The sequence below is a fragment of the Erigeron canadensis genome, chromosome 1 (assembly GCF_010389155.1).
Source record: "Erigeron canadensis isolate Cc75 chromosome 1, C_canadensis_v1, whole genome shotgun sequence".
Lineage (NCBI taxonomy): Eukaryota > Viridiplantae > Streptophyta > Magnoliopsida > Asterales > Asteraceae > Erigeron > Erigeron canadensis.
In genome coordinates this window covers 8,754,883-8,826,971 of record NC_057761.1, presented here as the reverse complement: position 1 = coordinate 8,826,971, position 72,089 = coordinate 8,754,883, and the positions used below count along the sequence as shown (strand labels likewise).

The window sequence follows — 72,089 nt, the reverse complement described above, 5'->3', positions numbered from 1 at the left end:
TGTGACTAGACTTAGAAGCGAATTTATGAACGATTCGCAAGGTGCCTTGAATATGAATGAATTCTGTGTGCAATTTCTTGATAAAGCTCAATTCTGTCCCAAGTACTTGAAGGATGATAAGTTGTTGAAAGAACATTTTTACCGAAAGCTTCACTGGAATATTCAAGAAAAGATTACTCTTCTTCAGGTTGAATCCTTTAATCAGTTGATTGATGTGGCGAGATGGCATGAAGTTGAACAAGGTATGCCGGATGATGATTCTTCAAAGAGGAAGGCGGAACAAAGTAGTTCTCCAAACAAGAAGTTCCGGCCAAGTGGAAGCTCGGGGGGTAATGCATCTAGGAGAAATATCCCTACTTGTAACAATTGTGGGAAACATCATTCCTGAGTTTATCTCTCACCTTCGAAGAAGGGATGCTTTAAATGTGGCCAACCGGGTCACATTAGTCATGATTGTAAGTTCTCCCCAAACAAGCCCACCGTGTGTTTTAAGTGCTTCAATGAGGGACATATGAAAAGTGCTTTCCCTTTATTGACGGAAGAAGAGAGGCGAGCGGAGGCAAGGAAGATGAATGAGAAAAAGGTGGTAAGGCAAGTAGGGACTCCTAAAGGGAGGTCATTTCAACTCTCGATGGTGGAAGCAAAGGAATCAACCGATGTTGTATCAGGTACTTTTCTAGTTCACGACACTCCCGCTAAAATTTTATTTGATTCTGGAGCAAATCGTTCCTTTGTAGCCACTCGATTCACTAAATGTATTCCTTTACAATTATCTTTACTTAAACCTCCATTGTTGGTGGAAGTAGCGGGTGATCAAACTTATGTGATTTAAAACGTGTATCTAGATTGTAGCTTGACCATAAATTTTGAAAATTTTAAAGCCAATCTTATACCCATGGGTTTGGGTGAATTTGATGTGATTTTGGGCATGGATTGGCTCGGTCATCATAAGGCGAGTATTTGTTGTGTTGATAAAAGTGTCCGACTTGAAACTCCTAGTGGCAAGAATTTGGTGATATATGGAGAACGAAATCAATACTCGTTACCCTTGTGTACTTATGCTCGAGCTCACCAACTTATCTCCCATGGGTGTAAGGTTTTTCTTGCTCATGTTCTTGATTCCGAAAAGGAATCTAAATCGATATCAGAAATTCCTGTTGTTAATGAATTTGTTGATATTTTTCCTGATAAATTACCTGGTCTTCCTCCCGATAGACAAGTAGACTTTAAGATCGATCTTACCCCGGGTACTAAACTATTGCTAAAGCTCCGTATCGTCTTGCTCCAACTAAGATGCGAGAAATGATGGAACAACTCCAAGAACTGCTTGATAAGGGTTTTATAAGCCCAAGTAGTTCTCCATGGGGTGCTCCCATTTTGTTTGTTAAAAAAAGGATGGCAGTTTACGGATGTGCATTGATTATCGTGAGCTTAACAAAGTCACCATCAAGAATAGGTATCCTTTGCCTCGAATTGACGATCTCTTTGATCAGCTTCAAGGAGCATCGTATTTTTCGAAAATTGATCTTTGTTCAGGTTATCACCAACTGAAGATTTGTGAAGAAGACATTCCAAAAACCGCGTTCAGGACCCATTATGGTCATTATGAGTTCTTGGTTATGCCTTTTGGATTGACAAATGCTCCTGCAGCTTTCATGGATCTTATGAATCGTGTATGTCGCCCTTTTCTTGATAAATCTGTTATTGTTTTCATTGATGACATTTTGATCTATTCGAAGTGTCAATCCGATCATGAGAAACATCTTCATGAAGTTCTTGAAACCCTTCGTCCAGAGAAGTTGTATGCCAAATTTTCTAAATGTGAGTTTTGGTTGCGTGAAGTGAAATTCCTTGGACATGTTGTAAATCAAAACGGAATTGAAGTTGATCCGGCGAAAATTAGTGCAATCATGAAGTGGGAACCTCCCAAATCCCCGACGGAAATTCGTAGTTTTCTTGGTTTGGCGGGTTATTACCGCCGATTCATTCAAGATTTTTCTAAGTTGGCCTTGCCTCTTACTAAATAGACCCGAAAGAACAAGAAGTTTGAATGGAAGAATGAACAAGAAAATGCTTTCCAAACTCTAAAAGAGAAGTTGAGTCAAGCTCCCGTTCTAACCTTACCAGATGGAGTTGAAGACTTCTCGGTATATTGTGATGCATCTTTTAATCGTCTAGGTTGTGTCCTTATGCAAAAGGGACGAGTCATTGCTTATGCATCAAGACAACTAAAACTTCATGAGAAGTCTTATCCTGTTCATGATTTAGAACTTGTTGCGGTTGTTTTTGCTTTGAAGATTTGGCGTCATTATCTCTATGGTGTTAAATTCACCATTTATTCCGATCATAAGAGTCTTAAATATTTCTTTGAGCAGCGAGATCTTAATAATCGTCAACGAAGATGGTTAGATTTATTGAAGGACTATGATTGTGAAATCTTGTATCAGCCCGGAAAAGCCAATGTGGTGGCCGACGCCTTAAGTCGAAAGAGTTCTCATTTTTCAATTCGAGTTTCGCCTTTATGGGTAATGATTACCAATGACTTCATGGAGCGTATAAAGGAAGCTCAAGAAGAAGCCTTACAACGTGATCCCAAACGAGAGAGAATTAAGGGTCAAATGAAACATTTCTCTAAGGACTCTCATGGTATTACGGTTCGTTATGGAAGAATTTAGATTCCATTCTCGTGCACCTTGAAAGAAATTCTTCTTGATAAAGCACATAAATCCAAATATTCTAATCCCGGTGCAACGAAAATGTATCACGACTTGAAGGTTAATTATTGGTGGCCGGGTATGAAACATGACATAGTCAAGTATGTGGAAAAGTGTTTGACTTGTTTACAAGTTAAATCGGAGCATCAAAAGCCATACGGGAAGCTCCAACCGCTTGATATACCACAATAGAAGTGGGAGCACTTGACTATGGACTTCATTACCAAACTTCCTAAGACACCCAAGTATCAATTTGACTCTATATGGGTGATTGTAGATCCATTGACTAAAAGTGCTTTGTTTTTACCCATTTGTGAGTCATCATAATCTTCCGAAGTGTTAGCCGATATTTATTTGAAAGAAGTTGTAGCTCGGCATGGCATTCCCGTCTCTATTGTTTCAGATAGAGATACACGGTTTACATCCATTTTTGGAGAAAGTTTCATGAAGATATGGGTACCAAGTTGCATTTGAGTACCGCATACCACCCGCAAACGGACGGTCAAAATGAGCGAACCATCCAAACGTTGGAAGACATGCTACGTGCGTGCATTATTGATTTTGGAGGACCTTGGGATATGTATTTGCCTTTGGTGGAATTCTCGTATAATAATAATTACCATTCTAGTATTAAGATGCCTCTGTACGAAATGCTTTATGGTAGCAGATGTCGAACTCCCATTTATTGGGGAGAAGTGGGACAACAAGAATTAGGAGAAACCGATATTGTACTTGAAACTACTCAAAAGATAGATGAATTTCGCGAAAGACTCAAGGCGGCTCAAGATAGACAAAAGTCAAATGCCGATGTTAGAAAAAGACCCATTGAGTTCATGGTTGGTAATCGAGTTATGTTAAAGGTATCTCCATGGAAGGGTTTGCTAGGATTTCGTAAACGTGGAAAGTTGAGTCCACGGTTCATTGGCCCGTTTCGGATTTTAGGCCGTGTTGGCAAAGTGGCATACCAATTGGAGTTACCTGAAGAGTTATCTCGTATTCATAACACTTTTCATGTATCTCAACTCCGAAAATGTCTTGTTGATGATGCAACGTGTGTTCCATTGAATGAAATCGATCTAGACAATAAGTTGACTAATCTTGAAGAACCGGTTACTATTGTTGAAGAAGAGTTGAGAAAGATAAACAATTAGACGGTACGAACTTTCAAAGTACAATGGAAGCACCAAACGAGCTCGGATTATACTTGGGAAACCGTGCTTGACATGTTGTTGTACTACCCGTCTTTACATATGGCATGGATCACGGGGACGTGATCGCTTTTAAGTGGGGGAGATTTGTAACACCCCAATATTTTAAGGTAAAAGAAAATTACCCTTTTTATAGTTTCGACATTAAATTAATTTCTTACTATTTTGTTTTCAGATAAGGGGTTAGTTTAGTTGGAAATTTAGTGGTTAGCGGGTATTATACCCACAAAAATTGAAAGGAAACGTAGCAAAGGGGGAGGGTGCCCAGCCAAATTCAGTTTGATGATTCATAATTTCACTAAACCTTATTTCTCTCAAACCTCTCAATTCTTCCATTTCCTTCAAATAATTTAATTACAAATTTTAGGTTTCTTGATTTTACAATTAGGGTTCTTGGCTAGTAAAATTGGGAAATTGGTATTTTTGGGGATTTTGATGATGAACCCTAATGAAATTTTAAAAGGAGAAGCTTTGGGTAAATGCAATTGAGTTTTGAAATGAAACTCAAGGTAATAAACATTATATCTTGGATGTTTGGCTAAATGGTAATATGAAGTTGATTATAGAAAATTGTTAAAATGTTTTGTACTTTCCAAACACCATGATAATAGAATGCATGATGAATTCAAGTAAATGTTTGTAAAAGAGTTGAGCTTATGGAACTCATATATATATTGTATTATGTATAGGTGGTGAAGATCATCTAATTGAGCCTTGAGCCATGAGCCAAATTTAAGGTGAGTGTATATGCATATAATCATGTTCTTGTTAATAGAGGTCATAGGTGGGTAAAATCCTATGACCCATTTTTTTGTTTATTGTAAGAGTTAGTAGGTGGGTAAATTCCTACTAGCCAATTTGGATGTAAGAGCTAGTAGGTGGGTAAATTCCTATTAGCCAAATTGTCCATGGCCATGTTGAAAATGAATTGTGAGGAATTTTATGCTTGTTATTGATATGAATGAAATGGCTATCATTTGATAGGCTATATGTGGTGCTTGATGCACATTGCTATGATAACTTGATTATGATTATATGTATATGCATTTACTAAGCATTGCTTATATTTTAGTTGTTTACCCCTTTTATAGGAATTGGTAGTAGCAAGAACAAGGATTTGATCGAGTGAAGTTATATTTTAAGGTTTTGGCCATCTTGAAGGTTTGCAATTTGGGTAATTTCTGTAGATAATCCCTTATGACCATTTTGGCTCTTGATACATGTGTCTTTTGATGGGAAATGTTGTGTATGGTGTATTTTAAGTCTTCTAGTCATTACTATTATAGTGGTTTGAAGTATAAATCATTTTGGAGTCAAATGCTTATTTTGTCACTTTGGCTAAATGCGGGCAAGCGACCCATTTAGTTGTGTTTGTGGATATTGTTTCAAATGGATATTATTTGTAAGTTTGTAAATATGTCATATCCTTGTTTAGATTCAGGAATGATGTATATTTTAAGTTTGCTTTGTGTTAGACAAGTTCTAAGTTGTTTTTAAGTGTCAAAATTTGTTTTTGAGAAATATGGGCTCCCACTGCACCTCAGTGGGGCTTGTACACTCCCACTGCGCCTCAGTGAGAAATCTCGAAAATTTTGGTTTTTGGTCTCGGCTGTGACTGCGTCGCAGTGGTGCGTGAATCCCCTCACTGTCGCGCAGTGAAAAAAAAAATCTTATCACTTTTATATATAATTGATATTGTGGTTTGGTTGTTACAATTTTTGGTATCAGAGTCATGCTTCAAGGGATTTAGGTATTTGATCTTCAAAAGTAGGATGCCTAGACTTGAACTATAGGATTGACTTTGACCTTAGGTTTTGGGTTGTTCATATTCGAAAGTGGAAGTAGTTAGTAAGGTTGATTTAAAATGAAATAGTTTATGATCATAATACAGCCGGCCTATTACCGGTCATAAGCTATTACGTTTTAAATTGAACTTACTAAATATGGAAATGATCGAATGTGAATGTTTTGGGGTATTAGAGACTAAGTTATGAATTATGATTTATATTTATAAGTTTTTTTGAAATTTGTAGTATGGATTCATCTCAAGGTGAAGATGGATCAAGTCAAAATAGGAACAAAAGTATAGTGAATGAAGTAATTGTTGAACGGGAAGACATAACCCGTGATTTCTTAAGTGAACAAATAGGAAAGGCGTTAGAGAACTTCTCTCCTTTTATTATCAAGAAGTTGAATGAAACTTTGGAAGGAGCGATGAGTGATTCCATCACCAATAAGATAAAAGAAGAAGTAGCTTTGTCGGTGCAGGAGGAGTTTGATAAGTGTTTTCCTAATAATAAAGCACCGGAAATACAAAATGCTGAAAGGCAAGCGAAGCCAACGAATGAGAAGCCTTATGATCTTAAGAACTTCACTATTGCTAACCCTCCCACATACAATGGGGACCCCGATCCTATTGTAAGCACCAAATGGGTGTATGAAATCGAAGGGGCATTCCGCATTACCAAGACTCCACCCAAAGACAAGACGTTGTATGGGTCAAGTATGTTGAGAGGTAGTGCTAAAGTGTGGTGGGATGGCCATATTGTGACGAAGGGTGACGATGAGATGGTCAAGATGGAGTGGGCAAAGTTTAGAACGGCCTTCTTTAAGGAGTTTCGGTCCGAGGCCGATGTGACTAGACTTAGAAGCAAATTTATGAACGATTCGCAAGGTGCCTTGAATGTGAATGAATTCCATGTGCAATTTCTTGATAAAGCTCAATTTTGTACCGAATACTTGAAGGATGATAAGTTGTTGAAAGAACATTTTTACCGAAAGCTTCGCAAGAATATTCGAGAAAAGATTACTCTTCTTCAGGTTGAATCATTTAATCAGTTGATTGATGTGGCGAGATGGCATGAAGTTGAACAAGGAATGTCAGATGATGATTCTTCAAAGAGGAAGGTGGAACAAAGTAGTTCTCCAAACAAGAAGTTCCAGCCAAGTGGAAGCTCGGGGGGTAATGCATCTAGGAGAAATATCCCCACTTGTAACAATTGTGGGAAACATCATTCCGGAATTTGTCTCTCACCTTTCAAGAAAGAATGCTTTAATTGTGGCCAACCGGGTCACATTAGTCGTGATTGTAATTTCTCCCCAAACAAGCCCACCGTGTGTTTTAAGTGCTTCAATGAGGGACATACGAACTCATTCATCAGCCAAGATCATCTTTAGTATAACAAGAACTTAAGTAATAACTCGTGAGAACATAAGCACAAAGTCGATCATCTAATAGTTCGTGATAAGGTAAGCACGAGGATATCAGTAAGTCGTGATGACATAGGCACGTAAACATCATGTAAGTCGTGAAGAAATAAGCATGAAAATATGATAAAGTCGTGATAATGTCAGCACGAAGGTCTCATAAACTCGTGATGACGTAAGCACGAGTTTTAAGTAATTCATGTATGAAGCTACGCTGAAATTCGTGATGACGTAAGCGTGAATTAGTGATGACGTAAGCGTGAAGATGAGCATAAATCATGATGACGTCAGCACGAAGATGACGTCAACGAGAAGATGACGTCATCGTGAAGTGGGCTTTAGTATGTGATGACGTCAGCACGAACTCGTGATGACGTCGACATGAAGTTCTTATTCTACAAATTTTAAGTTCGCGAAATTCATCAAATTCGAACCAAATCATGAATGATCGTTTATAACACGGCTCCGATACCACATGTTGGAATAAACATGATTCGCTTCGAGTGATAAAACATCCCAGATCGTCATGTGGAACCTGTAAGAGCATAACGCATGATTGCTATTGATTTCGGGTTCCCATAACAAGGTGATTGAGTAATAATGGGATGAGTAATTCGGCTGTAACTTGATGCACGAATTATGGAAGAGTAAACACACGAAAATTAGGGTATATTATGTGTGTGGGGATTAACCTTAACTTATGGTTAATGACTCTCTATATATAAGAAGAGTATTTACACTTTAAACCCCTTTGGTGTTTAATGTGTGAACCATTCGTTCTCTTAATTACAATCACCTAATGGGAAACCATATACTACGTCTCTAAAAGTAAATAAGTCCATTATATATTACTAGACATAGTAATTTCAGTTATCGGCAATTATCATATTAGGAATGATACATGATTAGTGACGGTCACACTAACATGGTTCCAACATTTCGGATTTCGGATTTTGGGCATAGTTTTATCCCCGATAAGATACCCGATAGGTATTAGGTCGGGTTTGAGTCGCATATTCCTTATCAGCTTCGAGTTTGACACTACCCACCTCGACTCATGGTCTTTCCTATATTGTATACGTAACTTGAATAGATTACGAGTTAACACCTTATAAAGGTCACAATATTATCATATTAGGAATGATACATGATCAGTGACGGTCACACTAACATGGTTCCAACATTTCGGATTTCGGATTTTGGGCATAGTTTTATCCCCGATAAGATATCCGATAGGTATTAGGTCGGGTTTGAGTCGCATATTCCTTATCAACTTCGAGTTTGACACTACCCACCTCGACTCATGGTCTTTCCTATATTGTATACGTAACTTGAATAGATTACGAGTTAACACCTTATAAAGGTCACAATATTACCCGTGGTTATAATAAGTTAAAATAAAGAAAAGTTGGCTATAATTTTGGTGCACGAGCGATCCAAATTCCATTTTTCTATAATATATTATAAAAATATAAATTCACTTTTTAACTTTCAACATTCAATTTCAACAATATACATATATTAATGGATGATGTATCATACTTCAATGCATACAACTTTCTCTCTTCTCCATAAATCATTTTATTCCTCTAATTCTTTCAAAATCTTTTATCTCAAAAACCGTATATCGATAAATTATAAAAATTATATGGGTGTTCTTAAAATTTCATGCTCTTTCATTAGAGATGTCATTCGATATACTTTCGACGAATTTTTAAATCCGAGAGTGGAGCTCGTACGACTAAGGCATTTGGCTATGACATTCTATGACATATAACCTCCTATGACCTATATCACCCTCATTATTTTAACGCCACAACGCGCGAGTACTTGCTCTCGTAATCAAAAATATACAAATACAAAATCTTTGATCAAGTGTTTGAGTTTTTAATATCTTTTTCTTTTCGAATGCGTCTTATCTCCTTTTAAATTTTTAGCTCCAGTTTTACACTTCTACGAGAAATGACAAATATATCGTTACTATGTTCGTTGTATTGTTATATGTTAATTAATAATTTGTTATCTTACATATAAAAAACCCGTAACCCGCGGATATCCATCCGTTATGGACAGGTAATTTCAAGAAATTTTACCCATGGATACAATACGGGTAGAAATAAATATCCATTTGCGGATCACGGACGAATAATGGATATATCATATTCGTCATGGATAAATCCGTACCGGTAACCCATGATATCCGTATGAGATACCCATGGATATATCCATAAAAAACCATCAAACCTCCATATTTTTCCAAATATTTATATATAAAAAACTTACTAATTTGTTGACTACTAATAACAGTAATCATAACTATATAAAATTTTATTTATGACCTTAACTAACAATCAAATATTTATTTAAAACTTACTGATTTGAGAATACTACATATATTTGGGTATCAAGACAAACAACTTCGAAGCTCACCGCTCACGTATTAGTTGCACATAATCTTTAATATCCAGATTTTTTTTTCATGCTTTATTTTAATTCACATATTGAAGCAGCAAGTTAGCAACCTCAAACTTGTTTTTCAAATACATAACCTATGGAATCCATATTCTCATATTTAAACATATCCAAATTTTATTTAATATAATAACCCGTGGATATACCCGTGAACTTGTATAACCGCGGATAATGGACATTGATAAAATATTTAACCCGTTAGTGTATACCCACAAATTAACGAATCAAGAAAAACCCGCGAACATGATAATGGGAAAGGGATATCTACATCCGTTACCTGCGGGTGTCATCCCTAACTTCAACTTGTACTTTTATATATATATGTAACTAGTCAGGGTCGGAGCCAGAAATTCTTATTGATCAATAGATGTTGTCATGACATTTTTAACAAAGTTGGTTTGTAGTTATAAAACCATTTTTTTATAAAGTTATTAGTTAAATTCTTTATTAAATAGTTGTCTCACTTATCGTAAAATTTGGAGGGTGAACTTTTGACATGAAAAATACAAATTCGTTAATGTAATTAGAATTTTTTTTCTTTTATAATATGAAGCAACAAAAATAAAAAAAGATTAATAAATTTCATTATTATTGTAAATGGGGTGTAAACTTATATGTGATAGAAGAAGCAATTGAATTTATATTATAGCAGTTGTGATAATTTGAAAACTAAAATTTTCGTGAAAACTAGAAACTAATCCGAACACACTGTGATCTGAATTTAACACAACATGTTTTAATGTGTTTTTAGACAACACATTGTGTTAAGTTCATATCACAATGTGTTTGAACAGTTTTCTGATTTTTCACGCGCTATTAAAAACATACTGTAATATAAACTTAACACAATGTGTTTTTAGAAAACACAATAATAACACATTGTGTTTTTAGAAAACATAATAAAAACACATTGTGTTAGGTTCAGATCATAGTGTGTTTTGGCCAATTTTTCTAGTTTTCACAGAAATGTTAGTTTTTAAATAAACATTTCACTCTAAATATATCTTAAACTCTAAGGGGGTGCCTGGTTGGGGGTTTTAGGGGGTGGGGAATGGGAAAGGCAATGAATAAACATGTATGGTTGTACAAAACAAAGATATTCAATGCTTAGTAGTAGGTAATGGACTATTACCCAATAAATTGAGTGGTAAAGTAATCAATCCTTATAAAATTCTTCTTCTACCTTTCTTATCTTTTCTCTAACCGGTTGGGATCCACCATTACTACCCAACATCACCTCCTGAGCCGTCCGACATCACCTCCGCCATCTGCCATCACCCCCGACAGCCGCCACCACCCATCCTCCTTGGCCCGCCGCACCCCCACCACCCATCCTTCTCCGGAAAATCAAGTGGGTATGGTGCCCGGAGATTTTATCGTCATGGTGGCAGGAAATCCTTTCTAGTGGGTGGTGGACTGGTGGTAGTTGAACTGTAATATGAAATGGTGTGTGGGTCTTTCAAGAAAAAGATAAAAGAAGTGGATGAGTGAAGAGTGGTGTATACTGTATATACATATGTATAAATAATAATACAAATATATAGTGAAAAACAATTTCTTGAACCAGCATAAAGAGAAGGAAATTCTTGAAGATGTGTATTATTATGAGAGAGCGAGTAAGGAGATCTAGAATAGTAGGTGTAAAGTTGTATATATATAATAGAAAAGTTATAATAATGGATAATATACTGTAAATTGGTCACATATTTCGAAAAGTGAAAAAATATTCTCTAATCAAGCGCCTGGAATATTTTCTGTGTATTTTGTTCGTATGATCATTGTTGTATACAGTGTTCTATTATACAAATGATTACCGGATATAACCAAGCATCTTAAATACAATGATAGTATTTCTTAGCATTCCATTATATTTCCTTTCCCTTTCCCATTCCTTCATATGAACCAAACACCCCCCTAAATAATGTGTACAAATTATATACTAAAACTATAATGATAAGAAAAAACAAGAATACTAAAATGTAAAAGTTTTCCCTCCAAGAGATAATAAACAATAATTTAAGAAGTATAGGGGCTAAAGTTGACACACTAAACATATACTGTATAAAGATTTAAATTAAAAGCAAAATCTGCAAGTTAAATACACGTAACTTCATTTCGAAGACGGAGGATCCGTATAGGAAAGTATAACTGATTGGGGGGACCAAACACCCCTAAATCCCACATTGGCTTCGCCTCTGAGTTAAATATGTCTTTAAACTTACATTTATAAATTTAAAGATATAACCAATAGATAAATGCTATACAAGAAAATATATGAATATATACATATACTATACTTTTGTAAACTCAAAAATATATATGAATTTTTATAAAATATATGTAACCAGAACCATTAAAATGCTAGCAATTTATAAAAAGTCTTTAAACTTAAATTTATAAATATATTTATTTAAACATATAGACAACACATATGGATATTCAAAAATAAAAAACAAATAGATAAGAAAATATCTATGAATATCGAATATACTCTTGTAACAAAAAAATACATTGCAACGACTCTTTGAAAATCAAATAATGAATAAATTAAACATACAAATAAATAAATAAATAAATAATTACATGTACGTTATTTTTGTTTTTAAACATTGAGCCATTGATTACTCTTTGCGTTTGAAGATAAGCTCAAGAGGCTTTTCTTTTTGCAAAGTTAAGCCAAAAGTTTCAGTCATGTCGAGTTTCGCTGGATCCTCGTTATTTGGAAGAACCCAATCGAAGCCTAGAATCAAAGTCGCCAATGTTGTTTGCAAACTCTTAATTCCAGAAGGCATGCCAGGACACATCCTCCTCCCACCACCAAAAGGTGTAAATTCAAAATCATGGCCTGTATAATTGACGTTTGAACCAAGAAACCTTTCGGGTTTAAAAGCATTAGGGTCCTCCCAAACGCTTGGGTCCCGACTAATTGCCCAGATGTTGATCCATATTGAAGAGTTTTGAGGAATTGTATAGTTCATAACTTCACAAGTTTCGACAGCATTTCGTGGAAGTAGGAGAGGAACAACCGGATGCAATCTTAGTGTTTCTTTGATGCAAGCATTGAAATAACTCAGTTTGTTAAGGTCAAATTTCATGATCATAGTGTTGGACTTGATTTCACTTTTGAGTTCTTCGGTCACTTTTTCTAATATTTCTTTGTTCTTTATCAAGTCAGCCATAGCCCATATAGTGCTTGATGTTACGCTATCTGTTCCTGCAATGAATAATTCCTGCATAAAAGATTAAATTTAATTAAACTTTATATATCATGAAATGTTTAATTAATGAACTTATATATTAGGGGTTATCTTAAAAGATGTCTTGATAAGAAAAAAGTCCCACAAAAAGGATTAAAGGTTGTAATTTTTTTCAAAAGATCACCTACAAAGAAAATGCGGATAATGAATAGTGTATGAATACAACAATAAGGATGGTTTCATAAGACTTACCAGAATCAAGATGTTGATTTGGGCATTTGGAAAATTATGTTCAAGCATTCGGTCCAAAAAGTCTTTTTCCTCTGTCACCCCCGTCACTTTTGAAGAAGCCATCCGATCTCTCCTTTGATTGATTATAGGGTCGATAAAGCTAGAGACGAGTTGAAGATATTTCATGTTTTCTTTTCTTAATCCTTGAAGATCTAAGCCCCCGATTACAGGGAAAAAATCAGTAACATTTGGTGCCATTGTATTCTCCAATATCTTCTGAATACCCCATTTTAACCCATGAGAAGTTTCATGTTCGTTGTTCAAGTCAAGAAGATCCGTACTAAATAAAATGTTGCTTAGAGTGTTGAACATAGTAGTAAATACAACATCTTCAATTTTCACAAGTTTTCCTTGCTTGGTATTCAAGAAATCCACCATTTGAGCCAATTTTTTGTTTCTGATATTCGATTGTGCTTCTATTGCTCTAGGCGAAAACAAATCAGCTCGATAAAGGGTTCTTAGTGATCTCCAATTTTGGTTGCAATCATATGCCCAAATAACGTTGTGGTCATTGGGATTTAATACAATTGCATCCGGTGTGGCTCGACCAGAAAGATGTCGGTCTTGTTCCTTTAGAATTTGTTTGGCTGCTTCGGGGGATGAAGCGACAACAAGAAGCCGAGAACCTAAGCGAAGAGAGATGAGGGGGCCGTATTGTTTAGCAAGCATGGCTGTCGCGATATGTGGGTTCTTGCCTAGTTGATGTATATTGCCAATGATAGGTAATGGTCGTGGTCCTGGTGGGAGGTTTTTGATAGAAGTGCAATATTTTTTTGTTATGAAAATCAAGAAAAGAGGTGTTAAGAAAAGAAAGAGAGAATTTAGTAAATTGATTTCCATGAAAGAGACTATGCTTAGGATATTCATTGATACGTTGTTTGAGTGAATTATATTTTGCATGCATAAGTACGTGGTATATATATAGCCGTAATATCCATTGAGATAGCCATCTGCAATTCAATGAAGCTTGCAACGAGGCTTCCGGATGTATAGACGACACGACTACAGTCAAATTTGTTTTATTGGTAACCAAATTTGAATTTTGGCGCAAGCTAGATAACTATTTAAGAATAGTCAAACCTGTTAAGCTAGACGGTAACGTTAGCCTTATCAGTTGCACTTGCACCACTCATAATTTTTCAGTTCCATATTGTGAAGTTTTGGTATCGTTTGACTTTTGACTGGCCAATCACACACGCACACCAAAAACTAATTTTACTTTTGGCTGGAAGTTTGAAACCACTGATGACAACGCCCTCGGGTATTTTCACAATTTCATCCATTTTGGTATTTCTCGCGGTTAAGATTTGGACAAAAAGGATGCGTATATATATATATATATATAATCTATAAAACAACACACTAAATTCAATTTTAAAAAATAATTACCCTTGAATGAAAAACAATATTAAATTATAGCTTTTGGATTGTCTTGACTTCATTTATCATTTTGTAGATTTAATTAATTATTAAATTAATAAATGACATTTCTGTTTACACTTTTTTGAATTAAATTTATAACACTATACACTTCATAATAAAAAACAATGTCTTTATGATAATATCGCTATGACGCTATCTAAATGATTTGCATTATAACTGCAATCATCATATATTTAAAGTTTTTACTAATAATTACTATTTTAGTAAAATAAAGATAAACATTTTTAATATTCTTTGAAAGGTGAGAAAAGTAACTTAAGGGTTGAAAAGTTTATAAGGAACTAGTTGGTGTTCGTGCAATGCAGCGACGTTGATGGTATGGTTATTAACGTAAAAGTAATTTCATTGCGGCCGAAGATGTAATAAATTTTTGGGCTGGGATATGAAAAGGGGAAGAGGGAGACGGATTTTCAACTAGGATTTTTGCTATGTGTTTCTGCGTGAGGGGGAGATAGAAGTTGAAATTTTTTTAAAGGTATTTTTTTAAGGGTAAATATATGTGTTTTAGAATTAACATATTTTTTCTCGCTTAACGTAATGATGTATACCCAATGCATATTTCTAAAACATATATTAAAAAAGATGTAAATACAATTTATCTTGATATTACTTGATTCTTCTATGGATTCTTCAAACAACTATATTACAAAGTATATTATTGATGTATACTAAACGGCGCATATATTGATCACATAAATCAAAAGCTACATATCTGTTTTAAATCATATATTCTAAAATCACTACTACACAAGGGGGTATTTGTTACTCTTAATATTACACGGTTATTAAGCTACATATATCACTATACTTAATAGTGGATAATTTAACATGTTGTACATAAAACTATCAATATTTTTTTGTTATAACATATAATTAATTACATATATTTACCCTCGTATTACGCGAAAAAATAATCTAATTTGTAAATAAACTTGTCTCAAACTCGCAATGTCTTTAGTTTATGGATTCCAGTTAGTATTTGTCTACGTCCTATTGTATCTGTATGTATCCATATATATATATATGTATTTTTTCTAGTCTAATACTCGTACGTGATGTATGGTTTGACTCAAATATATATTTTTCTTAGTCATAAAAAAGCTAACACTCACCCTCTCAAAGCTTATCGTGAATCCTGGGACTAATTTCTTCTTAACAGTAGCCTAATCTATTTATTTTGTGAACAATAACACAATATAGTACTATAAGTTATAATAAACTTTTAAACATCATCAATATATAGTTATAAAAACTAATCAATGCAACCCTCTTGATCAACAAAGATAATCTCAAAAGATTTAAGTAAATGGGCAACTAAATTAAGTGGTTAAAAGGAATTAAAATTTGGAGAGGTAAAAGTAATACTTACGAATATGTAGAATCAATTAGTGTACAAATTTGATTAGTGATTTAAAGATATGTCATACGTAATTATATATTGAAAAGGTTAGTTAGGTGAAAAAACATTAATTAATTTTAACTAATATATGTATACGAGTTGGGAAGAGAAAAGGATTCGTAAGATCCAATAATTAAAAAAAATAATTAATAACTAAACGTTAGAAGATTTAAAAGGGACACATGTCACGTAAGGTTCGTGCCAAGTGTTTTTTAAATAATAACTCAATCTTGTTTTAGTTTATTGGTAGATGTCTTATTATTGATTGCTAAATCATATTAATATGAGGAGTGAGATAACCAAACATAACAACATTGACTTTTGATAAAAGTGAAAAATTCATAAAAAGTTAGCTTTTTTTACACAAATTTCTTATTACAGGTAACCTATTTATCTTTCGTCTATTTAAAGACTATTATTTCTAAAAGTTTTGAAATGAATGAAATATCTTTAGTTTTTACGCCAACCCTCCGTTAAGTGCCACGTCAGCACTGTCATTTAATTAATTTTGCTTACGTGGCATCAAAGCCAGCTTTATTGTATTAGTGGGTCAAGCAAGTGTTTTAGCAAGCTAGAACGCCCCCAATTTTTGTATAACGAGCTTAAGATTTATAATATTTGGGCTACAAGTTTATGGACAATGACATAATCTACAATATATTGTTCAGCCTTTATATTCCACATTACTAACTTGTAGATCGAACTTTTTGTTTCTGTTTTTCTTTTATCTACAAGTTTGGTGACTAGCAAGAGATGTGAGCTAGCAAACTAGGTGACCAGTAGACGAGTATCCTTCACCGTAACAGTTACCTTTTTTTGTTTTCTTTGTTTATTTTACTTTATATGCTAATAAATAAACTAGGCCTCAAATCGATCTTATTTAAGGCCACCAAAAAGCTTGAGCCGGCTCTGCGTGGCATTTGACTTTGACTGAAATACATACACATATATATATTGTGTGTGTGTTTTTGTATATACCAAAGATATACTCATCGGTCTTTGGGGGGGAAAAGAAAAGGGGAAGAAAACGGGGAGAGAGAAAGTGTGAAACCGGAATATATTTTTGGTATACACAACATATTTATGTATTCCAATTAAAGTGATCAAATGCCACATAAGCAAAATTGATGACGTGATAGTGGTGACGCAACACTTAACGTTAAAAACTAACGATGTTTCTTTATTGCGAAATTTTTAACAATGAGATTTTTAAATAGACGAAAACTAAATGGTATCTATTTAATAGGAAGTTTGCTTAAGAAAAGAATGTAACTAGTTAGTTTTATTAAATGTCAGTGGTTGGTTTTAAAAAACTGGATAACCCACCGGTTCATAGTCCGACTAGTTGGTTTTTAAAAAACCATGTTCCAATAATTAGTAAAATTTCTAATATGTATTTGATCTGGTAGGAAATCCGTACACCACCAAACATATTTTACATTATTTGTAAAGTCATTTAGTAATGTAACGTTAAAAAGAGGTGATATCATGGTGTGAAAAGTATGTGTAGCGAACTAATGTACAAACCATGACTTCAATTGGTCCGTTCATACGAATATCATGGTAAGGAAAAACGTCATACACATAGAACTCGTTCAACAATTCAAGTATAATCACATTTTTTATTGCATTTTGTGAAATCTGCATTCCTTTTCACCAGTGCAAGTCAATTCCCATATCCGCCTGAAAGGTTCATGGGGTCATTCCTTTTCCGTGTGCCAAAACTAAACCATTGGCCTTTAGCAAGAAAGCTTGAAGACACGAACAAGATGAGAATAAGTGGCATTAAGACGACAAATAACTGGAAACTGGTTCCTACATTATCCGACTGCCACTTGAAGTTTGAATACTGTGAGAGAGACAGCAAGAACACCACAATGGCAAAAAATCGCTACCAAAGGAAGAGGTGGCAGTGAGGCAGATGACAAGCATTTTTGGCGCACATTGAACACGTCCAGTTCTCTCCCTCTACCAATCTCCAACTCTCTATATGTTTCCGAAACTATACACATGTATGATTACACATATGCATTGGTTCAGAGAATTTTGACCCAGAAACCCGTTTTCTGCACCCCTGCGCGCGGGTAGGAGCCAGAGTAAAACACAACACAAGATCTTGACATAGCTTAGAAACCTCCACTTATAAACTAGTAAAAGTTTATATCCCACACCAATGTGGGACAAATCTTTTCCAACTCCAACTTATGCACCAAACACACAACTTTGAGACTCGATATCTCATTCACCTTTAACCCAATTTGGACTCATCTTAGTTTGTTACGTAGCCTTGGCCAGAGACTACAAAACCCACTAAACGGTTCGCAATATATGTCACACGACTATATATTTATTGATGTCCAAAGTGGTGGAAAAATGCACTTTTTCCCAACATATATAGCCATTATGGAAGAAAACTAACTGCACAAATTGAAAAACAATTACTTCAAGTATGCTCATAGAGAGTCAATCAGTCATACAACCACTTTCAGCAGCCTTTCCCTAATAAATTAAATTAACAAAAATTCTCATTTACTGGAATATTATATATAGCTACATACGTCGGCTTAAATTTTACAACAACTTACATGGGGAGAACCAAACATACATGAAGCATGGATTCTGCTAGTAGTCTACCCCATCAATTCTTCTAGCATCTCACAATTGAGTGAGAATCATCTCTGATGATGTTGATGGATTCAAGTGAGTGGCACCGGTATGCCATAAGAATAGCTACACTTGATTGGAGCTCAGCGCGATCTATGCAACTACCCGGTTTGAGGCAAGTATGCTGTGAGAGGCTGAACTTGATTGGGAATTTCTCCATCTTTCAATCTACACCAACAGAGATTCAGCTCTCATAAGACACTTCGAAACATAAGTACTGGGAAAGAATATCAAATGAATAATTTAATACTACTAGTTACTTACCAACAATAAACGATGCGCATCTAGATTTACATCAAATAGATCCTTTGGCGACTTCTCAAATTGTTTGCACCATTTAATTCAAACTTCTTTAGACATTTTAATGCATGGAACGTCCCTTCTATGCTCTTTAAGTTCAAACAGTTGTTCAACTCTAGCGAAATAAGGTTGGTACAATATTCTCCTACTGATGACGGCAGGACTTCTATCCCAACACAATCCAAAGATAACTCTACCAAGCTATACATCTTCATCACAATATTTGGAAACGCAGTAAGTGCGAAGCAATATTTAATTCTAAGAATCTCCAGTTTTCCCATCCCAACAATGCTCGGAAACCTTTTAAGCTTTTGACACCAACTTACCTCTACAGAAACAAGACTTGCATGATTTCCAAGAGATTCGTGAATCTCTTCTAAACTTTCACACTGGAAGAGTTTCAACTTTTGAAGACATGGGAGTCCACCAAAATCAGGTGTCCTCACTAGTGCTTCCATAAAGTATAGTTCAAGCTCTTTTAAACATGGTAGATACTGATGCATACACAAGTCAAATTTACCAAAATATTAATTACTTACAAGAGTTAAAGATTCGATGTTAAGTATGGCTATAAACGGATGGAATGATATTCTAAAATCTAATACATGACTTATGTACATCTCATACACATATTTTAATCTCCACCCATCAAGTGAAACCTACTTCTTATGCAGAGAATAGTGGTTAAAACAGGAACTCTTATGTATATGGCATGGCTGCTCAGAGAGTGACAGGAATGCAAAGCTGTGGTACAGCGAACTGATACAACAGACAAGTATGCTCGTAATAATATAGTTTGTAAAGCAGATGTATTAATTAATAAATCTTCCAAACACTTAAGGTGTAATGCACTACTTTTATATGTTAATCAAAAGAGCAATTGAAGTACCTTGTAACCCATCCAAAGTTCTTTTTGCAAGCTTTCTTTCATTTTTAAAAAAACAAGCTTCCTTGGTTGAAAACCTTCAGGGAATCGACTCGCAGAATACCTGTCCCAATATAAATACCTCAACTCATTTGAAAGAAAACTGGGCTCATCAAACGTACTAGTAGTCATATTAAGAAATCTTAGTTTCGTCATGTTTGAGACAAGCGTACTGAAGTTGGATGGATACTCAAAAGCATGGGAAGAACATTGAATGGCTTCAATCTTATCATTTTCCTGCAACAAAGTTAAAAAAAAATATGTAAATTTGAGTTGGAGAATTTGTGTATGTGTGTGTGTCTCAGTGGTTGTACATTTGTGCATCTTGAAAAGGTAGTGTGTTACCGTTGTTGCATTGCTGGAACACATGTCTTTAATATCTTCCAATCGCCAAAGCCTGCTATGTTTCTCAGGATTGTTGGGATGTTCCGATTTAACAATATAGTGTGCCATTTCTTGAACCATATCGTGCATATCAAACTTACCAAAGGAAGAAACAGTTATGAGAGCCTTTTGTACCAGCACCTTTACCCCTACTTGAGGATAGAATCCACACGCATCAAATATTTGCATAGCCTCATTTCCCTTCATTCCCCGGTAGAAACATGCAATATCCAAGAATAACTCTTTCTCCACATCTTTAAGCCCATCATAGCTGATTTTGAGCTTTTCCACAATATCCATTTCTGGATGATACTTTAGTCTATCCAATGTACTAAGCCACTCATCCTTGTCTTTGTCATATAAAAAAGAACTCAACACAATCAAGGCTAAGGGGAGCCCGGCAGCATAAGAAACGATCTGATGTGAAAGCATCTCATAATCTTGTACAGGTTTATCTTCACAGTATGCATTTTTATTGAAGAGCCGAATAGCTTCATCATGTGATAATAAATCGATATGAGAGACCACATCTACCTTGTGAATTGACAGCAAATGGCAATCCCTAGTTGTAATTATTATTCGACTCCCATCCCCAAACCATTTATGACACCCCGCTAATGCCTTTAGTTGGTCAAGATGATCGACATCATCAAGAACAATCAACACATTCCTACGACATAACATACTTTGAATCTTGCATATTCCTTCTTGAACACTCCTCACTTTCACAGGTGTTTTCAAAACATCTGACAGAATTATTTTTTGCAGTTTTCTTAAGCCACGTTTCTGTGATTTTTCCCTTATGTTGTCTATAAAGCAGTGGCTATGAAAATGCATACGTAGTTTCATATAAACAGAAAACGCAAGAGTAGTCTTACCGCCACCCCCAACCCCCCATATCCCAACCATTCTCACACCACCTGATCCAATTCTTAAATGGGATCTCAACTGAAGCAATCGAGTTGCCATTCCAACAAGGTTTTCATCATCAACAACTGAATCTAAGTATGAGAATTTATCTAAAATGGAACCAACCATCTCTTGAATACATCTTGCTTCATGCCTGAACATTGGGAAGGTAACTTCACATTCATAATAATATATAGGGAAAAGTGAATATAAGGTTGTGCGGCACTAAGTTTAGATGTGGAACCCCTCACATACTAAATAATATTTTTTGTTTAACGAGAGTAAGTACCCGCGCGTTGCGGCGGGGTGATAGCTAGGTCAGAGAGTGTGATAGTCAAATGCCTACAGCCTCCGGCCTCCGCCCTCGGATTTAAAAATTCGTCGAAAGTATATCGAATGACATCTCTAATGAAAGAGCATGAAATTTTAAGAACACCCATACAATTTTTATAATTTATCGACGTATGATTTTTGAGATAAAAGATTTTGAATGAATTGGAGGAATAAATGATTTATGGAGGAGAGAAAAAAGATGATTGGTTGAGATTTGAGGAGAGAGAAAGGGTATTATGGTTATTTTAGATATATATAGAATAGATGAGTGGGGTATTTTGGGGATGTACTTAAAATCAATATTGAAAATTTCAACTCAATGTTGAAAATCTGGAAGGAATCTGCTTTATAATATAGTATAGATGAATAAATATTTAGATCTCCATGAATTTATAAATTAAAAAATTAGCATGTGAGTGTTCCAAACCTAAGCTTAGCTACCGGACAACTTTATATTACGAGATTTTAAATAAACAGAAAGAAGATCGAAAAGGTTTACCCGTTGGCGACCTGCTTAGGTTCCCATCCAGCAATATTACTTGCATCAACAAGTGCCTGCTTCCAAGATTCAACTTTCTCCTTGTTTTTAGACAACTTGTGTTTGGCAAATTGCCCTATCTGTTTTCTCACATATGAAGGATCCACATTATAAAATATGGGAATAACGATTTGCCTCCTCTCCTCCTTGCATTTCATAATATATGAAAGCTCATCCAAACACCATGAAGAATTGGCATAGTTTTCAGAGAATATAATAAGAGCCATATGTGATTCTTGGATAGCACTTAACAGGGCTGGGCCAATGGTGTCACCCTGATCAAGACTTACATCGTCCTTGTAAGCGTGTATTCCACGTTGTTGAAGAGCGTAGTAGAGATGATCCACAAAAGTCTTGCGAGTATCTTCGCCTCTAAAACTAAGAAAAACATCATACTTCCACGACCGAGAAGACGACAACGACGATGATGACGCGTCTGGAATATTGGGTACAATACCACAATTACTGTCTCGTGAGCGACTGCGTAACAATACTTTCGTAGCTGCTATCAGTAATAATATTGTTGTAAGTATAATAATCACTGTCATGACAATGAGATAAGAAAATGAAAAGATGAAAAAAAGACTAATTTGCGTTTGATTTTGTCAGTACTACGATGATTTCTTAGGTAATTTCAATTTACTTTCTATTCTCCACATAGTCAACGCTCATCACAGAATGTTTTCCACCGAGGAATGTTTAGACCAAATCGGGATTGGCTTGACCAACTGGGGCCCCACCCCCTTTTTTTGGTCGGATTGGATCCAGATTTAAACTCATCCGCCAAATGCCCAAATCTCGATCTCGGATACAATTTAAGATTCACCGGCTCAACATTGGTCAAATTCGGCTAACTGAGTCAAAAATCGGTTGACCTGTGTCAAATTTGGTCAAGTTTTTGTTTTCTTTTTTACTCGTAATAGTTAACCTTTAAAATAATCTTAAATTGTTCTAAGTTTATAAATGTTTGAAGTTTTACATATAATTCCATAAATTATTAATTTTATATATTTAAAAAAACTAATCCAATTATTATTCCTATAGAAAATCAAGTTAGGTGTGAAAGTCAGCTTCAGAAGGAAATAAGTACTACACCTAAAAATTATAGGAAGTGATATCTGTACCACTTTATTTGATATATCTACCACACTGTACACATTTCAAAACACACTATACAAATAATTGATGCACAGTTATATTAGATGTAATAAATAAAGTGGTAAGAATATCACTTCTCAAAAATTATAGTAATTATAAATAAATTATCTCATTCTTTCGCAAGCTAGGACTAAAAGAATAGTTGGGATAACAAACATCCAAGGACGGATTTACTACTCCAATTTTGCTACAACGTATTTTTTAAAAATTTAAATGATATATTTATTAAAAAAAATTTAAAATAAGAAAAAAATAATAGGAAAATACATACAAACAGTGTATTCATTATTATAAGTTTATTCTTTGGAGATCATTAGTTATCGAAGTATTAATTTTGAGATAGATTTTTCTAATAGAAGGATAAAAAAAATTGAGTTATTTTAACTTTTAATAGTAAAAATGAAAAAATGTTAAAGAAAAAACTTTATTTGTTTTAGTCTGTAAATGTGTAATACATTAATAATGTAGCTGTTTGTGGAAAAAATGTTTTCTTTCAAATTATTGTATATATTTATTACAATTAACTAATTATAATAATCATAATAGTGATATATTAAGATAACTATACAAACTAATTATTTCATAAAAAAAAATATATTTGTTATGTTTCTTGTATTATGGTGGAATACGTTTTCATTTAATAAGACTTTGCTCGGCAGGTGTGGTTTTTCTTTATTAAAAAAAACTGGTTTTTTTTTTTATTAATATGAGTGTTATACGTGGTGTGGGGAACAAAATTCTTTTGAGAGTCCATTTTCAATTCCCGAGTTAGGGCCCAATATATTTACATTCTCAATATAATTCTTATAATTATGACAAACAACTTTTAAAATTGCCCCCCCCCCCCCCCCCCCCCCCAAAAAACAAATTATGACTCCGTCTCTGCAATTGTCCATCTCGTTTGTATTTTGGATACCCGTATAACAATTGAAGGCTGTTGAAGTGACTAATTCCTAGACATTGGGAAGCGTTGAGAACAAAGAAATTGTTGGAGTTATCTTTTCTCTCTGGTAACAATACATTTAATGTTAAGAAAAGATCTCGTGCAGGTTGGTTCGCTAGAGATTTTTTATAAAAACACTAGCCCTACTTAGATCATAATGAGAAGATTTTCAAATGATTTGTTATTTTATCGTTATAAACATAAGGGGAGGAGCCGTATAAGATGAAAATCTCATGTGCAATTCTGTAACGGAGATTCTGACAGTTAGTTTAGAACACTTGGACACATTGAGAATTGACAAATGCCTCAGTGACTAATGCAACCAAGTGAAAAATCAACCTGCAAAAAAGATAAAGATAAAATAATGTGACTATGCACAATCATAGTATTTCAGGTTGATGATTCTGTCTTGTCTTTGTGGGTCCATACGCTTATTAGTAAAAAGAAGACGCGTGATGGTACAATGAGGGACTACTCGTACCAGAATATCACGATCAAAGATTCCATGTGACAAGCTAATAGAACATCAATACGTTGACAATCTTGACCACCAATGGAAGTAGGGCATTCGTTTAGAAAAGTCATATTCCTTGGCAACATAATATGTGGTGTTCCTGAGAAACAATATTTACACAAGTTTCATTCCTCATGTACAAGGTTTAGCCTGTATAAGATCAGTTTTAGCTGATTCTTTAGAGTATGAACTTATTGATTGTAATTTGTTATTTCAAGTAGGTTGATTAAATATTTGTAGCCTATTTTGCTCCACAACAATTCTGTAATTCTTTTGTATATATTTGTTCTTAATAAAGAGGTACATTGAAAAATTACATCTGATGATGTTCAAGTTTGTTAATTTACTTGTTTGAAAAATTTTATTGGTCTCATTTAGTGTCATAAGACCCAGACCACATATTACACGGAATGCATGTATAGTAAGTGTATCCTCAAACCTAGATCATTTAAACCTTTACCTTTTATAAATTAAATCACTTGTATGTTTTAGATGTAAATACAAAACAAAATCAAGTGGGTTTATAGAAGGTCATGCCAATCTTGAGGAATTATATGATAATAAATTTGAATTGATAAAGGTATCATATGATAAACTTACCACTATTTTTCATTATATATGGTGTAAAAAAGTATGGGCAGTGTATACACCATTCTCCATAACATCAATTAGATCGGGTGAAGGCCGAATCTGGCCGAATCAGAATATAGATAGATAATCATACTCACACAGTCACACAAATATCATGGTGACGAAAAAGGTCATACACATGGAATTCGAGTAGTTCAATATCCGAGTACAATTAGAATTATTTATTGCATTTTGTGAAATTTGCATTATTAATATTTTAGTATCAAACAAAACAATAAGACAAGATCAGAATCTAGACTTCTTTTTGGATATGTGAAACTATGCTTCTTCAATAGTGCAAGTCAATTCCCATATTTACCAGAAAGGTTCATGGGGTCATTCCTTTTCCGTGCGCCAAAACCAAACCACTGACCTTTAGGTGAGAGCCAGCTTGAAGACACGAAAAAGATGAGAATAACTGGTGTTAAGACGACAAATAACTGGAAACTGATTCCTACATTATCTGACAGACTCTTGAAGTTTGAGTATTGTGAGAGAGACAGCAAGAACACCACAATGGCAAAAATCGCTACCAAAGGAAGAGGTGGCAGCGAGGCAGATGACAGGCTTTTTTGGCTCGCATTGAACTGGTCCATTTATCTCCCTCTCCTCTACCAATCTCCACCTCTATATGTTTCCAAAAATATTGAATACATAATATATTCATGTAGTTGTATACCTTTCTTGCTAGTGTAGGTTTTTGGGTACATGTATAAAGAGGTCAGGTTGCTTTGTATATAGGTTTGAATTATGGCATATATTCCTTGAGTGAAGGACTACTCTAACGAATATGGTTTTGGGTTAATAAACTAACTACCCAAATGAGAGAGTGCAAAATGAGTTGCACAATGATGATTAAACAGAAATGAGGCCATAGAAATTTCCCATAATGCTCGTTTAGTTAACAAAAATCCGATCAGGGAATAGATTTTCCGTCGAGTAATGATGCACCCTCCTAAAATATCCTCCTCCAAATTCTCCCAAGAGTAAGATGATCACACATTCACACAGGGCAAAACCAAGTGCTAAAATGACAAAAAAAAAAAAAAAAAAAAAAACCGATAAATATGGATGGCACATGTCATCGTGTGTTAATTGATGATTAGTAGGAGGATATTTTTAGGAGGAAAAATCATTTCTCTTCTTATTAACTTTATTGCATGATTTGTAAGTTATAACCAAAAGACATGTGGATTTGGGGTGATTATATCTATTACAAATCTTGTATAAAGGGAAATGCACATTGTGCGTACTGAAGTGTAGTTTATCCATTTTGAAGGCGGAGTGAAACGAAATCCGCTAAACTGAAGTGGCTCACATGCCAATAGGACCTCAACTAACATGATACACTCTAAGGTACTTACTTCCTCCCAATCCAAAACCATATGCGACTGGATGATCAAGCAGCAACTTTTTTGGCCGTCACAGAATTAATGATGGTTGCAAAATCAGAACCCTGCATGAACATTCAAAATCATAATTTCAGTTAATTGGCAAGCATGAGGTTCAGTTAATTGGCAAGCATGAGGTAGGATACTGATCATTTACTTAGTTTGTAGTAATTGGGAAAATGATTAACAAGCAAGGGAACTGTTTTTAGTTATACGACAATGGGCTAGGATAGAGAGAACACTTTTTGTACCATACTCTTTTGATTGGGAACTTGTGTCTCTCTCTTTCACATTATAATTTATACCCTTCAAATTGACATATTTGACAATAAACACCATGTAGGTAAAACAGCTGATGGCTCATGACATATCTAAGGCAAGACAAGTAAAGGGATTGTGCAAACCCATTTCAGTTTGGAATATCACAAGAAACTAAATGTCAACATTTTAATGGGACAATCTGAAACGAAGTTTCATGAGAAGATATACTTCTTCATTTCTGAACAATTTCATATATACTTCTCCGAAAACCCCAAATATCATATACTCCCAACCATGCTTTAAACCATTGTACGCATGGGGTCTATGAACCAGTTTACTACATGGTGCACTGGAACTTGTGCTATAAGAATATATATATATATACATATATATATGATATTTTAAGGGTTTAGGAGGGGGGATAAATAAAATTTTCCTTTTCATTTCAGAGTCGTAGCTAGCCTGATTTGCTTTGCTATCAAAGTATTTAAAATACATGCTGACTTAAAACATATTTATATATGTAACCATAAACAGTTGGCTCCACAACATAACAAAAGAAGATAAGATAATACCTTCAAAGAAGCACCACCGACGAGAAATCCATCGATGTCTTCTTTTTTGGCCAGGTCAGCCGAGTTGCCTGCATTTACAGACCCTGTGTGCAGGGATAAAATTTAGTTAACACATCCGTCAGCATGTGAATTAAGGAGTAGCAAGCACAAATTTTCATTAAGGCTATTTTCCCAAATAACTTTAAAGATACAGAACGTATAATGTGCTACAACTTTGTTAAAAAACTTCCAAGCAATCCAAAAGAAGAATAGGAGCCTTAATTATCAGAAGGTGACACCATTGATCAATCGCCCATGAAAAGCGAAAGTGCACTAATATCAGTCATTGTATTTTTAACAGAAACGAAATTATTAGGCTGCAATGACTACTTATTTATTACCTCCATAGATGATACGTGTTTTAGAAGCAACTTCGGTCGATACATTTTTAGCAAGCCAGTCACGAACAGCAACATGTACTTCCTGAGCCTGCTCGGGTGAAGCCACTTTACCAGTTCCAATAGCCCATACCGGTTCATATGCAATTACAATGTCATCCCAACTGGACACAGCATCTGCACATGACATAACGATCTCATTCAATTGCATTGCTTCAAGTGATTTCAAGATTTTAACCAGGGAATGTGATGTAGAAAATAATAATACTGTACTTTATGCAAACGAAGCAACATAAAAAAAAGGGGGCAATTTATGTTCAAAATGATAGCATCAGAACAGAAAGTTAAGAGAAGCCAAGTGAAATGCATGAGCTAGAGTGCGTTAAACAGAGAATGATGGTACAAAAAACAGGTAAAACGTATTAAGTCATATTACAATTAATTAATTATACAACCATGAGATAAAACTAATCAGATTTAGGGTCTAAGGCAGCTTGCCTGCATATGCTTTCAATTGCTTGAAACATACATCAAATGTTTTGCCTGCTTCTCTTTCTTCCAACAGTTCTCCGATGCAAGCAATTACTCCAAGATTCTGTCCCAATGCATAGGCAGCCTTCTTACCTATAAACTGGTAATAGAGGTGCATGAGTTATGAGCACAAAACCAAAATAATTGAATCATATAAAATGGTACTACCGTTGCATGTCTGCATATAAGAAAGTTTATACTTTCACATTTTGTGATTGATGAATAAAAAAATAATATATCTCACCTCATCGTTTTCCCCAATCACATGTCTCCTCTCAGAATGCCCAAGAATTACCCACTTGCATCCAATATCTTTTAGTTGCTCCGCACTGCAAATAAAAGCATAGTTATGTCACAAACGTACAATGAATAGTGGTTAATATGTATGGAGCACAAATGTGGAAGCTGCCACATGTCAAAGTACTAGGAATCAAGAGATTCTCATCTTGGGGTACTCTGAAAGAGTGAAGGTATCAATTGTTGATCAAGTACACATTAGAACTACAAAAAAAAAGGTATTAACTAGAATGTGCCGGCCTTCTTTACTAAAAAAAGTACACATTAAAACTTTGAAGTTCTCCTTCAAACATTAATAAATTACTCTGTGTGTATACAACAGTGTTGTCAAAGGCGAGCGCCTCTTGCGCCTAGGCGCAAAAGGCGGGCGAGGCGCACCTCCAGCGCCTGAAACCCTAGGCCCAAGTCGACCATGAAAAAGGCGATCAACAACGGTCAACTCTGGTAGTCAACGGCGATCAAATTGGTTAAATGGGTCAACATTCGACTAAATCATTCAATATCCGGCCAAATCGTGGCTAGATCTAATGTTTTCCGGCCAAAATGAGTGACCATAGTTGTTTAAGAAGATAAAATAAGAGATAGAAAATAGTCTAATAATTTGAAGTTTTTATTTTTTGAATGATATTTGGTTTTATAAATGACATTTGATTTTTCTTTTACTATTAGTTTTCACTATATATAAATATTTTATAATTATTTACTTAGTGCGCTTTTTTTCCCCCGGGCGTGCGCTTTTTTTGCGCCTCTCGCCTTCGCCCTATTTGAGGTCTTTGCGCTTTGACATCGCCTTCGCTTTTGACAACTATGGTATACAACTCTTCTGTTTATACAATCTGATGAGTTGTTAGGTTTTCAGATCTCTTTAATAAAACTATAAAAGAAATGGTAGACATTCTAATGTTACCCATGTTGTAATCAGCCCAATGTGTTGGCAGTTTTAAACCCAGAAGCAAACTATCATAATGTTATTGTATAGAGCAATCACAGAGACCACATGATCAGTTGCAAAGATGGTGTCTCTTTTATGTATTTTTAGACTTTGATCATTCATCTATGAACCCCTCTAGGTTAAACCAAAAACTTTCTGAACAAACATTTAATGAGGACTTTACACAACCCATTTTTAAGTAGGCTAGCTGTGGGCCATTTTGAATTTATTTAATACTCGCAAATTCACAATATATAACAAGTAAAAAATTGCGGTGTGATAGTTCAAGATGAATACCTGATCTCTCCAGTAAATGCTCCACCTTTACCAATCCAAGAATTTTGAGCAGCTATCTCAATGCGATCAGTTAAAGAGCTCTTTACTTGATCAATATAAATAAAAGGGGGGCCCACAACAACATCTGCAGAGTTCAGAAAGTTACAGTTGGATCCAGCTCTAACAATAATGGCAAAGACATCACTAAACCACCAGAAGTTTCCATGAACACCACAGGAATACAGGATCAAGATTTTAAATAGAATCAGAGGGCCTTTGGCATAAAGTAATGGCTGACCCGTTAAGAAAGTGGGTTGAAGTCTCACTTGAGACAATTAGTGTAAGTAATAGGTTGTCTATAATAACCAATAACTCTTCATGTAGATTTTTATACAAAAATAAAAAAGAAACTAATCAAATAACGTTAAATAAACTTAAGTGAAAAAAATAGAAACAGTTCACTGTATATGCAAGTGTAAAGAGATTAACATGTATAAAAAGATGACCAATTAGGGTATTATATACTGGATACAAGGTAGAATTCAATAAAAGTAAGATTGGTAAGTGACTTTTATCAATCTCAGGCGGCTCACTTTAGAGTAACAGTAATTTGTGTGAAACCATAGCATATGAAAACATCATGAGATTATTTAATCAAAAAGAGATGAAGGTAAACTAACCAACATCAGGCTCCAATGTTGCACTGTTCAAGTCTGAGACTAGTTGCTTGATAGAATCTTTTGTTCCATTCTATAACAAACGATTACAAGGCAGGTCATTAGAGAAAACTACAACTACGAGAGATAGGAAGAGCAATAACGCAAAACCACTTTAAAAAGCTACATAGAGAAGGCCAAGGATTTTGTAAATTCTATCAACCAGGCTTTGGTATAATTCAAGTAAAAGAGATACATACATGTTTGTCCTATTAAAGGTTTTACATAGGCATTTATTATAATTAAAATGTTTTGTAAGGGGATTATGGGTGCAATCCCAACAAAGATCCTCCAGCTGAAAACCATATGCACATGAACATAAAGATATTGTTGACCTAAAGAATTATCTATTACAGGTACATTAACAATGAAAAGAGCATAGATATGAGGCACAAACATGACAGGTATATGGTGAAAGTTTAATGCTTTACTGATTGTTACCACAAATATTCAATGCCTTCATGATTTCATTAACGCCAAACAATTTTTGTGTATCAGAAACTTAATCAGTGACACAGAAAAAAGAAGGCATGGTTACTTACACATTTCCAGTTTCCGCCAACAAAGAACTGTAACAAAAGAAAACAATATCAATCGTCAGTCACTAATATCGATAAAGAAGTGCGAAAAAATATAGTTTAATTCAGGAACAAATCAGCATAAAGATCACTCCTTTTAAGCACGGTATAGACATGGTACTATTTAAATCAATGGATCCTTCCACATACTTGTGGGATTGGAAAGTATCATTATTGTCGTTGCAATTTGACTACACCATTAGAAGGTAAAATTAAAAGTTGAAATGAAGTCTTTATTTACATCACTGAAACCCATTTTCCAGAATACATAAAAAGCTTTCACAATGCAGTTTCGGTTGGTCTTGTGTTCGTTACTTAAACTACATTGTGGTAGCATAACATAATGCAATTGGTTTAAATAGTTCGAAAAATAATCAATTTAGTCGTCCGATAATACAATCCACTCCGAAAACTACCTCTAAAAATTTCCTTTTCAAAGCTTTTTGGAACAAAACCAACTTTAACAATAACATTTCAACTCATTATTTCAGAAACCTCATGTATATAAATTCAAAAGCCAGAAAACAGATACAGAAAGTGTATATACGCTCTTGAAATATTCAATTGTTCTTTTTTTATTTATTTCAGTTAACAATTTATTCAGATAGCAAATTGACGATCTTAACCAGCTTAGCTGACAATAATCATTCTGACAGGACAAGGTAAAAACTTATTCATATATATATATGAAAGAAATAGATCCAATAAAAAAATGAGATAATAAATTAAAAATGAAATTTATTTGACTAGAATAAAAATAAACCTTGCCGGTGCCGGCCATGGCAAGGATGGCTGTAGAAGGACGAGAAGAAGTGGAGGAAGAGAGACGTAAGTGAGAATTAACGGATTGAAAGAAGGATTGAGTTGCGGCGGAGGAGCGGCGGAGGCCGGAGAAAAGAGGCGGAGGAGCGGTGGCGGAGAGTTGTTGTGACTTAGGGCCGGCGGAGAGTGAAGTTGAAACCATTGCCGCCATTGTTTGTGTATTTTATTGTAAGTATAATAGTAAAACCCTAATTTGAAGAAGTAAAAATGGTGGTGGTGGTGGTGGTTGGTGGGGAGATAGATAGATACTGAACTAAAAAAGAAGTACCAACGGCTACTGTTGTTGGTTGAGGGTGTAATTTGATTGGTTGATAAAAAATTAAGGTGGCGATGAGTTTCATGATCGTTTTTTACATTTTCCACCCACTCTTTCTACGCTCTTCCTTTGGCGCGTGCATATACAACAACCATACCTAACAACAGGTATGGTTCACCGTTCACGGATACGACGTTGGATGTCATTATCCAATTAATTAGTTTTATCCGGTTATTATCGTCGGATTATATGGGTTAAAAGTTTCAAGGGAATGGATAGCATCAATAATATCCACATGTCAATGGGGCCAATCTACGTACGAACCAACCTTAGCTCAAACAAATTAGTAATTAGATCGATCCTTTCAACTATGATGTATTTATACTAGTACTAATGAATTAAGCGTAGGTATCGTGCGATAAGAAATTTTTTTTTTTCGTATCTACGCGTATGCACGTTATCTTAGCATTAGCGTTGGATATATATTGCTAGAGTTCCCCATTTCTATATAAATGATAATCTCAAATAATTTAATTAATAATAATAATTAGAAACATATTTTGATTAGAACTCATATAAATATATCTTTTTCAAAATTATATATATTAAATTTATTGGGAAAGTTTATTATTATCTTTTTCAAAATTATACTCCCTCCGTCCCAATTTAAATGTCCACGTTTGACTGTCCAAGTCAATCTTTCACGACTTTGACCATTAATATTATTATTTTTTTTATAATACTTAGCGAAAGTTATATCGTTATAAAATATATTTAAACCTAACTCATTCATATATATTACATCAAATATTACATAACATAAATAGAAATCTAGACGGTCAAAGTTAAACAAGAAAGACCCAAAATGTCGAACTATGATATTTAAATTGAGACAGAGAGAGTAATAATTAGAAACATATTTTGATTAGAATCATATAAATATATGTTTTTCAAAATTATATATATTAAATAGATGACCAAAACTTAATAGTCTAGCTTCTATAAACTTTTGAGAATTTTACTACATAATAAACATTTTTTTAGTTAACACTACATAATAAAGCAAAAAAAAAAAAAAAAACCCGAAAACCGATCCAAACCGAACCGAATCAAAACCGAATCCAATGGTTTCTAGTTTTTCAAAAACCGAAAGTTTCTGTTTGGTTTTCGGTTTTGGGCCAAAACCGACTCAATCTTACCCCTAGTACTAATTATGTGGTACAAATAAATAAAAGATATATTTATCGCTTCTTCTTTTTTGATACAGTATATTTTAGTTAATTTTTGAAGCATTGAACGATTCAATTTCAAAAAGATACACATACACGGACCTAGCTTGGGACTCGAATTTAATAAGTTTAGGGAAGTGATATATTCACAACAAATATTTACCATTTACAATAAATACAGATATTTACTGCACAATGTACAACCGTCTGAAGTAGACAATCGTTGTAGATGACAAATTTGAGTTGTGAATATATCATTTCCCATAAGTTTATACTGATGAGCTCTTGTAACAATACAATGATTTGATGGAGTTTATATTGTGGCCACCATCAATTAACATCAATATTTCATGTCGTGGGCCTAAATAAGTCGAAATGATTCAATATTCATATGCGAATTCCCATTACATATAAGGATCAAAAAGAATATAGTGGATAGAAAATGAAGGGACATAATTGATGATCTAAAAGGACCAAGACGAGAATAAACTTTTTTTCAATGACAATTATCTTTATCTTTATTCCAAAAGCCTTTTCTTAAATTAAACTATTCTATTTTTGAAATATCATATTTGCCTTTAACATTTTATATTTATCTAAATCTATATCTATAACCTATATTATCTATATAAACAAATTACCCCCTCCAAAATTTAACACTCTACCTTTAAAATTTCTAATTTACCCTTTTAATATATACTCCCATCAATCTATACTTTATTACTAAAACTCCAAAAATACCCTTAAAAGAAAAAAACTTATGCGTGTCCCTTCTCTTCTCTGAAGTTGCTCACATAGTATACCCAGAAAACACACATGCGGTCATGCGTTACTAAATAATCAATCAACATAAAAACCATTTACTCTAAAACAACAACGGCGGTTTGCACTTTCAATCGGAATAAAAAACACTTGAGTCGAATCATACATTCATATAATAACACGGTACCGCTATTTAACCAACGTTTTTTTCCTAAGCCCCGCCACATCGCGCGGGTACAAAACTAGTACCTAATAAAGCAAATGCTCATCCATTTGAATTAGGTTTCATTAGCGAAACATTTATACTTTTAGATTAATAACCACATTGTTACCGCTACCATTGTCACCACTATCTGTCACCGCCACTGTCGACGTATTGCGCGAGTATCTCTCGTAATAAAGACATACATATAGTTTTTTTTTGTGTTTGAAGTTCATTGGTTTTACTTGATACCATGAACCAATTTCCGGAGCCATTTATCTTCGGTAAACAATCAAAACTCCTATAGTTTACACCCTTAAAATTCAAGGTATATCCCCAATGTTAGCTAAAGACAAAAGACATGCAACATAGAAACGAATGTCATATATCGATAAGAGAAATAATACTAGTATCACTATTTTTGATTAACTAATTATCACAACTAGAAAATTTTGAACCCGCGTTGCGGGGTCTCAATTCCCTTGTTGAAACGGTTCGTTATTTTAGTATATATGCTATGAATTTTTGACCGCTTAATTAGAAATAATTTTGTCATTAATATGTTTGTTTAAAAATATGCATGAAACCAAATCGTAACCCGTAGTAGAAACCCGAACGACATGTGATATGACAAAAATATCAATATGTTAATTTAAAATTTAAACGGATGCTATATAGCAAAATGCAAGTAGTGGTACGGGGTGTATCACAATAAGGTTGAATGACAAATAAAAAGTGTGAAAAAAACAAAAGAAGTAACCCGTAATAAAAAAATCCTAAAAGAAAAAACAAAACTAAAAAAACATAAAAAAAAAAAGACGTGACAAATCCGAACAGGATGCAATGTAGCAAAATCCAAACTATAAGAAACGTATGATGTGTTACTTTATAACCGATGCCACGTGTCAAGTTTTAATAAGCATGATTACTATTGATAACCATGCAAAAAAAAACCGAAAGAAAAAACTCCAAATGGGATCCGTAATGTCAGAATCTAAATAGTGATGCGGGGTATATGATGAACCAATAAAAGAGATCATATAAGGAAAAAAAAGATATCAAAAAACCAAGAAAAACCGAAAGATAAATAACTTTAACGAAAATAGAAATAACAAAGGGAAAAAAAATATTGAGTAAAAGTTTTCAATATATTAATTCATAACACAAAAGCCAAAAAACTATGATGAACACCAAGAAGAAACCCCAATCGGGATCCAAAATGGCAAAATCTAAATAGTGATGTGGGGTATACGATGAACCAATAGAAAGAAAACACAAAAGCAAAAAAACTATGTAATAAACCAACAAAAACCGAAAGAAAAATAACCTTAACGGGATCCGATATGGCAAAATCTGAAAAAACGCGGGGTATAGGTAGACCAATAGAAAGAAAACACAAAAGCAAAAAAAACTATGTAGGAAACCAAGAAAAACGGAACGAAAAATAACCTTAACGGAATCCGATATGGCAAAATCGGGGAAAAAACGCGAAGTACAGGTGGACCAACCAAGAAGCGCCACGTGGCACGTTACTGTTCATAGACATTGTGATTAATGAGATTACAATGTCCAACATACTGTATAATATATAATGTTTATATGTGGTAAATTTATCATTGGGATAAGTGCCTAGAAATGTAACTAAGTATGGTCAAATGTCTATTGTAGGAACCAACTATCAGTTTTGGATATTGTATGGAAGTAACTTGGTAGAAGAGTAAAATATTAAAAAGTGACCTGTTCCATCATCAGCGGGAAAATACTTAAGTGCATGAGTATGGTCAAATGTCTATTGTAGGAATCAACTATCAGTTTTAGATATTGTATGGAAGTAACTTGGTAAAAGTGTCTAAAACATTAAAAAGTGACTTGTTCCATCATTAGCCGGTAATTAAATATTCTATTTCTTTTTAATTATTTCCGACGTGGAATATGTGAGCTGGTGGCGATTGAACTTGTAATCTCGTACTCCTGTATTTGATAACTGTAAGAATCGGGTCTATTTGCTTTCCTTTACACAACTCAACAATTTTGAATTGCCTTCTATTCCGCCTCTCTCGTAGCAAATATACACAAGCAGCAATACAACAATACTTATTTTATATATAATACCCCTTTATTCATCTTGCATTCCTATATAATGAACCAAGCTATCACATTTTATTAATTGTTAGGAGTATTCAAGAGATGACACTTACTTTTAACAGCCTTCCCAAAGATACTTAGTATCTGCGGTCAAAGAATATACGAGGAATTGAATCTTGCATATTCTGACATAGAAAGCAATTGCAATAAAATTTAAAAAATTGAAAAAATGAAAAATTAGGGTTTTTGGTTTTCCCCCTTTCTATATCTGCTACAAAACATGAATTACTTGTAGATAAATGAAAGACATACCTTGATATAGCAGTGGAAGAGTTAAATAGACATCGATCGAAGACGAATTTTGAATTTCGTATATATGTTGTATGTGTGGATTTGGTTTGGAATTGTCGTGTATGTGTAAAAGTGTGTGTGTGTGTGTGTGTATAAAAGTGTGTGAAATGAGAAACTAATCCAACGTTTGGTTTTATATGTAAGTTAGTTTTTGTTGTTATTTGTCAACTCACATATTCCACGTCGGAAATAGTTAAAAGAAAATAGAGTATTTACCGGCTAATGATGGAACAAGTCACTTTTTAATGTTTTAGACTCTTTTACCAAGTTACTTTTATACAATATCCAAAACTGATAGTTGGTTCCTACAATAGACAATTGATCATACTTAGTTACATTTTGGGGCACTTATCCCTTTATCATTTGTTGTGATACGGATATATCACTTCCCTAATGATAACTAGGGCCCATGTCTCATTAATAGAACCAAATCAGGGGAGGCTTAAAGGCTGTGTAAATCCGATTTTCGGTCAAGGCATAACTTTTAAGGGGTATAATTTTGTAAATATTTTATGTATATGTTATGTATAAGATGTTATAAAAATGTCTTATTTACGATCAACAATGTTCTAAGTAACTATTAGGAGAGCTTCACGAATCATCAGGTAATAAGTAACTATTATGGTATGTAATTCTAAAATTATGATCAACAACCAATTTATAAAATAAAGTTGTTTATGTATTTGAATTCGGTTAAATTAGGGGCATTATTTTCTTGGTTTAGCCAGGATGTTTGAATTCTCAGCACTGAACCAAATCAATGGTAGAGCTATAATGGATCGGTCATGCTTTTTAAACTATCATTTTTAAATACAATGCTACGTGATTATATTACTTATTTTTAAGCAAACGATCTATGTTTAAACCTATCATACATGACGCGTCTATTGTTGCCAAAATTGTTAAACATGTTTGAAAACTTTTGTTACCTTTTAAAATAAATTTTACAAATGCATGCTGACATATGATATGCTCTAAAGATTTTAAATCTTTTTTTTAACTTAACTTGTTACATATAGTGAAATCTCTATAAATTAATAGTGTTTGGGGTTGAGATATTTTAATATTTTATTAATTACAAATTTATCTAGTGTTGATTTCCACCTGATTTCTTAAGTTTAGACTGAACAAATTATTAATTTTATCGAGGTATTAATTTATCGAGTATTAATTTAAAGAGGTTTGACTGTATGTAGTGTAATTTATTGCCCACCGGTTTTTTATGAAAGTTCTTGATATCGATGACCTTCATAAGTAGGAAAATGATGTAGCCTTTGTGGGAAAATGAGGTAGACTTTGTGAAAAAGTCATCCAAGATGGTGGTTAACATGGATAATGAGGACTTTGATTTACGAAGAGATGAAGACATTGTTAAAGGTAATTTAGATCAAAATCAAATGTGAATTTACATAACATATACATGTGTTTTATTACTTTGTGTTCATATGTCATATCTGTTGGAATGGAAGAAGAATTTCAAAATATTATTCAAATGGATTGAAAATGTGATTTTGATATTGTTGTATGTGTTTTGGATGGTTTTTTTTTTCTTGGTCATGTCTGATTCATTTTTCTATTTATGGAATGTAGAATGTCTTGCAATGTAATTCAAACATGAGCATGTTAATCTACACAGAAGTAGAAAACATGAGCAGATTAATTTTTTTGATAGTTGCGTTTAATGGTTATCAAACATTAACGGGTTGATTTTTGTGTTTCAATCTACTTTTGGAATTGCTAATTAATTTTTTGGAACAGCAGAGGTTGTGGCCACGTTTTTTGTTACAACGCCAACCCTTACATTACATAGCATGTTTATGTTTAAGCCTAGGAGTCATGTAAGCCCATAAAAAAATAAGCCCACAACAATTTGCAAAAGAAAACAATATATCAGGCCTAGCTGGTTAGAACTGAACCCGGCCCAGTTTAGACCGGTCCAAACCAAACACGGCCGACTTCTAAACGGGCCTGACTCCGGTTTTCAGTTTCTTGATTGTCCCATGTTTGACTCGTGCTCATCCCTAGTCGGCTAGTCATAAACTCATAATATTTCATACTTCAACTTCTTTCCCTATACTCATATCTAGTAGTCCTAATACCCATATAATGTACGTTAGCTATGGGGATTGTCTCATAAAGAAATTCAAATATACCTAGTTCATACATGGTTCGTGAGTATGAGATAAATTGTGGTTAAAGTAAATCGATGATTCAAGCTAAGTTATAATAAACAACAATGATAAATATAATATATGTTTTGCTAAAGTCTTGGATTTACATTAAATTTTTACATTCACATCAAAATCAGAACGTGTGGATGACGACAAATCCCTGTGATTTCAGATCATAAAATCAAAATTTTAAAGTTTTCATGTTAATAACATATTATAAGTAATATAAATAGGGCTAATCATCCCTGCTGTTGACTGCAAAGATGTTAGCTACAGTTAACATAAAAATTAAGGGGAGATCTTGTATAATTTATAAACTAAAATGGTTAAAGTGTAAATTGTTTTTAAAATTTGTTCTTCCATGGTTGCTGTTTAGCTGCAGTTGACTACGAAAATTATTTTCCCATATAAGTAATAGGAGTAGAAGAATTAAGAAAAAAAAAAAATTTGATTTTTTTAATAAAAAAACGATCAATCAAATAAGGTTATAATGTGTTTTGTATATATAAACAAAAAGTAAAAGTTTAATTATAAGTCTAATAAGAAAATTGAATCTATATACAACTAAAAAAACTAATTTAATAAAATAAATAAATTAAAAGGACACGTGTTATGACATCAATCAAGGATTAAAGGATTATATCACGTGTCATTTCAAAAACATCTCAATTATGTTATAGTTTATTAATAGATACTTTTGCATAAAAATTATCACACTCCCATTTTTAAAAATAGTTACAAAATAGTTACATATAGAATTACTAATTAACTTTATTAAACTCCCACTATGGAAAAAGTTTTTATAAAAAACCAAATTTATCCTTAATTAATTTATTTACACTCTAAACCTTCATTTTAATAATTAACCATTTAAGCCCTTATTAACTAAAAAAAATCACCATCACAATTACATCAAACTACACCACTACCACTGCCACCGCCACCACCACCACCACCACCAATAGTACTATCACCGACAACACAAGACCGCCTTCCCCACCACTGCCGCCGCATTGCATGGATACCATATTCGTATAAAAAAAAGTGAATATAATGTTATTACACATCTAAGTTAGATGAAAAACCCCACCCACACTTGGGTGAGTGAGAACACCATATTCACTCCTGACTCCCCCCTTGTATGGATAGGCTTGTGAGTTGTGACACATATATACTCCTGACTATTCAGACAATCTAAAAATCTAACTCCAACGAGGAATTTTTAGCCAAGAAACTGCTTTTAACAACAAATCATCCATATAGGTTTCTCCCCTCGGAGCTGAAACCATGAAAGCATGGTGGTGTTAGAAAAAAAAAGGTATTCTAGAAAAGCAAGTTACATGGCTCGAAAATATCAAGGGACGCCAATACAGTAATCTTTTTTGGGTAAAAAAGGATACCCCTGTTAATGTAGTAAATAATCTTTTAGTAAAACAATAATTACATACAACAGCTGACGTGAGATAGACCAGCATCGGTGTTTATGGGATAAAAGCAATTTGTAGTACTGTGCTTTCGTTGTGAGAAGTTAGAAATTGATATTTGACCTTAACGATCGGCATTGATGCCGCCAATGACACTATTTGATGAGCTAGCTTGTACAGTTCGAGATGACGAACACCCACTTGGGGAGTTCTCATCTGAAATGCTATTCTCAATCCTATGCAATTTCTTTGACTTTGATTGACCCGGTGAACCATCCTGCAGCATCATTTCATCATTTTACTATCTGGTTTAGGTGAAATAAAAAATATATGAAATTACATAGTAGAAGTGTGATTTGAAAGGAGGTAACTAACATTATATTGTGTTTGCTGCAAACTTTTATGGACAAGGTTATACTTCTCCCATTTATTTCCCTCACTGAAAGTGTTTCATTCTTGCATTTTCTTAAGTATGTTAATAAGTTATTTGGAAACAGAATAACTAATGATTTCCTATAACTTAAAAGTGCTTACAATTTTGAACCATTGTGCCTTGTACCTTGTTTGTAAAGAAACAAGATACATGCCCAAAAGGATCAGAACAGATAGAAAAACAAGCTTCAATTAGGTAAGAATAGCTAACAAATATCCCCATCTCCCAGCTGTAATGCTTCTTTCTTCTATATATGATTACTTAGTACTATTAACGTTAAGCATTCACTGTTATCTTTCGGCTTTTTATGCAATTTGAAAAGTTTGTTTAACTATGACTGCTGCTGGAGACATATACTAACTTTTTCCAAACATTAACTACGGTCAAAGATCAACATGTAATTTCGGACTCTCTAAAGAGATTGACTATTTCCATAGGTAGTGTTTGGTCTCATGTTGCATACAAAGCCATCATTTTCACATAGATGCTTAGGAATATAAACTACTTCAGAGTTCAAAAGAACACTGGAAACTGAAGTGCAAAAAACAGCCATTACATTGCAACTTTAGTCCAAAATGGGTATCCTTTCTTTCTTTCTGTCTTTCCTTTATCTGTTGTAATTTCTCATTAACAACGGTGGCTTTGTAATGGAAGACAAAGTAATTGTTTGAAAGGTCAAAGTCTCTAAAAAGTAGTGGCGGCAATTTAGATTATGTTATATCTCTAATGGGTTAAAAGGGTATATAAAAATTGTAAAAGTAGCTTTAAAGGGCATGGATCTAGAAGAGGAAAATCGCCCAAAGTCCGCTATATTATCTACAAAACTGTAAATTTTGGTAAGTAATGGGGTTTTAAGTCAACCTAACCCGACCAACAAGGTTGTAAATATCGCTTTTTGGTATCATCTCGGTAGACCACCGATAAGCGATATATCGAAGATATATCGGGGATATATCGGATTTATCATGGATATATCGGGAATATATGGTAGACCACCGATAATTGATATATCGGAGATATATCGGCCGAGATAACCGAGATTTACAACCATGCCAACCAGTGCAAAAACATTATTCATTTTGTCTTATTACCAAAGCCGCGATAACATTATCTACTTTGACTCAATACCCAACCCGCTTGACAGATCCATTTTGCAACCACTGGTTTAACAGCGCAAAACTAAACTTATCAGTAATGCTTTTAAAAAAGTGCAACAGCTAACCTGATCTCCCGTAGATCCCGGTGTCTTGAGCTCTAGTTCGGTAGCAACATCATTAGAATCCCCATCTTTTCCAGTTGCACTCTCTCCTTGCTCCGATGATCTGCTTCTAGAACCTTGTCTGCTGGAGACGTGGGACCTAGTAGTTGGCTGCACAACTGGAGACACGTATTGCATGGACGGAAAGAAAGTCGAACAAGGATTGGAAACAACCCCAGGATTTTGGCTTCCAAAAAAAGGGTATGGGGGTATGGATGGATGCATTGGAATAGATCCAGGTGTCATTGGAATAGTGCCAGGTGGCATCGGCATTTGCATTGGTACCGGGTAGGTGTATGAAGGGGGGTGCATTACAACTGACTGGTCCATATGACTCCATGGGTACATAGCCCGAGCCCTTTGTTGATATTGAAGGTTAAGGTTTTCAATATCTGATTTAAGAGATGCTTTCTCTTCTCGTAAGTCATGCTTCTCTTGGGTCAACTGCTACCAATTAAGGAAAATGAAAATGTTTTAGTAGTTGTAATACAGATTATGGTATTATATCTAATGGGTCAAACGGGTAAGATAAAATGAACAAAATAAGTAATAAGGAATCAGGTCAAAATCAAATGAATCAAAAGTCACCAGAAGTGTATTATTAATGTATAGAAGACCGAACCTCCTAAATCATCTTTATATCAAATATTAGACAATTACTAACATCATTTGATTCATGGAATCATAATTGACATGCCACTAATTTAAAATTACAATCGAACAGAAGTGCATGGATCAAACAACTTGACCTGTTTGGCCGATTGTAAAAGCACACTAATTTTGACTTTTTGCTGGACTTTTTCAGTCTACCGGTTATGCTGTTTCTATGTTTCAGCTTATTAGACTGCTAACCTGGCAACCTTAACACTTATTACTTTTTGTTGAAAAGATTTTCTATTTGCTGAAATTCAAACGCAATAAAAGCCCAAAACTAAACCAATTTAACAACAAAAAATCAAAATTAAATTAAGTTGCTGTAACAAATAAGAGCTGTTTCTATTTCCAATAATAAAAAACATTATTGCTATGAATCATAGTTGTCAAAAGCGACGGCGAACTTAAAGCGCAAAGACCCCAAATGGGGCGAAGGCGAGAGGCGCAAAAAAAGCGCACGCCCGGGAAAAAGAAGGCGCAGAAAATTATTAAGAAATATAAAATGTAATTATAGATAATTAAAAACTATAATAAAAGATAACAAATGTCATTCATAAAACATGAATTGAATTTTTATATATAAAAATAATATATTATTGAAAATATTAGACTACTATAAATATAATATATTTTTGAAATTATTATACTACAGATATAAATAAAAACAGATATAATAGATATAATAACATAATAATTAGTAGTAAAAAGTAGGCTTGTTTAATTTAACATTTTGGTGGTATTATAATACAAAGGGTCTTTTCAAAAAGCAACTTTTAGTCTTCAGTTGTCACTTTCTCTTTCTCTCTCTCTCTCCCCGTTTCAGAAAAAAAGACATTCTTTCTTTTATTACAGAAACCGGAATAATACTTCACCGGAAAACTAGAAAAGAAGAATCGAAGACAATTTTTGAAGGAAATGTGCAGGAAATATTAGATCTAGCCATGATTTGGCCGGATCTTTAATGATTTGGTCGAATCTTGACCCATTTGACGATTTTGACCGCCGCTCACCACCACAGTTGACCGTTGTTGACCGCCTTCTTTCATTGACGACTGGGCCTAGAGTTCCAGGCGCCGGAGGTCCGCCTCGCCAGCGCCTTGCGCCTAGGCGCAACAGGCGATCGCTTTTGACAACTATGCTATGAATAAACATCAACTGTTATCTTAGTCATTCTATTCTCATGGGAAATATATTGTTAATCTGGGTGAATGTTTGTGGATACTTGTCTTTCAAAAAAAATAATTTAATTACATACCACTAAAATTATCATTATGGTCACGTACTTGCATTATGCTACCAATCATAGTAATATGGTTATTATGTTAGCAATATAGTTTCATTTTTTACCCATTATAGCAATAGCTTAAGCTCATGTTGCTAGCTATGATTGTTAACAAAATGCAACAAATGCAGTATGTACTATTACTGAGAATTTTTGTAGTATGTCACTATAATAGATAAAGCAGGTAAATTATCTTAGTATTCTAAGCAATTACCATTAAAAAACAATATATATTACCTTAGTATTTTTACTTTGATTTAGAAATATTCTAAGCATTAAAAACACATTTTGGATAGTTTTCTATCTGATTTACCAATTTAGACAAGTTTTCTTAAGCTAAAACTGTTACGATCCCACATCAGCTAGGTATGGGATTGGTTGGTGGTTTATAAGCCTAAGTGTCCCCTCTTCCTTTGAGCTAGCTTCTGGGAGTGAATTCTACACCTAGCTTATGGCTTGATGTGAGCCTATTATGGGATGGGTTCGTATCATTTGGTATCAAAAACCTAACTAACCCATTAAAGATATAACATAACTCAATTGGCACGTCATAAGTAGATGGATCAAAATAGTCATACTAATCAGTTGAGATGTTTATAAACCCTGACTCTTGATTTCTTTTGAAAGTGTAGTTACCTCAGAAAACTAATATGATTGAAAAACCCAAACCTTATATTTTTTTTTAACTGCAAACCCACATGCAAATTCTGTCAGCCTAAAAAAATGAAGGATAAATGCCAAGTTACATGTATTTTGAATCACGAAACATAAATTTGTGAACATTGTTTAACTGATTCAAGTTTGCCCTTCAATCGTATATACTTCAAAATGAATCTTAATTGCACATACGAGTGTTTTAGGTAGGAAATCATCATAAAGATGATGAATTCGCTGGTTTTACTTGACGTAAGGAACTAAGGATTTCTTACCAAATAAGAATCATGCAAAATAAGACATGAAATGTGCTGAAAAAAACACCAGGGCCATCCTAATGTCACCAATACGGATATCACACAAGTAGGTGTGCAAAACAGGGATGGTGTCAGGCAGGTTGAGTAGCAGGTCAGCACAGGAAAATAGCCCGTGTCGGGCTGACCCGAAACGTTTTTCATGTATTAACTAAATAAGTAGTGTGTAGAATATGATTAAAATTTTCTATTTACTTATTTAGTTAACCCGATAGATTTACATGACCCAGGCTTTTAAATAAAAGATTTACATTGCCCAGATCAACCCATTAATACTTAAGCGGATTGAAACTGCAACCTCTACAAACACTAAACCTAAACCTAGTGAAACAAAAAGTTACCTCACGGGATTCTTCAGTGAGTGCTGTGTACTCAGATTTAAGTCTGCTGACTTGAGCAGTCAAATCATTTAGTATCTGGATTGTATCACCAAGTATAGTTGCTTTGTCAAATTTAGGTCTCTCAGGATCTGCAAAAAGTATTTTACTTTTAAGCATGAAACTTACCATATAGCCAAAAACATTAATAATGTTAGAACAATCTCTTTTCATTACAGAACTTGCACTTGAGATCACATCATTAGATATATAAATGAACTAGATTATAGATAAAACAGTATATTAAACTTGCTTTGCATTATGTAACAGCCCAATAGAGCTTTTCCATTCTTAAAAGGCGTAGCATGCAAGAAATACATTAGCATACCAAGTGTCTTTCCCAATTCAGTAAACTGCTCATTTAGACGATCTCTCCTTAACTTCTCACGGTCAGCCTTTTGAAGTTTTCTGTCTTTTGGTTCTGGCCCAGGCCTTTCAGAAACAACAAACAAATTAGGGACGAGAAAAGTAAGTAAACACAAAAGCACGTAGGTTGTTGAATTGAATCAAACGTCTACATCATCCGTAAGTAACAGAAATTTCCTATTTGGGAAAACAAACATGCAATTGTATATCCTTCTCCTTCCTCCCTCAAAAAGTTTTCACACTAAATTAACATCTGTCCATCAACATAGTCTTGAATAGAATGAACTTAAAGTCGCAATTCATGAGAAAAGCCTTGTTATTGATTAGAAGAATAAATAAATTATGATGATGACACATGTTGGACGCAGCTTCTTTTACACTTAGATGCATATATAATTATAGTACATCTATCAAGGTATAAATGTATAACACGCACGCACACATTGCATTAACCCAGGCTGGTCCAGTTTTGCCGGCCGGTTTCCTTGCTTAAACCACGGGCGGGAGTCGGGACCAAGTAATCCGGTTTTCAAATCCCTAAGCCGTCTAACTGGGATCCAACCCAGCCAAACCAACCCGACTGCCCCAGTTTGACCGTTTTATTCCGGTTTGATGTACACCGCTTTATCAAGGTACATGAAAAAAGGTGCATCAGACACATTTCATGTAATGCCCCCAAGTCTGAAAGCTACTAGAATATCCTCTCGGTTCAACAAAAACCCATGGTATAAGGATACTAGAAGCCCACTATTTTGAGCTTATAAGGACTTCAAACTTTTAATCTCATACCAATGTGAGACGGGTTGTTACATTTCAGCACAACAATCCTACCCTTTCCTACTATTTTTTCTCCATAAGAATAATACTCTTTTCTCCTAAACCGCATTTAACGAATCAACGTTGGCATAAATATTACTCCGATGTCTGAAACAATCTAGTTATGTATTAGTTTTCATTCCCCTGCTGCAGCAAAACTGATTTTAAAACAAGTTGTAAATAATTTATCGAGACATGGAGACTTCAACTGCTAAAGTGAGTATCACATATTTCTTCATAATATATAAAAATGTGTAATTTGGGCATTTTATCTTATCTGCTGAAATCAGTAGTTCCTGATATAATTAGGTATTTTGTTTTACATAACTGAACAATAACAGGTAACAAGATATCTTGACAATTTCAATATCTACATAAACACACACAGATATATATATATATATATATATATATATATAAAGAGAGAGAGAGATTTGTAAATAGAAGTAACAGTGACTGATACCTAGAATCAGTGTTCTTGAATTGAAAAGCTGGAGATGAACCATCAAATTCATATTTATCTGAATTTGAATTTGAATTTGAATTTTGATGATGAGGAGGAGGCAATCGATTATCCATTTATTTATTATTAATTGAGAGTGTTATAATTTCTAGGGTTTATCTGTTATTTATCTGATGATCCAGCGAAAGACAGATAGATTGATAGATAGAGAATCTAACCGAACAAAAGCACACTGTAGATAACACACCCACAGAATTTGGATTCGGGTCGGGTTTTCCCCACCCAAACACCTTTTGGCCCTTTATTACTTTCCCTTTCATTTTTATTTAAAAAAAAAAAAAAGATAGATGCTCAAGATCAAAACACATCGATTGTGTTCTCAAAATATGTTATACGCTTTCTATTTGATATTCCCTTTCTATTTTACTTATTAAAGCAAATTCACTTTTAATTTTAAAAATTAAAGTTAATTTCTCAATATTGATTTTAAGTTTCACCAATAAACAGATTTTAATGTATGTTGTATATCATAGCTACGTTACATCAATAACTTTCACTATTCACCGGCGATACCACCACCAATCTCCGTCGCCACCACTGTTGCTACCGCCGTCACCACCCGTCACCGTCACCGCCATCGCCGACTCCGCTATTACATCACCGCCACCGCCACCACCTCCATCACCGTTGCAACGCGCGGGTACCGTCAGTACTGGCTTAACATATTTGGTGGCCTTAAACTGAAATTTTTTTGGGAGCTTTTTTAGTTTATAAAAAGAACATAATTGTCTTATATTCAGACCAAAAAACTTAAATTTTAAACATTTTTGAATGATTAGATTTAAAGTTACGGATTCAATTCAACATTAACAATCAAACAAATTTTTTTATATATCCTAAATCTTCTACAAACTAGTTTTTCAAGATTAAACAAATGTTTATCCAAAATTTTTCAACAAAATCAAAAAACGAAAGCAATCATAATAAAAATTAATTAGAAATTTAAGGGATATACTAAAAGAAATAGCTTATAAATCACATCATACTATATATAAAAGTCCCATAACTTTAAAACCAACATCAACGCTTTAATAAATCTTTTTCGTAACAAACCTCCTTATTTTAAGGTTCATAAACCAAAACTCTAAACATAAGTTAAAACTATCTAAGCCCAAGAAATAAAAATTTTGGGGGCTTATAAGAATATAAAGGCCTCAAGCCACTGCTTAGCTTACTACACCTATTGAGCCGGCCATGAGTACCGTTCTCGTTATTTTATTATAAACACGTACTTCTTTCAACACATTACTTACTATAATAAAGCAATTGAATGTGAATAGTAATTTTTGTCTTTATCTGAATTTATGGCATAAATAAAACAAATGTAAAATATAAATAAAAGCTTAGTATTGGTTGAGTGGTAAAGACCTTGACTTTTATACAAGGAGGTCCTTGGTTCAACCCCTCCCCTTTAAGTTTTTTAGGAAACGGCCTAAATCGTCCTTATGGTTTACCCTAATAATCAAGTTTCATCCTTATCTATTTGAAATGACACTGGCAGTCCTTCTGGGGAAGATAAAGATCACATTCAGTCCTTTATGCAAACGGACGTTTTCTCTCATCCGTTAATTTATGCACCAGATATCCACGTGAGGGCATTTATGTCTTTTCCTACATGTAAGGACCATTAATGATGCTTTTTATTTTCTTCTTTCTTTTCTACCTACAACTATAAAATTATACTTACATATAAACTATACATCTTTTCACTATATAAGCACTATCAGATATAGATCTTAAAAAATTCACTACTAAAACACAAATCATTGATTTAGAAATCGCAGACCATACAAACACCATCTTATACAAACAAACACATTAAATGATCAATTCATGATTTCATGTATAATATATATCTATATCAATTCAGGTATATACACCACAATTCATGGTATTGACTACCATGACTTCTGATAGATAATCATCTATATCTATCATATTTTCAATCTCAAAAACCTTCAAAATGAAAATTAAAAATCAAAACTCCCTCTATATATTTAGTTTTTATATATATATATATATCACATACATATGCACAAAGTTATGGGAACGAAAATATGGGATGATTCTCACTTATTTTGAATCGATGAGCAGATGATATACAAGTTAGGAATGATACCAAATTGCAAATCAAAGTGAAACCACATAAGTACACAACCCACCCAACAACCACCACCGTCGAAGCTTAGTAAACCACCACCACCACAAGCTGTTATTTTGCAATGGTGGTTGGATCTCGTGGTGGCCAGATCTGGATGTAGTGACAGGTTGTTTGCGATGGTGGCTGGATCTCGTGGTGGCCAGATTCAGATGGTAGTGATAGATTCAGATGATAGTGATAGGTTGTTTGTGGTGGTGGTCGGTTGGTGGCTGGATCTTGTGGTGGCCAGAACAGAACTTCATGGTGGTGGCCGGTTGTTTGCGGTGGTGGCTGGAACTTGTATGTATGTGGCTGATTAAAAACTTTTTAGATGAATATATGTATGTATGTATGTACTAGGCTGGGCAAGGTTGGACGGAATCGCGATTTAGGGTTTCTGGCCGGAATTGAGATTTAGGGTTTCTGGCCGTAAATCATGATTTAGGGTTTCTTGGCGACTGTTTGGGTTTGATAATGAACTTCTATAGCCCACCACCACCGTCGACTATTACTTTCTTCTTTTGGCCCGATTTTTAGTTCATTGTTTGGGTTTGATTGAATCGGATTTTGGCCGGAAAATTACTACAAAGTGGCCGACTGTGGTGATGTTGTATTACCATTCTTTTACTATCAAGTTAAATATAATACTTGTAGCATTGTTATATATGTATATTAATATATTATTTTATATAATTTTTATATGTGTGTTCGGTGGTGGTTAGGGCGGGGTGTTTGGTGGTGGTTGATATTATCAATGTATGTTTAAAGAAGGCAAAGAAGGAAGAAAGAACAAAAATCTGGAAAAAAAATGATCACAAAAATCTGGAAAAAAAATGATCACTAATGGTCCTTTATAGGTGGGAAAGACACAAATGCCCTCACATGGAAAACACGTGAGGGAGTTGACGAATTGGAGAAAACGTCCATTTGCATAAAGGACTGAACTTGATCCTTATCTTTCCCAAAAGGATGGCCAGTGTCATTTCAGATAGTTAAGGATGAAACTTGATTATAAGGGTAAACCACAAGGACGATTTGGGTGTCGTTTGCTCAATTTATTATTTCTTTTCAAAATTTACAACTTTAACCCAAAATACTTTCATATATAACCCTGAAATTTCATATCTAACTATATTGATATACATACTTTAATAAAATTTTCATATATAACCTTGAAACTCTATATTAGAACATATTGATACATGTATATTGATATGTCGTATTTTATGCCTATTTCCCATAGCTTAAAGTGTCATTTAGTGAGGATTACGAGTCATTTTCGTATACATTTGGTGCGTTTATGGTATTTGTGAGTGTTTCAGGTGGAAAACAAGTGCCAAAGCGATATTTTGCAGAAAACAGAGTTTCTGGAGCAAAATGGGTGTTTACGGATGTTTCATGTGGCTCGTAGGTAAAGAATCGAAGAAAGTCAAGACTGGTCAAAAGTCAATGCTGGTCAACCTAAGAGTGCGTCGCCGTTTTGTTTGTCATGGAAACAAGTGCTTTGCAGTTCAGTCAAAGTGCGACGCACATTCTCTATAGGCGACAAGAGGCCAGTCAACGAAGTCAAAGTCAATAAAAGTCAAAAGGAAAGTGCGACGCACTTAGTGAGGTGCGACGCACCTGGGCGCCAAATCTGTCCAGTTTTCTGAATCATATAAATAGCTGCAAAAACATTCCAAAAATTCATCTTTCACTTTTCAGACGATTTTAAGAGCTTTTCCTAGGGTTTATCTTATTTTTCATCATTGTGGAGGATCAAAGACTCGTTCGGAATCATTTCGTTATTCGTTTTTCAATCCTTTGTATTCGGTAACAATGGATTCTTTCGTTTTGATTTGTTATTTCATATCTAATATGAGTGGCTAATCGCCTTTTCATCCATCTTGATGGAGTGAGACATTATGTAGGGATTGCACAAGATTTATTAATTCAAGTGATTTGATTAAACGTTTTGTCATGAACTTAATCTATTAATTCTTTGTTATTCAATTATTGATTGCGGATGATTTGTGCTCATTGCTTAGTGACGACTAGGATTTGGGTATAATTTATTTTGATTGCTTAGTCAGAAGCAATTGGTTCTATGACGGGTACGGTAAAGGGTAATCAATAGTTGATAAGAATTAACGGGTTGACGGTTGGGTACAATCGATAGGCAAAATAAGTTGTTAACTATGACGGGTACGGTAAACGTTTTTAACTAGGGAAGTTATAAAAAGGCGTCTCGGGGTACCGGTCTTAATAATGAAACTAGTTATTACAAGAGAGTGAAATAAGTTGTTAACTTGACGGGTACGGGGTTTGGCAATAGATTTGAGTCTCGGTCATTGAATCACCAAATTGAATCTGAACTTCATCAAAAGTGCAATCCTAACATTCTGTTAAGCGAAATCAAGATGGGTGACCTTTAAATTCTTGCTTTAAACTACAATCTCTTTTTCGATTAATCCTTTGGGATTACTACTTTTCAACTAACTACTTGCATCGTGGCAACTCGGCCACAAAACCCCCCATTTTACTTGAATCATTAAACGTTTTTACAAATGCTTGTTTAAGTCCTTGCGAACGATCTCAGCTTACCATTTTTCACTATACTGTATACGATCAGGTACATTGCTTGTGAGTGTGTAGTTATCAGTATTTTTCGGTAAATTGTGTTATAAATTTAAAGCTAGATTTCGCACATCATATATTTCTTTTTGTTTTTTTGTTTTCTTTGATTTTATATAAAATTAATATAGATAACATATTTTTGTTTAAACATAACCTTTTCCTTGATAAATTTTTTTTAAAAGTTTTTGTTTCTAAAATTTAATTTTGGGTTTTTTTTAATATATGTTTTCTTTTAATTTTTATTTTGTAATATTTTGATTTTTTAACATTTTGTTATTTATAATTTTTTTTAAATATATTTTGATATATTTTTCTAGCAAAAATTTTTGTAGAAGTTTGTTTTACATACATCTTTTTGAATTTTTTTTGTTTCATTTTTTATTTTATGTTCACTTTTAAGTTTCTTTATTAATGCTTTTTCCTTCATGATTTTTTTGAGTAAACATTATGTGGTCACGTGCCATACCATGTAAAAAGGCTGAAAAATCAGATACGCTTAACATACCAAATAATAACAAACATGGTCTTAGATGGAGTGGACAACTTTTGAATATGTTATGTTATTGCCCTTAAATAAACATATTTGCATTTCATTTCTGCTTTAGAAGGTTTTTTTAAACATTATGTTTTACGCAGTTATTAATTTGGACATAAACACATTTACAATGTTGTGTTTATGGTAATGCATTTAGATAACAAACCTTAAATAAACAATAATTACGTTGCGGGGCATCCGAATTACCTAGTTAATAAAATTTGCAGTAATTATACCTATAACAAACAGATACTACTAATCACACTTTTATATGCTTTTCACTACAACTAGTCAACTATGTATTTTCCAACTTTTGTCAAAAAAATTCAATGGTGTTACATAAATAAAAATATACAAACATTTCTGAAAAAATTCATACACTCAAACTCAGTACTATTTTAATTTTTTTTCCTCAATATACTCTATAAAAGTATTAACATTTCAACTATTTTAATTATAACAACCGTCAAACTATATGGTTTGATATTTATAATTATAATTATTGTTTTCAAATTTAATATAATATATTTGGCAATATTATATGTTTTTAATTTAATATGAATAATGATGTATTATGGACAAACTGAACTTCAACATGTTGGATTGGAGGTAAAATGAGTTTAGTATGGTAGTTCAACATGTTGGGATGGTCTACTGATATGTCCAATTTGTTTGGGCATATTGTAAAAGTTATCACAGTTGGCCTAAGAAAACTATTGTTGGCCTGCCTAGATGGTTTACAACTAAATTTTTTTAAGTTACGAGTATAATCTATATTTATATTCATACTTCTATATAAAACAAATTACCTCTCCCCTTTTAACTAATTATGACTTAGAAATGAATATATTACCTTTATTTTTTATTCACTAATTTAAACATCTTCACGTATTTACCTATAATACCCTTAATAAAATAACTTACAACATACATTTTACACCCTTAAATAACTATATTAACCCATCTTACATCAACTAATTTATATTCACCATCGCGACACCACCACCACTGGCGTTGTCGCCATACCGTCGTGGCTACCATCATCATTGTTGAATCGCGCGAGCGAGAATCCGTATAGTAATTGACACGTCTCACAGTGTAGCAATATACAGAGTATATTATACACAGAACAGTTGTAGAGGGGGGTGAATACAACTTTACTCAATCTTTTCACCCTTTTATAGATAGTTTAAAGATTCAGTGAATGTAAATATTTAAACTAAATAACATAATCAATGAAACAGTAAAGCAGAAAATAAAACATTCTTAGACACATATTGGTTTTCAAATGTAATTCTTTATTCAAGATATAATCTATACACAGAATTACTGGGTTGTTGCGGAAACAAGATAGCCTACAGATATCTAAACAACCCTTGAAATGACAAACAACAATCAATAAGTTCCTACTCACGAAAACTCAGCCAAAGCTGATCTTCTACAGACTAAGCTGTGTATAAGAGCAGAGAACTTGTGTGAAGAATGATTCTCAGGAATGTCACCCTATGCTTGTCAAGGAGTGGAGCATTTATAGGCGAAGGCTCTACATCACTTAGTGTCCAATTTAACCACGTAAATCACTCTGGTTGGGTGACAGAGGAATATTTGATCATGCTCTTTCATCGTATATGTGGTCCCCATGTACCACTGCACATTCTCTTTTCAACCAATCGTTGTATGGACACCCATACATAAATGCAACCACTAACCCGAATACAAGGAATAATCCTAGTCACATCATTTGTCTTTATCTTCAATTCAGGTTGTTATCTTCACTTGATTGTCAGGCAAAGATTGGGTCGTTTGTCAAAGCACCAATCTGCACAAGTATCTCCAAGCTGACTGCTAGTCCTAAGCTGTCTTCCACTCTCAGCCTAGTCCTCTATCTTCAATCCTCCTCTTCGACTTGGATTGAATGCTATTACATTTTGATGCAGCTTGAATGATACTAGCTTCCATAATATATAACAATTACAACATATGAAGCATGATCTGGGTCATAGATAGATAGCAAGTTGTGTGAGCTTAGACTGACCCAGATCAGATTACAAGAGCTCAAAGATTACTAAGTGTTTATACATCAGATTTGTCATCATTGAATTTACAATTACATTGGGACTCAACGATCTCCCCCTATTTGATGATGACAAAACCTAATACACTTTTTCTAACTATCAGCTTGCAAAGAGTCAAATAAACATAAACAAATAAACTATGACCCTTTGAATCTTTTGGGTTCTTTTCAATCTGATATGAAACGGAAACTGCTTTTAATTGATAAACACGAAATACATTTGAGAAATTTCATTGCTTGTTGAACTATACATTTAATTTCCCAACATCTCTACTGCTTCATGTTTCACTTCAAAGGATGGGGCAATGGTTACATCTAATTTTCTATCAAGGCCTTCATTAATCACAAACTGTTCATAACCATTCCCTTTCTCAGTAAAAGCTTGAAAAAATCTATAAAGAGAAAAGATATGCATATGAGGTACCTTCTTTAGTTCAGCAGTTCTTTGGAAGACCAGCTTACCTCTTGCATTCACAAAGTACATTCCATGCTCAGGACTTTCAATGAACAAACCACTTCTTGGATTTTCCACACCAGCAGGTAGAGATAGATTGAGATGTTCAAGCAGCTTGTCAAGTGCATCTGGTGATAGCTGACCGAGAAACTCTGAAGGATTTAGATTTTTGATAAAATCTGCATGATCACCTTCAGGAGCTTTAGGTACAGCAACTCTTCTTCTCTTGTTTCTCAAGGGCTCAACTGTCTCATCTTCTCCAATTACATCATAAGTGTCAGGTCTTGGCAACCCAGATACATCAATATTGAACTTTCTGATGATGTCAAACTTCTTCTCCAAGGCTTCAAGAGCGGTCTGTTAATGGAATCCTGGTGACCTTATTATGATGTTGTGCAGTTCAACCATTCAGTGTAACCAAGTTCATACAGCTTACCTAGATCACAAGTTTCACTATTTATTTCAAAACCAACTCTTATGATCCTGATACTTGGTTCAGCTTGTCCTCTTTTTCTCTTTAGTTGTACACCAGTGATCTGTTTAGGATATTTTCTTTTATGGATTCTTTCAATAATTCTTGTCTTGTGATGAGCTTCCCACTGGTCATGAGCAATGGCACTTTGCTTTACATCTTTAACTTTCTCTGAAGGCTTGGTATGAACCACCACAGACTTTCTTTTCTTTGAAGTTGGCTTGCCAGAGTCAATTTTTAAATCTTTATCTTCATCAACTTCCTTCTGGTAAGCTTCTTGCATAGCTTGTGCAATTTGTGGATCATTTTCAGTTTCATTTGCAATTTTAGCCTTCCTTTCCCTTTCCAGTCTATCTTCCACCACCATCTTGTGTGCTTCCTCAACTGTGACACATAATTCAAGAGCTTTTTCTGCAACCAACTCCCAATCTAATCTATCTTGTTCAGACATCCTCACTCCACTAGGACCTTCTTCTTCATTTGTCCTCTTCTTGAGCATAAACTGGTCCAGAGTAATATTGTCTTTACTTGATGATGAATCTTTAGGTTTCTCTTGGGAAGCTGGGTCAATTTGCAATGACACAGCTTGCACAGAGACAACTTAGACAGATTTGTCAGATTTGTCAACTTCTTCTTCTTCCACAGATTTCTTCCTTATATCTTCATTACTTTTCTCCCCCTCAGTTTGATTCTTCTCTCCTTCACCTGATTCACCTTTACCAGACTCAGACTCTGATATTTTTATCTTTTCTTTATCTCCTCCTTCACTTGATCCAAACACAACAACTCTTCTATCATTAGCTTCTCTCTTCCTTTTCTCTTTGAGCAGTCTTTCATCCAGCTTCTTTATGTACTCAACAACCTTCTTGTTAGCTTGATCTCTTTCTCTTTGCTTCTTAGCTTCCTTCTCCAGCTCAATCTTCTCCCCCTTTTTGTCATCATCACCAGGGACAGAGGAGACTGGTGTAGCAAATACACGACTTAACTTGGTAGAAATCAACTCAACATAGAAGTTTGTGATACAATGTGCTCTGTAGAGATCTATGTTGTCATTGTGGATATTAGCCATGTTTTCTTTCACACTTTTAGCAACATCAACCAGTTCCTTCTTAAATTCAGCTTGATTTTTTGTGGAAGTTTTGAGTTCACTGGTGACATTTCTTGTGAATTTAGTTGCTGCCTTCTCAATCTGACTCAAAGTATTCTTGTTCAATTCTTGTTCTTCATTAATGGCCTTGGTGAACAGATTCAGAGACTCAGTCAGCTTCCTTTGATTTTCTTGCATCAAGTCAACTGCCTTCTTCAAATTTTCTTCTAGTGCAGTCTGAGCTTGAGACAATTTTGTAACATTTAAGTTCGTCAAATCCTGATCCTTTTGGATCTTGTTCAAGCTTTCAACCAGCTTTGAGCTCTCAACCTTAGAGGCTGATGTGAACACAATGAGCTGATCTACCACATCTTTTAATGAGATGGTGGCAGCTTGAGAAGAACTTGCAGTTGGCTTAAAAGCCACTGACTCTGGAAAGAGCAGCCTGCAATCCTTAAAATTAGGGTCATTGGGCTCATATAGAAGGGGGTGGAGTGAAAGAGAGTTTTGTGAATTTTCTCATGAGAGTGAGTCTCATGAGCAGATCTTTCAGAAATGATGTTGAGCTGTTCAGTCTGAGTAGGATTGTCTTGAAGTTCAGACTGGGGGCCAGTGGGAATATGTTGATCAACTCCTCCAGTGGCATCTTCCATCAGATCATCCCTTGAGGATGGATGGGCAAGCTCTTCATCGAATGAAGAATCACTCCCGGAGTAAGTGATTTTATTCTCATTGACATCATGAGGACCATCAATGGTTCCTTTTGCTGCACAAGGGGCTAACATGACCTCCCTAAAGAGAGCCATGTAACCTACAGGATCGCTCTGTCCAAGGACAGATGCAGACACAGACCCTGCAGGTGTAATGTTAAGGGTAGATGATTGCCCTTCAACAGAGGTGTGTTGTGTCACCAAAGTATCACGAGGGAGAAATGAGGCCTGTACCCCTCCTTGTGATCTAGAAGGGGCATTGGCAGCCAGTGTAGACTCAGAGTGTAAGATAGAGGGAGTCTGACCAGCTTGGGGAATGAGAGTAGTGTCACTTAGGTGATCGATACTAACATCATTTGGCTGATCATCCTCAGGCAACATGTGCACAGACTCTGACTCTATTTGGATCTGGGCTGGATCCTCTGGGTTCCCTTTAATGATATCATTAACCTTTTGGAAGGCTGATGATGATGAATCTGGTTTTGACACAGTATGACCTTGGGAGGAGGTCTTTCTTTCAATATCGTCACCCTATTGGGAGGGTTGGATAGTAGCAATTGTCCCTTTTATCTCGTCTACATCCTTTTGGGAAGATGCAGATGGGTTTGGTGTAATCGATGGATCAGCTTGGGTGGCAAAGTCAGCTTCAGAACGTTCCTCAGCGTCCAATGCACCATGGGGGAGTTTAAACTTTAAACTTGGAATTTTCTCAACCCCAGAAGCAGATCTTTTTCTTTTGGATCTTTTCTTTTTAGCATCGGCAGGCACTACGTCCTCAACGATGTGTTTTGGAGAGTTGGATTGTAAAACATTGGTGGAGGGTGTGGTTAGAGAGGCTGATGATGTGGCAAACTCTTCACCCTCTTTTGGTGGAGAAGAATGAATAGATTTGGAAGAGTTTGAGGGAATAGAAACATGTGTACCTTGGTCCCCCTGATTGGCAGATTGAGTGTTAGACTCAGATCGCGTCGAAGAAGGGACAACTTCCTCACTTCCTTCTTCTAATTCTCTGTTTCTGCAAAAATCAAGGTAAACTTGCATTGTTTGGGTCAGACCCTGCGCAGTTACCTTGGGACTATTGAAAATATTGCTGTTAATGGGCTTGAAGATATCAGTCTGACCAGAAGCCATACTGAAATCGTTTTCAAGGGAAGCCTCAATAATCAAAGCAAAAATTCATCCATAAGAAATGGTGAGTGTCTTTTTACTTACACGATCAACCATATCCTTAAAGATTGCATCAGCAAAGTCTATTCTATTCATAGTTACCATGGCATGAAAAATTTGAAGGTAAAGAACATTAGGTTGATCAAAACTGCCTGCCTTTATTTGTAAAGATTTGCAAATTGTACTCAAGAGATAATTCCAAATACCAGTTAAATGTTTCATTTTTATTACAGATGCTATTGGACCAGAGTAATCTGTTAAGGTCAAAGCATTTTTAGCATCTGTGTGTGAAGCAATGGTTTCGTAATCATCTTCAGGCATATATGACAGTTCAAATGCAGACCTAAGTCTTTCACGAATAAGTAATACCTTTTTGTTACCATTGAGAATGGTGCCATAGATGGCAGTATGCTTCTTCTTGGTTTGACCAACAAAGCAGCTCGCCCAAAATTCACACAAAAGATCTTTAAATACCATATTTGGCTGTTCAATCAACATCTTGCCAAGGTAGTGATACCATATGAATGCTACAATATCATCATATTCTTTTGCCCAAAAGTAGGATTAACGTTGGCACAGACTAGATTGATGATCTTGATTTTGCTTGTATCAAGATCAGCCGGTACAACTGTTACATTGTCACCCACCACATATGGAGACAACTTGTTTGCACTAACAGGAGAAGGGTGTTGAATCTCAGATTTAGATGAGGAATCTGCATTTGAGATAGTAGCAGAAGGAATAGATTCAGATGATGAAGCCATATTAATTTATTAAATGATTGGAAAAAAATAAATTTTTTTTTGATGAAATAGATATTCAAATTTGAGTAATTTAGAGAGAATAGAGATTGATTTGAGAATATGAAAGAGTGATTTGGGAATTAGGTTTCAATTGGGTATTTATAGTTTATTAAACAATTGTTTAAAAGTTACCGTTTGGAGGGAAGAGGGAGAAATAATCTCATTGGTGGAGTTTAAGTAGTAGGGGTACCTTTTTGCAGGAACAAGCCGTTATACCTATACGTGTCAGTCACCAAATGAGTTGAACGGATAAAAGAGTAAATTAAATAATAATAAAAATATATAAAATGCACTGAGATATTTAATAACAAAAATAACCACGAAGCTGGGTCAGACTCGGCTTACTCTAATTTACTTGACAATAACCAAGTATAAGAGAGTAATCTGTCTCAGACACATCTTCCCCTTAAGATGTGAAATATTTACAAGGAGTCAGATTTGTCATTAATTATCTCACTGCCCTTTACATATTTAGCATACCTATCTTACTTCTGAGATAATTGAACCGTTTTTCATCCAATGGTTTTGTGAACAGATTAGCTAATTGATTTTCAGTTGGAATGAAGTAAAGTTCAATATCTTCTTTCATCACATGGTCTCTGATAAAGTGGTATCTTATATCAATGTGCTTTGTCCTTGAATGTAGAACAGGATTATTGGAAATGGCAATGGCACTGGTGTTGTCGCAAAAGATTGGAGTCTTTGAAGCAATAACACCATAGTCTTGAAGCTGATATTGCATCCAAAGGACTTGTGAGCAACAGCTCCCTACAGCTACATACTCAGCTTATGCAGTTGAAATGGAAACTGAATGCTACTTCTTACTAGACCAGCTTACAAGTCTATTACCAAGCATTTGACAAGCACCAAATGTGCTTTTCCTGTCTATCTTACAGCCTGGAAAGTTAGAATCTGAATAGCCAATTAGATCAAATCTGAGTCTTTGGGATACCAAAGACCAAGATCGGGACTACCTTTAAGGTATCTAAAGATTCTCTTCACAGCTTTATAGATGAGATTCTTTTGGACTAGCTTGATATCTTGCACAAAGACATATAGCAAACATGATCTTTGGTCTACTTGCAATTAAGTAAAGTAAAGATCCTATCATACCCCTATAACTGTGATGTCAACAGATTTGCCACTTTTATCTTCACTCAGCTTATCACCAGTTCCCATAGGAGTTTTTATAGGTGAGCAATCACTAAAACCAAATTTCTTTAAGATATCTTTTACATATTTTCCTCGGTTTATAAAAATTCCATTTTTATACTGTTTAATTTGTAAACCTAGAAAATAGTTTAGTTCTCCCATCATGCTCATTTCATACCTTTTAGACATTAACTTTGAAAACTTTTCACAAAGTCTTTCACTGCTAGAACCAAATATGATATCATCTACATATATTTGCACAAGTAAGATATCATCCTTATATTTTCTTACAAACAAAGTCTTGTCAACATTACCTCTTTTGAACTTGTTTTCAAGCAAAAATTTAGACAAAGTATCATACCATGCCCTTGGAGCTTGCTTCAACCCATAGAGAGCTTTGCCAAGCTTGAATACATGATCTGGATACTTGGAGCTTTCAAAACCAGGAGGTTGTTCAACATAGACTTCTTCCTCCAATTTCCCATTGAGAAATGCACTCTTCACATCCATTTAATAAACCTTGAAGCCTTTGTGAGCAGAGTAGGCCAAGAACATTCTAATTGCCTCTAATCTGGCCACATGAGCAAAGGTCTCATCATAATCAATTCCATCTTCTTGTCTGTAATCAAGAGCTACCAGTCTTGCCTTGTTTCTAGTTACCACTCCCCTTTCATCCATCTTGTTTCTGTAGACCCACTTGGTGCCAATCACAGTCTTGTGATGAGGTCTTGGAACAAGTTCCCAAACCTTATTTCTTTCAAACTGTGTTAATTCATCTTGCATTGCATTCATCCAAGATGGATCTGCAAGAGCTTCATGAATTTCAGTTGGTTCCATCTTACTGATAAAATTAACAAACATGCAGAAATTTCCAGTTGCCTTTCTTCTTATTTTAACACCAGAAAGAGGATCACCAATGATTTGATTAATAGGATGACATTTTGTCCACTTGGTAACATGAGTTTGATTACCAACATTAGGAAGTTCAGACTGATTCAGATTTTGTGGTTCAACATGATCATCTTAAGGAAAAGAATGCTCAGCTTGCACAGGGGAGTCTGGATCAGCTTGAAGTGGGACAAAATTTTCTTCAGGAATTGGAACATCAAGAGCATCTTCAAAGATTGGTACATCTTCATCATCTTCTATAGGTTGCTCCCCCTGAGTCTGAGCATTGCCAGAATTAACTGGTGGATTTGATGGAGGCTCATTCTCAGGTTCTGTAAGTTCTTCAAAATTAATAACATCCACATCTTGAAATTCCTTAGAACTAGAACAACCTTCTTCAATAGTTACATTTACAAAGTTTTCAACTGTTTTTGTTATCTTATTGTACACTCTGTATGCTTTCATCATTGTTGCATATCCAAGAAGGATACCTTCATCTGCTTTCTCATCAAACTTTCTAAGATGGTCTTTCTGATTTAGGATATATCAAGGACTTCCAAACATTCTTAGGAAACCTATTTCAGGTTTTCTCCCCCTAAGAAGTTCATATGCAATTTTCTGATGTCTTTTTACAATTAGGGATTCGTTTTGGGTAAAGCAAGCTGTGTGAATTGCTTCAGCCCAAAAGTGAGACTTCACATTATTTTGAGCCATCATAGATCTGGCAGCCTAAGTGAGAGTTCTGTTTCTTCTTTCTGCAACACCATTTTGTTGAGGAGTTCTTGCAGCTGAGTACACTTGTGAAATTCCTTTTTTACTGCAGAATGTGTAGAGAGTGATGTTTTTGAATTCAGTTCCATTGTCACTCCTCAACTGCTTAACAGGCCTTTTGTAGAGAACTTCAACTTGTTTAATAAAATGAATAATGACATCAGCAGCTTCACTCTTGTGTTTTAGAAAGAAAACCCATGTATATCTTGAGTATTCATCAACAATGACCAAGGAATATCTCATCCTTGTGAAGGATGGAGTACTAATTGGTCCAAAGAGATCCATATAAAGCAAATCCAAACAATCATTGATTGTGGAACAGGTTTTAGACTTAAATGAGGCCTTGTGTTGTTTTCCTATTTCACAAGCATCACACAACTTTTCCTTCTCATAGTTAATCATTGGAAGACCAGACACCAACTCCTTCTTACACAACTTGTTGATATCTTTGAAATTCATATGAGATAACCTTTTGTGCCACAACCAATTCAGCTCATCTTTAGTCTTTGACATGAAACAGACTTCTCTAGTGACAGTTGGTCTTTTCATATCAAAAGAATATAAATTCTCATCCCTTTTAGCAATCAGAACCACATTGCCTTCTAAATCAAGAACAATTCCTGTTAGGTCGAAAATCGACTAAGTATGATTTGTTCAAAATAGTTGAAGCTCAGTAAAGAAAGCTTGCTCAGGATTCTGAGGTCGTTCAAAATATAGCTCACTGAAGCTTCACTTCAGATTTAGAATCAACCAACACTGAAGACGTTCAGATGAAAGTCAAAGACTGAAGTCTGAGGAAGAAGATCATTTCTGAAGTAGAGCTCAGAGAAGATCTTACCTGAAGTCGAATCTGAAGAGGCTCAGTGAAAAAGTACTTACAACACTTTTTTACTGATTACGAGGAAAGTCTTTTTGCAGCTTTAACTACCTTTACCCGATTAATTTCTATCAACCTGGGATTAGAAAAGTTTTAGCAAAAGGTTGAAAGTATGTCAAGTCACATCAAGAAATTGACATACTTTACCTTAGACAAGCATGTTATGGATTTGTCCTACAAATCCATCCAACCTTATTTTATACGGCATTTTGCCATGTCATCAAGACATACTTTGCCTATAAATATAAGACTTATCACACTTGCAAAATAGCTTGGAACTTTGGCAATTGCAACGTGTGATATTACTCTAAGTATTCTTACGAGTAATTCCTCGTCACATAGATCATTTGTATTTCTAGGTTGTTTAGATACTTTCACAAGTGTGATTATCTTTGTTCCGTAACAACTCTTGTATTTTGTTTATAAGCAATAAATAAAATACATTGAAAAATACATCTTGACTCATTGCCATAATACTTGATTATATTTAGTAATTTATATAGTTTCAAGCAATTATACTTTATTACTCTTATCCATTATCTGGATCGTAATTCTAACTAGTCCTATCTAGTTTCGACTTACTTGCCAGTCGGGTTACTTGATATAACTTGTGATCTTTACTATCTAACATTATATCTTGTTATATCTTGATCTTGTGTACATCTTGTTAGGTGGACTTACAATTCCCTTATCAGCTCGGAATCTTACTTCATAACCAGCATCACACAATTGACTCACACTAATCAGATTGTGTTTCAAGCCATTAACATAAGAAACTCGTTTGAAGGTAGGACCATTAGAAAGTATGCCGACACCTTCAGTCTTTCCTTGAGAATCATCTCCAAAAGTAACACTAGGACCAACGCGTGTCCTAAAGTTACTGAGCAGGGGATTACATCCGGTCATATGCTTGGAACACCCACTATCCAAGTGCCATGTATCTTCGTTTTAATAGCCCTGCATGCATTGTTAAGAGATTAGTTCATTTTGGGAACCCATCCAGAGATGGGTTCACCAGAGTTGACAGTAGGGTCTGACTTAGATTCTGACACAGAACCAACATTCTGAACAGACTTTGTTACCCATTGTTGCTTTAATTGGCCTTTCCTAGAATTGAAATTCTTTTTAGCAACACTTAAACTTTCCTTCTTAGCAAAACCTTTGCCTATTCCATTTTTCTTACACTCAGCTCTTAATTTACTTTGATCAACAATATTTGGATCAGAAACATCTTTAAGTAAATTCTCATTTGAAGGACCATCACCAATTCTAGACTCAACATGTTTAGAAATTAGTTGATCTGAGTCAGACTTGGTGGATTTTGAAACAGACACAGACTTGCTTTTGGACATTCTTTCTTGAGAACCAGACTTCTCACTTTTTGACAACTTAGTTTTCTCTTTTAATATACTATGATCTCTGGTTTTCCTTTTGTTTTTCTTTGAAATGCAATTGTTTGTTTTTGATTTAGAATATGACACAAACTGGGAAATGGTCAGCTTGGACAAATCAAGACTTTCCTCAGGTTTTAATTCAACAATTTTATCAGCTTCAGACACAACTTCAGCAATAGTTTGACCATTAACTTCAGGATCATTAAAACCTATCCCAGTAATCCTAGCCAACTTAATTGGTTTGGATTTCTTACCCTTGGTTTGGACTTTAGGAGGTGAAGGAGGCTAATAACAGGGTTCCATAGCACAGACTTCACTTATAGCTATAGCCCTATCATAGTCACCATCAAACACAACTTGGACTTGATGAGGAACTTGAACATTAACACACTTAGCAGCTCTTTTAGAGTTGATACACCAAGATTCAGTGATCTGTTTGACCTTTAAAAACTTTTCTTCTGCAGTTTTATCTTCTTTTACTAAAATGGAGTTTAATTGTTTTTGAGCTTTAACTTCAGATTCAAGTTTTTCAATAGTGTGACTCTTAGAACTGATATCAAGTTTCAACAGAGAAATTTCCTTTTTAAGTTCTTGATTGATATGCTTTTGTAAAAGAACCTCATCACCCAATCTGTTAAGTCTAGACAGCTTATCATTGTCAGATAGATTTGAAAAAGAAATTACCTCAGGTGAAGTGGTTTGACTGGTTGAGACATTGTGAGCTGACCCAAATTGTTCTTGAATTTTCTCAAGATCTTCATTAAACTTCTGAGTAGCTTCTTTAGCCATGAGACATGTTGCATTTTCATACATTTCATCATCAGATGAAGTAGCACTTTCTGCCCAATCTTTAGCAACAAGACTTTTCTCATTTGATTCAACCATTTTATTCAGCTCATCAACTTGTGCCTTTAAGGCCTTATATTTTCCTTTGAGCTTTGAATATTTTTCACTTCTTCCACCTTTGGATGACCCAGCTTGCTTAGTCTCTTTAGATCTACAATCACCAACCATATGTCCAGTTTTGCCACATTTGTAACAAGTAACACTGGACATGTCAAATGGCTTCTTGGACTTATCAGCTTGGCCATTTTTTCTTTTTCCTTTGACTTTATTAAAAGACCTTCTTCTAATTTTATCAGCCAACATAGCAACCTCTTCAGCCAAATCATCACTATCAGATTCTTCACATTCAGAGACAAACAGTGTTAGTGTTAGAAACAACAGGAATAGCTTCATTGACATTAGGAATGACCTCATCAGACATTGGACTCGGATGTTCAGTCAATGATGCAACAAGTGCAGTAGCAGTCTGATTGTAGGAATCACCCATAGCAATTAGCTTCTCAGCCTCTAAACATTCTTGGTTATGGAGTAAACCAAAAAGTCCAGGGAGATTAAGATCTTTATACAAAGAACTTAGTTTCACAGAAGAGATATAATTATTCCCTTTTGGTGGTAGTGAGTCAAGAAATTTGCTCTTTAAAACTTCATTAGTTTTAGTTATACCAACAGCAGCTAAATCATTAACCAAAGCATTGAAGCAGGTATGTGTATCAGTTAAAGATTCATTTCTCAAGGAGAAGAATCTTTCATACTTACTGGTTAAGGTAGTTATAGTAGATTCCATGGAAGTAGAGCAACCCTCAAACATGACACACAAAGTACCCCACATTTTCTTAGCAGTTGAGCACATTTTAATAGAATGGTAAATATCTTTGGGTACAGCCTGAACAATGAAATTTCTAGCCTTCACATCCAGATTTGCCAATCTCCTATCCTCATCCCCCCAATCTGCCTTGTCCTTAACAATGGATTTAACCATGGCCGGTATGGTTGGTTGACCATCTCTAACCACAACATCAACCACAAGGGTCTGTGTAGGAACATAAGGACCATCATTTAAGATGTCAGTGTTAGGTCCAGTTTAAGCTAAACTGGAGCTCTCCAGTGACATCTGGAGAGCATGAGGAATTTTCCGAAATATTAGAAGTCCAGTTGCATTGTACAGGTTTAGCAACTGATGACTTCCTCCAGTTGAGATCATAAGACTAGAATCCGAAGACCTTCCAGTTGAAGTCTAAGACAACAAATGGAAGATAGAGATTGGCAATGGCAGCGAAGCCCAGTTGACAATCTACCAGATTAATCAACTGGAGAATCCTCCAGTGTAAATGCTCTTACAAAGCTTTACACTGATTACGAGGACATTTTTTACTCTACATCCTTTTAACCGGACAATGATATTGTCTTTGGATAAAGATACAAAGATGTAGAGTGGTTGAATAAAGTAACCTTTTGTCTTACTTTATTTAACACACACAAAGGATTATTTTAACAATACTTTTATGTGCTGTCAACCATATTTGTACGTCGAAGTTGAGATCCCCATGCTCAATCTTCGACTATAAATAGAGGTCCTTGCACAAGCTTTTAAAAACAACTTTGCAAATACATATATTCTGCAATATTGGTGAACTTGTGCAATATTCTCTCAATCGCAAAAATGAACATTTCACAACTCTAAGTGTTTCGATTGTTTAGGAGAATTTCCAAGTTTAGATCAATTGTAATTCATGGGTTGTTAGGATATTTACATTCTTGTATTATCTTGGTTCCGCAACAACCTTGTATTTTATTTAAACAAGTAATAAATAAAATACACTTGAAAATTACATATTGTCTCACCAGTTTATATACTCGTCATTTATATTATTGCATGTATTAATATTCTGTTACCTTAATACTTAATTCCAGTTAACCTGGTACACGATCAATCTAAACTGGTCACATCCAGATTAATTGATCGTGTTGCAAAGTTCACTCACCATCGACATAGAGGTGTCTTCAGCACCCATCTAGTAATAGTTGGGACTTACAGTCAGGCATATTGTTATCGATGGATTCAAGGAACAAAGACATACGACCTTTCCACCCATTGAAATCATCTTTGTCAAACATAGGTGGTCGAGTCGATGAACCATTATCAACATAAGATGACATAATTGCTTTACTAAAAGATAAGTGAGTAAGGATCTAGCCAAGTTAATTCTTAACCCCTACTCTGATACCAATTGACATGTCCCACGGTGTAGAAATATACAGAGTATATTATACACATAACAGTTGTAGAGGGGGGGGGGGTGAATACAACTTTACTCGATCTTTTCACCCTTTTATAGATAGTTTAAAGATTCAGTGAATGTAAATATTTAAACTAAATAACATAATCAATGAAACAGTAAAGCAGAAAATAAAACATTCTTAGATACAGATTGATTTTCAAATGTAATTCTTTATTCAAGATATAATCTATACAAAGAATTACTGGGTTGTTGCTGAAACAAGATAGCCTACAGATATCTAAACAACCCTTGAAATGACAAACAACAATCAATAAGTTCCTACTCACGAAGACTCAGCCAAAGGTGATATTCTACAGACTAAGCTGTGTATAAGAGCAGAGAACTTGTGTGAAGAATGATTCTCAGGAATGTCACCCTATGCTTGTCAAGGAGTGGAGCATTTATAGGCGAAGGCTCTACATCACTTGGTGTCCAATTTAACCACGTAAATCACTCTGGTTGGGTGACAGAGGAATATTTGATCATGCTCATTCATCGTACTTGTGGTCCCATGTACCACTGCACATTCTCTTTTCAACCAATCGCTGTATGGACACGCATATGTAAATGCAACCACCAACCTGAATACAAGGAATAATACTAGTCACATCATTTGTCTTTATCTTCAATTCAGGTTGTTATCTTCACTTGATTGTCAGGCACAGATTGGGTCGTTTGTCAAAGCACCAATCTGCACAAGTATCTCCAAGCTGACTGCTAGTCCTAAGCTGTCTTCCATTCTCAGCCTAGTCCTCTATCTTCAATACTCCTCTTCGACTTGGATTGAATGCTATTACATTTTGATGCAGCTTGAATAATACTAGCTTCCATAATATATAACAATTACAACATATGAAGCATGATCAAGGTCAGAGACAAGTAGCAAGCTGTGTGAGCTTAGACTGACCCAGATCAGATTACAAGAACTCAAAGATTACTAAGTGTTTATACATCAGATTTGTCATCATTAAATTTACAATTACATTGGGACTCAACAGTAATATATATAGGGAAATAGGGACATAACAATATTCTCATGTAATTGGTAAAAACTGAGGGATTTTGGTAATTTGTGTGTGTGCCGATATGATAAAGAGCAACAAAAAAATGTATAATAAAGATTAATTTTACATATTCAAGGTATGGTGATTGATGAATTTGTTATTTTAAGTTAGGGTATTTGTAGAAAAAATTTGGGATAATTTTTATAATTTAAGTAATATGGGATTGATGAATAACTATAACAGTGTTATTGTAATTTTAGATGGTTATCCATTATTTTATAAAGAAACTAGCTAATAACTTGTTTATTATGCACGTAGTTTAATATAATTTAAATTTTTTAAGATACAACACAATAAACTATGTATAACTTTTTATTATATTGAACACTTTTATATTATACATTATAAGTAACTGAGTAAACAATGTTAAATTTTTGTTTAAAAATCCTAACATATATTACTAGACGGATTACAATAACTAATTTTGATCTACAAATTTGTTTCATATTTCAATATCGATCCTTATGGTAACCTTCCGTGATTATCTACTAAACTTATTATAATTTCAGAATATCTTAAAATAAGTTATCCTTTAATCTATATTTTGCACACTTTTAGTTTTTTTTTGGATGATTTCATAAAAATATCAAGATTATATATTAAAATGTTATGAAAGTCTTTTTTAAATTAAAATAATATCACAATATTTTTTTACATTTATATAAGAAAAGAGAAGAGATGGTCATCGATTCGGTTTTATAGGGTATCGAAGGAAAACAATAGAAATCCTCCGATCTATCGGTAAAATTCTGGTACCCGGAGGTAGTGTTGGTGATTTTCCAATGTAAACATAAACATAATGCTCATATTGTAATACTGATCTTAAAAAGGAAAAATATTTTTTCTTATTTTCTTGCACTTTTGTTTTGTTTTGTTGCACAAAATAAATATACTTAATAGATATTAATATAAAACTAGTTACATTTGTTTTGTTTTTGGTATCGTTTGTAAAGAACAAAACGTAAAAAAATTGATAATCACGATCCTGTAATGCGGGTTTTCAAACTACAAACTAACTCACAATGCCGTCTTCCATGAGTTATGGGTCCCACACCGTCTCGACGGTGTATGAGGAAAGTTAAGATGTACACAGTGACAATCCACAATTTGCTTACTTATGTTAATTATCTAGACAAGAAAGTAAAGAGTAGAAAGTAAAGAACACGAACAGGAGTAAAGTTAAAATACATAAATCTATTCAAGTCTAATCATATGTATAGGAATGGCAAACAAACCCGTACCCGGTGGGGAAATACGAAACCCGAGAATTTCGGGTCGGGTTTGGTTCTGGGTAAACGGGTCTAGGGCCGGGTATGGGGATAGTTTACTTTTATGCGGATTCGAGTCTGGATATGATTTTAGATGAAAACCCGTATACCTGACCCGTATACCCTAAACTCGTCCCCGTTTACCCGACCCGCATATATTATATTAAATACTAATATGTTTATTTCCAATTATTTAAATAGGAATGAAATATCTAGTTTTAATTCAACATTAACGGTTTCAATCATTTCGGTTTAACATTGCTATTCTGAATAAATCGCTGACATAAGTTCCATACTTTCTAAAAACAATCATGAAGTTAGATATTTATGTTTCAGTACTAATGGAGGTTATAGAAATGGAAAATTCCAGTAAGGTGATTTTTTCGTAAAAATCAAATTTATATAATACAAATCTTTATCTATAAACCCTTGTAAAACATATTGAAATTCCTATTTTAAAAAATTCAGTACTTTTTTATACCCAAAATACCCCCATTTCTTAATCATAAATTCCCTATACACCTAATTTATACTTTCATAATATCTAATAAAAAAAACAACTCTTTCTTTAAATGTTATATGGAGAGATTATTCAAAATAACATTAATTATTAAATTACACTACCAGTCATTTATCTTTTAAAATATCTTCATTAACCTTTAAATCAATTACTTTTACGTCAATTATCCATTTGACGCCACCTCCAACACCAACAGTCGCTTCCACCATCACACCGTCGCCGCCACGACCACCGCCGCATTGCGTGGGTACTGTGCTATATAACAAAATAAAAGAAGGATTTCAAGAGATATTAATATTAATGGATCCCCGATTACCTATGGGGAAACCTGTTACCCGATGATTCGTAAAGAAATGGGTACCCGTCAGGTCCACGTCCACGTCCACGTCCGGGTCCGGGTTTGGGACGGGGAAATTTAATCGGGTCCCGGTCCGGGTTTACTAAAATCCGGACCATACCTGGCCCGTTGCCATCCCTACATATGTATAAATGATTAAAGAGTGAATAATTGTCGATATTACAACTTGTCTTACAAGAAAATAATTGAACATATAATTCTTAAGTTTAGACAAACTAAAAACTTAAACAATTACAAGAGAGAAAATATAAGTGACACACACTTGTGGTGAAAAATTAACACAAAGTATTTGATGGTTGGGTTGTTTTATATGGTAGAGGAATTAGGGCAACACAACCTTAACTTGATAGTGATGGATGGTGGTTGTCAAGATTCTATTGGTTCGAAGTACTTGCATTAGAAACCTTTGTCTTATTACTAATTCGGGTATGAGAGAGAAACCCGTCCTTTTAGATCCAACTGCAACTTTGCAATACAAGGTATATTATAGTTGGAACATGGACTTTAGTCTTCTTTTGATTTGAATTCTTCCCGTCTTGACAAACAATTTGGATAAGAGTGCAATGTTGGCAAAGAGTCACTGGACTCGCTGATGACTACTCATCAGCTACCAAGTGTTGTCAGCAAATCATTGACTCAAAAGAAAGTCTTACCCTTACCAAAAGGAGAGGGACTGTGCGCTTTCAGGTTCTACCAAAGGTACAAAAAGGCCTCAGCCTTGCTGGGTATGAGGATCGAACCCATGAACTCTGTTTCAGAAGCTAGAGCTCCAACCACTAATCCAACACAGTTGGTTTTGCGGGTTTTCAAACTACGTACCTAGTTATTATCATTTTAAAAGTTCCATATATGTACATATGTGTAATAATTTTGAAATAATCGTCATATATGTTTAGATACGGGTGTTGATGTTATATACAGGTGTTTAGATCCGATTGTTTAGATACAAGTGAATAAGTGATTCATTCCAACTGATTAGGGCCAATACTAATTGATTCATTAAGCGCAATGGTTAATTTCAAACAGTATTTATAGTGATTTGTTATTTAATAAGACTACTTGATATTCTTTATACACGATATATATATATATATCACATATGTTATTCAGAAAACAATCAAAAAACAATTTTCATATAAAGAATAATCATCGGTTAGGCTTAATTTGAAAAGTTATTAAAGGTTCTCGCAAAAAGAATTTCTCAAAATAACTTTTCAATATATATATATATATATATATATATATGCATGTTGTCTGCAACATCTAGTACAATCTCTAAAACCAGCGAGTATATACGGTATAATCGAGTTTAAACCAATATATAGGTATGTTAAAAGCAAAAACAAAACTCATATATATATAACTCAAATTTTTACACAACTTAATATACTAACTGAAAAATGGAAATGGAAACTTTCCTAGCTAGCTAGAAGATGTTGAGAATAAATAGTTGAAATTGAAACCAGGGTCTCT

The 72,089-nt window shown here is 34.4% G+C and overlaps 4 protein-coding genes across 4 annotated transcripts; all 4 read right to left on the bottom strand.

Moving 5' to 3' along the window:
* Positions 1-12,108: 12,108 nt before the first annotated feature.
* Positions 12,109-13,962, bottom strand: LOC122585179 (probable (S)-N-methylcoclaurine 3'-hydroxylase isozyme 2). Its single transcript, XM_043757289.1, has 2 exons — positions 13,051-13,962; positions 12,109-12,831 (listed from the first exon to the last, which is right to left on the bottom strand). The coding sequence occupies exons 1-2, from the start codon at positions 13,954-13,956 to the stop codon at positions 12,223-12,225; spliced, it is 1,515 nt and encodes a 504-aa protein (XP_043613224.1). The 5' UTR covers positions 13,957-13,962; the 3' UTR covers positions 12,109-12,222.
* A 4,396-nt stretch (positions 13,963-18,358) lies between these two features.
* LOC122605828 (disease resistance protein Roq1-like) lies at positions 18,359-22,532 on the bottom strand. The gene is made up of 5 exons (XM_043778819.1): positions 21,946-22,532; positions 20,166-21,267; positions 19,785-20,057; positions 18,860-19,389; positions 18,359-18,763 (listed from the first exon to the last, which is right to left on the bottom strand). Exons 1-4 carry the CDS (start codon positions 22,530-22,532, stop codon positions 18,886-18,888), a joined length of 2,466 nt encoding a protein of 821 aa, XP_043634754.1. The 3' UTR covers positions 18,359-18,763; positions 18,860-18,885.
* A 3,813-nt stretch (positions 22,533-26,345) lies between these two features.
* Positions 26,346-32,286, bottom strand: LOC122608247 (triosephosphate isomerase, chloroplastic). Its single transcript, XM_043781337.1, has 9 exons — positions 31,926-32,286; positions 31,127-31,153; positions 30,549-30,618; positions 29,890-30,013; positions 28,609-28,693; positions 28,332-28,464; positions 27,837-28,010; positions 27,457-27,539; positions 26,346-26,685 (listed from the first exon to the last, which is right to left on the bottom strand). The coding sequence occupies exons 1-9, from the start codon at positions 32,133-32,135 to the stop codon at positions 26,629-26,631; spliced, it is 963 nt and encodes a 320-aa protein (XP_043637272.1). The 5' UTR covers positions 32,136-32,286; the 3' UTR covers positions 26,346-26,628.
* An 8,114-nt stretch (positions 32,287-40,400) lies between these two features.
* LOC122579328 (transcription factor bHLH121) lies at positions 40,401-47,267 on the bottom strand. Its single transcript, XM_043751485.1, has 5 exons — positions 47,082-47,267; positions 45,765-45,868; positions 45,401-45,528; positions 42,120-42,599; positions 40,401-40,741 (listed from the first exon to the last, which is right to left on the bottom strand). The coding sequence occupies exons 1-5, from the start codon at positions 47,195-47,197 to the stop codon at positions 40,589-40,591; spliced, it is 981 nt and encodes a 326-aa protein (XP_043607420.1). The 5' UTR covers positions 47,198-47,267; the 3' UTR covers positions 40,401-40,588.
* Positions 47,268-72,089: the final 24,822 nt, after the last annotated feature.

Excerpts from the sequence above, each read along its gene's own strand:
- LOC122585179 (XM_043757289.1), bottom strand. The coding sequence starts at position 13,956 with ATGAATATCCTAAGCATAGTCTCTTTCATGGAAATCAATTTACTAAAT. Across the intron at positions 12,832-13,050 it reads AAATCAACATCTTGATTCTG|GAATTATTCATTGCAGGAAC; the intron begins GTAAGTCTTATG and ends TCTTTTATGCAG.
- LOC122605828 (XM_043778819.1), bottom strand. The coding sequence starts at position 22,532 with ATGACAGTGATTATTATACTTACAACAATATTATTACTGATAGCAGCT. Across the intron at positions 21,268-21,945 it reads CCTAAGCAGGTCGCCAACGG|GCATGAAGCAAGATGTATTC; the intron begins GTAAACCTTTTC and ends CCCAATGTTCAG. Across the intron at positions 19,390-19,784 it reads AACTTTGGATGGGTTACAAG|TATCTACCATGTTTAAAAGA; the intron begins GTACTTCAATTG and ends TGTATGCATCAG.
- LOC122608247 (XM_043781337.1), bottom strand. The coding sequence starts at position 32,135 with ATGGCGGCAATGGTTTCAACTTCACTCTCCGCCGGCCCTAAGTCACAA. Across the intron at positions 31,154-31,925 it reads CCATGGCCGGCACCGGCAAG|TTCTTTGTTGGCGGAAACTG; the intron begins GTTTATTTTTAT and ends CTTTTGTTACAG. Across the intron at positions 28,694-29,889 it reads GCATTTACTGGAGAGATCAG|TGCGGAGCAACTAAAAGATA; the intron begins GTATTCATCTTG and ends TTTTATTTGCAG.
- LOC122579328 (XM_043751485.1), bottom strand. The coding sequence starts at position 47,197 with ATGGATAATCGATTGCCTCCTCCTCATCATCAAAATTCAAATTCAAAT. Across the intron at positions 45,529-45,764 it reads TGAATTGGGAAAGACACTTG|ATCCTGAGAGACCTAAATTT; the intron begins GTATGCTAATGT and ends TACTTTTTGCAG. Across the intron at positions 40,742-42,119 it reads CGGGATCTACGGGAGATCAG|GATGGTTCACCGGGTCAATC; the intron begins GTTAGCTGTTGC and ends ATGATGCTGCAG.